Below are 60,948 nucleotides of genomic sequence, written 5' to 3' on the forward strand. Positions count from 1 at the left end.
AAAAGTAAGATGAAATTCTGATTGTTAAGTAAATCACTGAGATCTTTATAACAGTAGCAGATTACTTTAAAATGCATATATAAATATCCCAATAATATGTTGTAAGATGATATTTAAATTCTTAGTTTAATGACCAAAAACATATAATGCAATGCAATACAATGATGATTGAGAGATGGGCAAAAACATGTTCCTCAAAAGTCTAATGTATCATATTGATTTCAAAATTAGTTGCAGTCAGTTTATGACACTGAGCATATGCACTATTATTGTTCAGGAAAAAGGGGGCATATTGTCACAATGAAATATGCCAGTATATTTTTTTTTTTTTTTTTTATTCTTCTTTGATTTCAAAATTAGTTGCACAGCTCCGTCTTCTTCTTCTTGATTTTCTTCTTCTTCTTCTTAAAAGTTTGTAAACATTGCAACGTCTCCGGGTTTTTCAGGAAACTAAACTCAGAGTTTTAAGAGGGATTTAACATGGATGCAGAAGAAGTTCCAGGAATAGTACAGTCTTGATCGCATTCAAAAAAAGTGGGACAGCATAATTTATCCGTATCACTCAGTTTCGCCACTGGTTAATGCCTAATTTATTTATTATTTATGACGTTTAGCTAAGCCTGGGTAGTGTCTTGTTATTTTCGTAGGACATTACAGATGAATTACGTTTCGGGGGGTTTTGGTTGCGTTTCTTTTCGGTATATTTTTTTCGTATTATTTTTGTGTATTTTTTGGATTAATGATTTTTGTTTTTTCGAAGATTGATTTTCGTTATTTCAAAGATCGCTGCAGCCAACATAAATATGATTTACTAAATAAAAAAAAAATATGCATTTTTCCATATGAAATGTTGCCAACGATTAGGGCCGTGGGCAATTGCATTCACCAATATCATCTTCTTGATTTCTGTGAAGGAATGTCGGCCGGGAAAACAGTTTTGAACCAAAAGTGCTGTCTATTCTGGTAGCCAAAAACAACACACATTTTAAAGTCCAAAAGGCTACTTGCACATGAGTTCTTCCTTATGTTTTTGCTCCAGCTAGAGCCTTGACGTCACAGTGACGGTAGGCGATTAACACACACAGCAAAATAAACACACTCACAAAACAAACGACCAAGATAAACAAATGACTATTTTTTCAGCGCACACAACGCTGCTGTCGTGTTTATTTTTTTTGTAATGTATGAATATAGATATGTTTCATATTGTTCTGTCTCATATTGTGCGGGTTTACAAATGATGAACATTACTGAATGTTGTTTCTCAGTAGAGAGCTGGTAACTTTGTTTCTTAACGTGTTGATACCTGTTTTTATACAGTCTGTGGTTAATACTTAGAGTTTCGTAATTAGAGGCGGTGCTGCCGAACGCTGTTGACGCAGAGACGCAGGTAATTTACACACGCTCTCTCTATTTATCTCTCTCTTTCTTTATTTAATTCTGAATTAATTAATGAATTGGATGGATCATGGTTTGTATATAAAACTACGTTTTGGAATGAGAAACGGAGGGATTAGATGAGATGCGTGATGAAACCGGAGAACGGAGTTTTAAGGATAAAAACATGACAAATGTCTTAAAATAAAACATCTGAGCAGTGTCATGAGTTGTGGTAATATAAGCTGAGCAACTGACGACAGGCTGCTAAATTATTACAAAATAATTCATAGAAAAGTGTATTTGCTTCCGCATTAGGTGTGCGCCGACACTGCCCCAGCCTGACATACAATGTTGCCTTGTGGCGTTTTTTTTTTTTTTTTTTTTTTTTTTTTTTTTATGACAGAGACTGTATAGAAAGGATGATCCTAAATAAAATGAGCTTGAATTGAACTTCCATCACCACATAAGCAGCACGTGCCCGAGCAAGTGCAACTCCTATGCCACTTCACAAGCTATTATTTTTTTTACTATTATTCATTTCATGCTTGCATTCTTCAACTTGAATTCATACTTTGTCCTGCGGGCCAGATATTTCCATCCATCAGAGTATCAGTCCTGTCTCCACTTGTAGATTTCTTTTAAAGTAAGCATGTAATGTGCAGGTAGTGTATATGTGTGTCTGGATGTCTGCATGCATTGACATAGGTTAGTATATCTGAGTATATGCTGATACACACTGACAGCCAGAGCCCATAAAACCCCAGAGCCTAAGTGCTGGGTGACACCTGAAGGCAAACCACAATCAAGAAAACAACCACTGGCAAACCAAGCTGTCTGACAGATGTATCAAGTGGGGAAAAAAATTGTGAATCATATTTTACACAAAATATTAATGAAATAAAGACTGTATAATTGGATCATACTCAGTGTTGCTTGATATTCCAGCAAAATATCTAAACATCCTTAAAAAAAGACAAAAGAAAAAAGTAGCAAAATTGCATAGATTACTTTTCAGTATAGCATATAAACCTGGCATATATATATATATATATATAGTATTATATATATATAAATATCTATATATATTATATAAAAATATATACAATTTATACTAAAAATATATTTATACATTTACATACATTACCATTTAAAAGATTTTTAAAATGTCTCACGTTCACAAAGTCTGCATTTATTTGATCAAAAACTAAATATTACACTAAATAGTGATATTTTGATGAATAATTACAAAACCCTTACTGACCCCAAAGTTTTGAACGGTAGTATATATTTATGTCTGTCTAAACTGGGACAAAGCTGGATCAAAATGACATGCAACAGTCCAAAAGGGTCACATACTGTAAAAAAAATATGTGAGTGCACCTTAAACCATATGCAGTGTCTGCCTGTTAATTATTGATTTGAAAGTTAATAATTTAAGTGGACTTTGTATTCCAGAATTTGAACTTAGTGGTTCGGATGAATAGAGCTCTGGAATGAGCAAGTGTTGGTCTTTCACTCATGCATGAACAATTAAGGTAAGAGTCAGTCAGTAACAATTTAGTTGTGTTAGTTTAGTACATTAATAATTTCAGTGAAGGATAAAACAGTATGGAAAATTAATGTACAGATGATTTCAGTGTAAAAAAAAAAAACAATTGTGAGTGCAAAGGAGGTATAACTAAAATATATTAATATTTATTTTATTTTTTTGCTCAGATACAATGAAGTCACTTTCCAACCAGTCATACTTCATTGTTGGATTATTTTTGGCATTTTCTGTTTTCACTCTGAGCTGCAGTGGAGGTAAAATTCTACTGTACCCTGTTGATGGAAGCCACTGGGTCAATATGAAAGTCTTGATAGAAGAGCTGCACTCCAGGGGCCACAGCCTCACCGTGATCCGCCCCAAATCCAGCTGGTACATCACGGAAAACTCCCCTCTCTACACTTCCATCACAATCGCAGATGAAATAAGCGAATCTGATAACTTTTTTGAAGAGTATTTATTGAAAGTGATAGCGATAGAAAGAGGCGATGCTTCTGGACTGTCATTCTTGAAGCTCCAGGTCGATTTGTTCTCCATGTTGTCAAAAGCACACTATATCATGTGTAAAATGGTATCGGCCATTTTGGAAGATAAGATGCTTGTGAAAAGACTTCAGGATGAGCGGTATGACCTGGTGCTCACCGATCCTGCATTAGCAGGTGGCGTGATCCTAGCGCGTTATCTAAAACTCCCTCTTGTTCTCAATGTACGCTGGATCACAACTGGTGAAGGACATTTTGCTATAGCACCATCTCCAATGTCTTATGTACCTTTACCAGGCTCTGGGCATACAGATAAAATGAGTTTCACTCAAAGGGTTAAAAATGTTTTATTTCAGAGCTTTACTTTCTTCCAGGACAGATTTGTGGTTGGTCCACATTATGATGTGCTAATAGATAAGTATCTGGATTACAAAACGGACATTGTTAGCCTCATTCAAGCTGCTGATATTTGGCTCATGAGGACTGATTTTGTCTTTGAGTTCCCAAGACCAACCATGCCAAATGTTGTTTACATGGGTGGATTTCAATGCAAACCCTCCAAGCCTCTTCCTGCAGATCTGGAAGCATTTGTGCAGAGCTCAGGAGACCATGGCTTTATTATTATGTCATTGGGAACACTTGTTAAAAGTATCCCTGGCGACATGTCTAACGATATTGCAGCCGCTTTTGCTAGTTTACCTCAGAAAGTCATCTGGAGACATCTTGGAGATCGGCCATCCACTGTGGGCAACAACACACTTATCGTGGACTGGATACCGCAGAACGACCTCCTGGGACATCCCAAGATCAAAGCGTTTGTAGCCCACGGAGGAACCAATGGAGTGCAGGAAGCCATATACCATGGGGTCCCGATCCTGGGCATTCCTTTGTTCTTCGACCAGTTTGACAACTTAATACGCATTCAGGAGAAAGGAGCGGGTAAGATACTTAAGTTGTCAGAGTTCAGCAGTCATACTTTTGGACAAGCCCTACGGGAATTGCTCAGTAACACCTCCTACAGGACGAACATGCAGAGACTCTCTAGTCTTCACAGGGACCAGCCGATGAGGCCTTTGGACTCGGCCGTTTTCTGGATCGAGTATGTGATGAGAAATAAAGGAGCGACTCACCTGCGCTCAGAGTTTTATAATATGCCGTGGTACTCATACCATTCTGTGGATGTTTTGTTGGTTCTCTTCACTGTTGTTGTTGTGTTTGTGTTTTCTACGGTTGCAATAATCAGATATGTGTGTTATAAAACATGCTGTAAGCGAAAACTAAAAAATGAATGATGCTATCTAGATTTTTATACTCTGATTTGAATGTAAAAACAAAATAACTGGGGAATAGGTAAAGAATTTACTCAAATGCTTTGATAATTTCAACAATAAATACATTTTCTTTTTTAAAAAGGTGTGTTTTCTTTTAATCAATATCTGGCGTTAATTATATATTAAACAACAGCACTAATACAAAAAATGAGGAACATTTAATACATGAATATTTATAAAATACTACTGACAAACTGCATAATGTGTTAATTTTTAACTACAAGTTGTTTTATGAACAACCAGTAACTAACTACACTGATGTTTCACTGTTTTGCTGTATGTGTTTGAATCACTAAAAATAATTACTCAAAACTCATTTGTTCTGGAATCGGACTACACTGATCGCCCTGCATGTTTATGATTCACTAAAAAGATCAGTAGTGATCACGAAGTGGAGCTTTCCATACTCCTGCCTCATATAGTTCATAAAAAAAATAATTATTAACTGCTAGCTAACAGTCACCATTTATTTATTTATTTTTTCCTGCAAGGCTAAAGCTAAGCTTGTTGTCTTAGCTAGCTAGGCAATAAAATTTATTTACTAATTCGCTTATAAAGCACAAATTTAACCGAACAAACTTCAACGATCCCTCAGATCTCTTAGGTCGATTAGTACACTCTAAAAAAAGATGCTTCTTTAAAGGTTCTTTACATGTAGAACCAGTTCTATTTAGAACCATATCATCCCGAAGAACCATTTTAATGCTGAAATTGTTCTTTCTGTCAGAGTTTAGGGTTCTTTATTCCCGCCCTTTTGTTTTTCAAATCTGTAACTGTCAAAGCACTTTATTACTTAGTTTCTGGAGTTCAGTGATCCAACTACAGACTGTCCACACACTCTCAACAGGTAAATTATATCATTCTTAAATTTAAATTCAAATTTAACTTTAAAATTGTATCTGGTTTTCAAACAAACATGTTCTTTTCTCTTCTTTTTTGATCACATGTACGTGTGAGCAGCTCTGGCTGAGGATACTCCTCTTCTCCACTAAGTAAGTAACAGAGACATTGAATTTATAATCCATATTGTGAGATTTTTTTTAAATTTTTTTATTTTTATAATTACTTATTTATTACTAACAGAGGCTACACTCTAAAAAAAAGATGTCTCATTAGGCCTACTGATTTTCTGGAGTTCATCTATCCAACTACACAGACTGTCAATACACTCTCAGCAGGTAAATGATTTCTTTCTTAAAATGTCTATAATTTTTAACTTTCAAATCGTAACTGGTTTCTTACAAATCATGTCTTTTTCTCTTTTCAGTTTAAGAGAACATGTAAGTGTGACCAGCCCTGTTCAGTTAAGGATACTTCTATCCTCCTCACCACTAAGTAGGCCTAACAAAAATATTTAATATATGGTCCTTTTTTGTTTTGTTTTTACAAAAACAAATAGAAGGAGACACATTGTAACCCTAAACTCAATTGTGTATTTATTTATGTTCAATGTCAATTGTCATTTATTAATATATTCTGCTAATAACTGTTGTTAGAGCGCAAATTCACATGTTATTAAAAAATAAAAGTACCTAATTGACACGTTGTTGTTGTTTTTATGTAAAACCCTAACAGACACTGCAGGATATTGTAATACCAGGCAGATAGAGGAGTAAAAAACTATATTAATAAATAATATATACAGATAATATTAATAATGATATAAATATGTTAATATACTAATACTATATACTATACTAAACTATCATTAAAAAGGCTATTTATAATACCATTAAGGTCCTATATAGCATTTTCAAAGCATGGTTCTTCATGGAATCCTATTAAAAGGGTACTGTTTTCTGGTACTGTTTAGAACCATTTTTCTTAAGAGTGTACAATGCTGCAGAACAACTCATTTTGTCGCTGTGAAACAAAACAGTTATGGAAAACTAATAGTTAAAGTAGGGCTTTAATCTCCTCCTGAAGAGCCCAAAGGTATCTCTCTATCTACTTTGCTCAGAGAAACTGTCAATCATTATATCAGACCCCATTTTTATAGTATCAAGTAATTAAAACCAAACCTATTAGAAAACAAACACTTGAGCATAGATCAGCGTAATAAGAACTACATAAAATTAGAGAAACTAGATTTGGGGAAAATGTATTCAAAGTGTTCATTTATTTAATTATTTATTTTAGTTGGGCTTGAGTCCCCTCTGTTTACCTGAAGAGGGTGAGGGAGGTTTATGACCTATAGTGCAGCCAGCCACCAGGGGGCAATCAAACTGTTTTGGTTTCACTTTTCAGGATGTGTGGTTTATAAGAGTCAGTGGTTTGGGAATCAGAAAATTGGTCATGCTGTATGTTCATGATTCACTAAAAAGAATAAGTCATTGGACTTTACAAACACTGCACATTCATTGTGATCACTGAAAAGTGTAGGATGGAACTATTTCTGAATAAGAAACGATTCTCGGATTCCAACCCTAAAATAATAAATAAATTGCTTCATTGTAAGCTCCGTGGTATAATATTACATGAAAGGAGTTATACTTGCACTTGAGCCATATTTGAAAAATGCAGCCCTGGGCTAATGTTTCCTGTTTGAGGCTGTAGCTGCAATCTGTGCTCATGTTAGAGTGCTTTTTCAAACTCATGTTGACAGAAGAGATGAAGAGGATGAGAGATGTGTCATTGTTAGCATTCTCTCTGATGCTTTGGAGCAACCTGAGCTCATGGAGGTCGCAGCAGAGGGTCATTTCATGTGCCACATGTGCTAACATGCTTGCTTTTTTCAGAGAGACTCTCTAATAGGCATAACGGTGTGAAGATATTACCCTTTTTATGCACAATTAGAGTGAACCTTCAGAGCAGTTGTGCCTTTGATTGAACCCAGCTGTAGTCTTTTCACTTTTAAAAGAAATTCCATGCCATAACTGTCAAAAAATGCATCTAAAATAATACATATAAACATTTACCAAAATTCACAAAAGCACAGTGTGGATCACTGGTCTCTACCAGCTGTTGCTGGAAAATGTTTGCAGATTACCTTGTGGTTGTGTGATGTGGTTTTAAAAAAAAATTTAAAGGGGTTTTAAATCCATACCATTGACTCAAGATGTTAACAGACCATGAACACAACCAGAATTCCAACATATATGGGTTTTTAAACACAAGAGCAGCTATTTTACTGACCATGAATAACTGTCTGTGGGTCAGAGGCTGCTGAACCCTGAAACCACAATCTATTAAAGAAGTGTTGCAATAAATTTGGGTAAATCATTGCTATTTAACCTAAACCACAGGCACTTTAAACAGATTTACCATTATTTATTCAAACAAGGCTCCGGAATGATTGAGGATAATTACTTGTTGGACTTGAGGATGTAGCGGCTTGATATTACCTCAAAGAGAAAATGCCTGATAATGTTATTAAGAGCTGATGATTATCACATTTTTTCATCTTACTGGAATATCTACACATTATTGTTTCAGTTTGTGTGACTTTTTTAGGATCAGTTCAACAGTCAATACTGATCATGTTTGTTGCGATACATTTCCAGTAAAAGCTCATTTTGACACAGACCTTTACAACCAAGAAAATCCACTAATTGGTTTCAGGTAAAGCAAACAATGGCTGAACAGAACAAAACACCAAGGGGAATTGTAATGAGCTTACCAAAAATGTTCAGAGCAACAGTCTATTTACCTTTACATGTGTGCTCTGGAGAACCTTCAGCCTTGTGTTTGAGAAAACGGCCAGCCAGCAGGAAGAATTTAAATGAGTGTTGCAGCAATAATCTTTGTTCACAGTGCTGTTTGAACTGAGGTTTCACTCACACAGCTCTGCATCTGACGAAAGGAAATCATTTGTCATAAAAGACAGCTAAAAATAAATATGTACATTTTTTCTTGATCAAAAAGTTTACAGCTTGAGCCTATTGTAATACAAACGAGTGATCTGACTCAAAATGGGAGAGTGTAAACCAATAATGTGCAACAGTAGGCCAGTATTACATGTGTTGCTTTTTTTCTATATGCTGCAAGTGATGCACACACACAAATGGACATTTCTGTATGTGTTGAAAAACTAGTTGAGATGAATTATGAGATTAGTTGTGCCTGTACAAGATTTCTGTTTTTCTAAAAAAATTTATAAATTGTTTCTGACATGTACTGGATACTGTATGTGTAGGTTTATACAGTCTCTGTAGAAGGAAGAAGGAATTTAAATGTTTTACAGGCCTTAAAAATGACAACTTTCAACAATTAAAACGTCTGTTATTTTCCATTTTTCAGTTACATTTCACTTCTGCAGCAAGTCTATCCTGACTAATCAAGTAAAAAATTCTGACTAATTTCTTTCAATGATTCCTTGTTTTTGGCAGCTGAAAATTTGCAATGCTTTTCTTATTTCCGCCTTCCATGTGGTCGAAGCTGGCAGTGCTACTATAGTAATTTCATGGGATACATGTCCATGTCCGCTGCGTTCTCAAAACTCTGGCAATTTGATAATACCTAGAATATCAAAGTCAACTGCGGGTGGCAGATCCTTTTCCTATTTAGCGACCAAACTCTGGAATAACCTACCTAACATTGTTCGGGAGGCAAACACACTCTTGCAGTTTTAAATCTAGATTAAAGACCCAGCTCTTTAACCTGGCTTTACACATAACACACAAATACGCTTCTAATATCCAAATCCGTTAAAGGATTTTTAGGCTGCATTAATTAGGTAAACCGGAACCGGGGAACACTTCCCATAACACCCGATGTACTTGCTACATCGTTAGAAGAATGGCATCTACGCTAATATTAATCTGTTTCTCTCTTATTCCAAGGTCACCTTAGCCACCAGATCCAGTCTGTATCCAAGTCAGAGGATCACTGCAGTCACCCGGATCCAGTATGTATCCAGCCCAGATGGTGGATCAGCACCTAGAAAGGACTTCTACAGCCCTGAAAGACAGCAGAGACCAGGACAACAGAGACCCAGAGACAGATCCCCTGTAAAGACCTTGTCTCAGACGACCACTGGGACAAGACCACAGGAAACAGATGATTCTTCTGCACAATCTGACTTTGCTGCAGCCTGGAATTGAACTGCTGGTTTTTGTTTAAAGTGCTATATAAATAAAGGTGACTTGACTTGACTTGACTTACAGTAGTGTATGTCTTCATTAGAGCTTTTATCCAACAGTGCAGGCATCTGTAGCGTCTCAGGTTACATATGTAACCATGGTTCCTTGAGAAGGGAACGAGTCACTGTGTCCTTTAGAGGTTGCTTTGGGTAACACCTTCAGCGTGACCGGTGTTTGAAGCATACATCTAAACATGACAATAACATTGGCCGGCAACAGCCTTCGACGTCATCACCTGGCGTGATCACAGTATAAAAGGGTGCCAGGAGAACATCGTCTGAAGGTTACGTCCGAAGCATGGCAAGGGAACTAGAGGACACAGTGTCTTATTCCCTTTTCAGGGAACTATTGTTACATACTTAACCTGAGATGTTCCCTTCTGAGGGAACTTCGAAATGCATCCTTTAGAGGTCACTTTGGGAAATGGTATACCTACCTACGCCGCCATGCTGAGGGGAGTGCATGCCAGAAACCACAGCGAGCATTAAGTACCAACTCTACCATAGCCATGGGAGCTGCCCCAGGATCCCCTCCAGTCAAAGGCCTGAGCTGCATACCCTAAACAACTTACCTGATAAGGGCTGGGCTAGGAAGCCCAAGCCTAGGGCAGAGCTCAAGGCTTGGAATAATAAAAAAAAGAGATTCCTTTAAGGGGATACAGCCAGGTGTCTAAAAACCAAACCAGACCCTGGCCTGCCACCCGGGGGGGCTACCGCTGGTTTTGAATAAACCTGCTCAAGGAACTGACTTGACAGATCTTTGGTATCAACACTCTGCTCAGAAATTTATCAACAGAGATACATAGGTTGAGTGGAGCCCAAGGTGAAAACTGGGCCTAAACCAACTCAGAGAAAGGGAACGAGGCTGACAGCGCGTCATTTTAGAAAGTGCACAGAATGCTTAGCGTGTGCACTTACCATAGAATGGATTTAGAAACACCTTTGCTTAAGGGGTAACCAAAGCTGTATTAAACCAGCCTAGGAGCCCTACGTGACTGTGGCACGTTCACAGAACAGACTCTGAAGCATCTGCTCACAGATGCCCAGAAGGGAGCGGCATACTAGCAAGAGGCCCTTCATGGTGAGGGGAGCACAGCTAGCTTACTTAAAAAGCAACCCGCCAGGGAGGCAGGAAATGGCCTAGCCGCCTGGCATGATTGCTATCAAATCTCAAAAGAGCAGAGGGCCAAATTGAAAAATAGAAGGGGGACTTTGACGCTCAGATCGAGAGGGACGTGCTCATATGAAACCCCCAAGGGTGCTGCTAAGCTGGACCCACAAGGAGAGCGGCTCATCAGGGAGGCGAAGAGAGGCCCAACAACCTGAGGCAAGGTGACATTTGTCCGACATGCAGATTAGAGGTGGACTTCAGGTGGAACAACATTCAAATTTGACATGGAAATGTTGCATGTTATCAAAATGGTTTCAGGGGACCATCTGGAGCATGACATGCATTAAAAATTACATACCTGAGGTGAATAATGACACACATGAATCTTCCGTGTGAAACAATGACTTCATTCACACAGCTCCTGAACACGGTTAAATTATATGGAAATACAGATTAATTTTTTTAAATTAATATGGTATGTCAAACATGTCCTGTCACACAGTTTAACAGTTAAAACTTTATTTTATATCATGGCAGGTGTTAGCACGCAGATGTATATTATTATTGTGGGCTTTAGTGAATCTAGAGCAGGAAACAACAGGCCTAAAACCCTCTGAGAGCCTTTAACAGTGGATGATTCTAGAAGTGGAAGTAATTTGACTGACAGATGTTATTTAATGCTGTGAAAGCCCAGCCTTGGACCCAAGCCCCATCCATCCATCCCGCAGCCCACATCTCCTGCCTAGAACCTGGCCAGACACTCACTGATTAAGTCATGGTTTCATGTGTATAGACTGGAATATGTTTTCTTAACCCCTTCTTTTAATTTCCTTTTGCCTGTAGTTCTCATATTGAACACTATAAGAGTTCTTGACAAGACTGTAAAAACATGCATATATTTGATTGGTTTTCAGCATTTCAAGCTGAATTTAAATAGAATGAGATCATCAAGTAATATCTGAGAGGGGTTCAAAAGTCTGGGACCATTATTGAAAATGTTTTTATTTTATATTTTTCTTCTTTTAAAGCAGAATTTTATTAGGCATGATAGACAACTATAGAAAAATACATTTATATATTGTATATAAACATATATAAATAATTAATATATAATTATAATATCACGCACACACACACATACATACATATATATATATGTGTGTGTGTGTGTGTGTGTGTGTGTGTGTTATTTGTTTTTTTTTATATTTATATTGTAGTTTTATGTTTTTTAAATATTTATAAATAAGCAAACTCTCATACTGAAGGGACTTCAGATTTTCCCTTTTCATCCACCCCTGGCACTTACAATGCCATAATGAATGCACAAGTCTTAAAGTCATGAAGCAACAGAATATAATTAGTTTTCTGCACTAGACTTTACAGATGTGACAGCTAAAGAGATGTGTTCAGTAATTCTAATTCGAAATTAAGAGTCTTAAAGACATGGAAAAAACAAAGCTACTAACAATTCGGGTACCTGCCTTCTGTTTGTATGAAACCACACGTTTCACTCCTTAATTATGCTCAAGCTCATAGGCTTTTTCCATTTGTGGTGTAGAGTAGATTCCCTGAATCAATTTTGTCAAAACCGTCCAACTATTATTACCTGAACCTATTTATTTTCCATGGAATAAATGGGGTCTACCTTTGGAACAAACTGTGGCAGGACGATTAACTTGCTGTCTAAGTCTTACAAATGTAAAAGCTTTCCTCTGTAAGTTGAGCTGTAAACCTTTGCTCCCTCCAACAGCTGCATTAGAAAATGGATGTGGTTTCAAAAAAAAATTTATTATTTTTTTTTTATGTCAAACCTCAGCCATTACAGGTTCTGCAGTGGCATCCACACTGTGCACAGATGGCTCAAAAAGAGGAATTACAGAATGGAAGAAGGTGCTCACAGGCCTATTGTGTGTTCAAGGGAATCTTTATAGATCTGATATAATACATCTCAAACAGAGTGCACAATAGAGAACATTAGTGGAAAGCTGACATGGTGCCCGGTGTATCTTGCTTCCGTTGTTAAAATCCAGGTTTTAATCTCATCGAGCAGCACAGAGGCTCCGGATGACATTAATAATAATATCTTCTTCAACTCATTTGTTCTCTATGCCATGGATCAGTATAGCACAATGAATTTGTTTACTAAAGGGCCTTGGTCCACTAAACATTGAGACAATGATCACTCAGATGCTGTTTATTCAAACTATTCAAAAAATAAAATAAAATAAAAAATCCTAGAAAACATGTTTTCATGAAAATATAAAGCAGTATAACTATTTTCAACATTGATAAATGAGCAAAAAAATCAGCATATATCAGAATGATTTCTGAAGGATCATCTGACACTGAAGACTGAAGTAATGATGCTTAAAATTCAGCTTTGCAATCACAGGAATAAACTACTTTTACAAAATATATTCAAATAAAAAAGTTATTTTAATAAATGAATGCATCCTTATTGACTTTTTATAGTGTATTAGTTATTTCTTTTGGCAGCCATTTAGAGGCACTCTGAAATCGCATACTCATTCAGTAGATACAGTATTCTTTTGTGACCATCGTAAAAGTATATTTAGTAAGAATGTGTGTAGTATAATCTGGACATACTACATCTACCATGTCAGCACTGTCAATTGTCAATTTACCCACCATTACCAATCCACTCCTGTGGCCTCATGGGACAGTAAAGTAATGTTTATATGGGTGCTTCAGAATCTTGTCAAAAGTAATGAAACTGTGAATTCAGACATATTGATCTTGTCACATTCTTACTTACTTTATAGCAGAGAAATTACTATTTTGATATCTTTAGAAACTGACTAAGGAGTGAATTGAGACACACCCATGTACAAGACATTACTGGAAACAATGAACAAGGAAGACAGGAAGCCAAAGACAGGAAATGAGACCTTTATAATATCAAAAACCATATCAAAATAAAAGACACTGACTGACACAAAAGACTTCAAAACACAAAAGTACAAACGTCACACAAAGACAAACCTAATGCAGACCACATTTTAGGCTTTCTGACAAAGCTTTTTTTATATAGTGAAGGGTGTGTTGTATTTCTTTGATGCAGGAATGGCAAAGAACAGCTGTGTGTGTGATTATTTGATGGATTATTTGATTATGTGCTGGAGACCATTCAGAAAGGAGATCGCCTGGAGCTATTTTTTTATTTTGCTTAGCATTTCTTGAGTTATGAGAGAGACGCTGTCCGCTTTAAGACTAATGTCAAAGAGCACAATACTTGACGAGATTAACAAATGAGCACACAGCTACCTTGCCAATTTGCTATTGCAAATTCAGATGTGCTGCCCACTTTCTAACTTTGAATTTCCTTAAAAACATTTCCTACTGTAAAAGGTTTTAGCCTTTGCCCCCCTCCTAAATGATCATGTTTCCTCTCAACACTGTGACCATTTTTAACCAGCTCTCACACCCTTTGGGAAATGGAAACTTTGAGTCACTAAGGAAGCACATGTAATGGGACTCAAACAAGCTTAGACATCACCTTGGGCTTCATGTCACTGTCCAACATGAGACGCCTCAACAAGTTTGAGCTGAAAGGAGGCCCGCTTTGAAGATGTATCCATCATTCATAAGAATTTATGACCTGGAGATCTTTCTTTTTTGTGATTTATTTTATATTATTTTTTTGGGGGGGGGGTAATACCACCATGCTTGTAATTATAGATAGATAGATAGATAGATAGATAGATAGATAGATAGATAGATAGATAGATAGATAGATAGTATAAAGACTTTTAAAACTTAATTTCCTTGATGCAAACACAAAAATACTAAGAAATCCAAGTGTGATTCACATTTTCATAAGATCTTCCAAAACGCTGTGGTAACTGAAATAAATGTTCTGGTGCAGTACAGATGTTCTGCATGTTCTTCTCCAGCAAATGAAAGAGAGTTATGGCAACTGATCAACAAACAAATAACAAACAAAGCCCTGCTGACAAATAAATGTGATCTAAAAGAACTTTATATGTAAAAGACTCCACTGGCCAAAAGGATGTTATTGTTTGTATAATGCATTTAAGTTGTTCAGAATAAAATTGTGTTTGTTTTCTGACCCCTCAGATTCATGGAGCCGACGGCATCTCCAATATGATTCATGAAGACATGTTGCTGTTTTAACCTTAATAACCTCTTCTCATATGTTTTCTACATGAGACTCACATTAATCATCGCTCAAGATTCAGCTCTGCCTGGAACATCAACAGTGTTGATTTGAGTTGTCATCCACAGGATATGTCAATGTCTAGAGAAAGACAGTTTAGAAACACAGGCATTATTTTAATTTACACCTTGACTAGACATATTACAGTTACAGGGGATGTTACACTTGGCAATGCCTTATAACTGGCTGTCCTCAGGAGTGAAGAGGTGAAGATGGACACAACACCAGAAGGTCAGTGAAGCGCTAAACAACGATGACACAGTGGGGAGATGCATTTATTCTTAGAACTAGTCTGGAAAGACAAGCCAACTGGAGTGGTTCTCCTGAGGTGCATAGCAGATGGTGGAGAGCAAGCAGGTCTGTTAGTATTCCCATTCATATTATACATCAACTCAAGAACATCAGACTAATGACTCTCTAAAGCCACTTCAATAAGAGCTGTCACTGCATGAAAAATCACACGGTGATGGTGATCCATTATGACCATGGAAATAAGAAAATGGAGATTACCAAAAGCCAAATATGTATACAAAACACCTTATCCGGACACTTCCATTGTATTTGCCAGTAATGTGGGGATGTTTTGAAAGTAAAGCTTTTCCAGTGGAATAAGGGGGTCATCATAACAGCACGCTTTTTAAACAAAGGCAATCACATTTTATTTACTTCTCAAGAAACATTTTCATTAGTAAGTTATTTAAACCAATTATGTAAACTAGTAGAAAAAAAAATAAGTTTGACATCAAACCATCACCATCAGTGTGGGGGGATAAATATTAAATTATTGCAAATAGTAATTAATGATATATGTTATTTAACAAATATCATTGTTCTCTGATATTAGACAAATATTTTAGTCTAATTCTAAGTATTTTAATATATTAGTCTAATTCTAGGATTACTTAGCTATTTAAATACTCATACCTTAACATTTTGCTTTTAAAAATAATTATTTAAAAGAAACACAAAATACTCCCACAGTAATAATTTGTACAAAATGGTGTAAGATATCCTATACCTATAGAACGTACAAAAGGTAGACCATACACTGTTTTTGGTCACGGGGGGGTAGGTTTTTGTACAATCCATAATCCCAATTTCATCATATTGTACACATTAAACAGTCTCATGAAACTGGGTGAAAAAAAAACAAAACTTTGTTTTATTTATGAATACATTTTACAATTTCCGATTTCCCCAAAGGGAGGTTTGTTAGATTCAGCTCACTGCTGGGACAAGTTTGTCCCTAGACCACAGCTAAGCACGTACAAACACACATACATAAACCATATAACCCATCCATCACTCCTTCCCGTTTAGATGCTGATCTTTCATGAGAAAGCAGCTATGCCAGAAACGAGGATCCAACTTGAGTCCCATCCAGATTAATCAATCCGATCCAAGAGATACAGTAACCACAATGGCTTCAGTTAAAAGAGCTGCATAAAACACACTCCAAACCTCTGAGCTCCTAAACACATACAGTGTCCCATCTGTCTAATTAGCCAATGAATTTTAATCACACTGAAACAGTTCAGGAAGTCCAGTTTTTTATATCCTTTTGAAATAGTCCCTTAGGGGACAAGTTGCATATATTGAGTCATTAATCTTGACACTGTAGAGTAACAGTCTTAAAGAATGCACTCTTTGAACCTCATATTTAGTGGATAAATCAAGAAAGCATTATGCATGTGAGCTTAATTGTTTCTTCTTCAGGTAAGCAGGGTTTTCAAGCATCACAAACTCTGTACTAAACTCTCTATTTCTTCTCAAGTAAATAAGTCCTGCAATATCTCAAGGGCATTAGCATTACACAACACTGTGGGCAAGGTAAACACTTGTTTGATGACCTGGCCTGAGTCAGTTTGGGACTGCTGTCAGATGGTGACTCACTGTAGTGCTGAGAATAATCTCTGTTTGCGAGTTTGGATGAACAGGATCCAGCGGTGCCACCATAAAGTTCCCATTAACTCCACTTACAGTGTCCTAAAAAGTGGCTGCAAGTCAATATATAAAAAAGGAAGGGCGATTCCATCAGGTGCATTTATGCCAACTGAAGAGGCAGTCAGGAAAAAAGAAACAGTGGTTTCCACACCACATCTGAAACACGTTCATATTGTTTTGGAGGTTGACAGCAAAATATGATCCAAGCATAACACAACAAATGTTAACATCACCCCATCTGTGTTGTTTTTATCTTCATATTTTGGTGGCTGTGAAGTATTTCTAGAGAAGTTAGATTTGTGGTAACAGAATTCGATGACAAACTTAAAAACAACAGTAAAACCTATTGTTTACTTTGTAACTCATTTATTTGAAATGCTCTTCATAAACAAATGTGCACCAGCCTCAGCCAGACTTAGGACTTGAGACACATACTGTATATGGGCAAAATTCTTTTTTAATTATAGGATTGCCTTATCAATGACGTATACACGTAGTGTTGCCTTTTGGCAAGGTTGTTAATTTTGACAAAATTGGCAGAATTGTGATTTAATAAAAGGCATAATTTGCTTACCATAATTTAAGACAGTCTTTACGTCAGCAGTTGGTAGGGGAACACATCTTTCCTTAACAGGAATAAGCCAGTTCCACAGTAGGGGATATTAAAAACTGACCCTTGCAGGATGACCATGATGCTCCAAAATAGACAAAGCATGCAAACACAAGAATATAAAAAGTTCCTGAAACTTGAGTTCTGCTGTCATTAAAGCAAAAAACTAAATCAGAAATGTTTCACTCACTTTATGGTGTTAATAAAATGAAAAACATCCAAATCGAAGCATTTTAAACCCAACTATATGAATTTAACTCTCAAATACTTACATTTGAGCCATTTATACAGTTAGGTTGCAGGCAAGACAAATATCAAATGAAGGTACTATTTTATATACATGGACATTGGAGCATCTCTGAACATCTGTTCTCCAATTCACTTTAAACTGTACCATACCCAGAGGTTTGGCAAACCCTTTAGATGTTAAAATCTAGTCTGAATTCCAGGGCTTGCATATTCATGTGCATTGATTCAAACGGCACCTTTTGGCAGCATTAGCTTGTTAGCTAATAACACTGTCTCCTGCTGTTTCATTTGTGAAGGAAACATTCATGTTTTGTGCCATACAAAAATCCTCAGTCCAAAGAGTGATTTTTGGCCCTTTGTTTAAGGCAATTATGACCAGAAGTTTCAGTGAATTACACTTAAATACACATGGTTTGCTGCCAAAATATGGACTGTGCCCAGGTTAAATTACAAATTCATATGTGTTTACATCACAGTTTGTGTTGTTGGTTGTTTGGAGACACTGTCACTTCCTATGCAATTCGGATTCTGTTTCATCCCAAAAAGTACTAAATAAAAGGACAACATGCATACATTTAAAAACAGGGGTTACTATTGTATATAATCCATTATCCATTATCCATTAAATGCACAATAACACTGAAACCAAAGCATTCTCTGGTTAGTAGGCAATAAATAAGTCTGTGCATGTTTATAGATGTTCTTTTATTTGTTATGTTTGATTCTATAACCTTATGAAGGATGCGAGCATCGTAAACACAGCTGCCTGTGACTAGTTTTGCAAATCAAAGCATGTCCTTTTTTCTTTTCGCCTCACATAAAAGATTTATTCGTTGGGTGTGACGTTCTTGACAGTTTATCATATGTCCTGAAAAAGCACCCTGAAGATACATGCATGTCATATAGGTCTTTTTTCTTTGTGAGATGACAAGGTCATGCATACTTGCGTGTTTGTAGGCGCATGGATGTACAGTTTTAAAACACGTCAAGCATGTTTATACAAAGAATCTTTTAACATGCCAGGGTGAAACTGCAGTTGAAATCATAAAAATGGACTTTGTTGGGATTAGTACAGCCTTGCAGAACATGAGCGGTGGTAATAATCACAAACCTAGACATTACATTTTAAGGCCTCTTTTCTTTATGGCTCCATTTTTGAAGGTTTGTAATTTTAGGAGTTTTGGGATCCTGAGTTCAGAAGAACTTTGCTGAAGTGATTTGAGGTAAAAGGCAATCTAACAAATGATTCTTCTCTCCAAATAAAAAGGAATGAGATCATTATGGCACTCTATTGTTGTGAGTCATTTTAAAGGGAAAGCTGCAAAAAAATGAGACATTCTATCATCATTTACTCACCCTAACACCATTTTAAACCTGTATGACTTTGTCTTCTGTGGAACACAACAAAAGAAGAAGATTTCGTCAATGGGGTTCAAGATAATTTTGGACCTTACTGACTTGAATTGTATGGACATCATTTTTAAGTAAACATGGCATGAAACATGCTATTTGGTTTATAGAGAGATGACACTGGGATTTATATAAAATCTGATTCTTTCACACGTATGTTCTTTTACTCTCTCTCTCTATTTCAGAAGAAAAGTATAAAAGCACAGCTGCAGGCCTGCTCTAAACTCAAGGTCATGCTTGTTCACTCATTTATTCAGGTGCATTAAATAACTGCAGCCTCTTACAGACACAGACATCGTTTTAGTTCATCAAACAAAACGCTGGCCGATCCATTTGGAATTACACAGAGCTCAGTGTGAATGTCAAACAAAAAGGTTATAGCTGTGGTGTTTGAATATGAAATGTGATAGAAATGAAGTTCAAATCAGTTCATTTATTCTCTTAGTATGGCGCACAGCTGAGGAATTCCAGATATGACCTGTAAAATAACGAGTTAAGACCGTGAAGCTGAACTTCATGTCCACTCCGTTGGAATCCTTCTGCTTCTAAAATGCCTCTTAAAGAGGTTAATAGAAAATTCCAAATAAAACACAAACCCGCAAGAGACACATGGTACAATTACTAATGAACAAGAAGTTCTTATTTATATGAGTCATAATAATAGGCTAAAATCACAACAAAATTACAATTAAATTTGTGTCCAAAAAGCACATAAAACTATTATAACAGTAGTCCATTTGTCTTGTCCCATTATTCCAAGTCTCCAGAAGCCATTCAACAGCATTGTGGGAAGTTTCAGTTGTTAATAACTAAAAATAAAACAAAAAGTTTGAATCTGGTGTGCAAGCATTTGTCTAGGGTGCGCAACTTACAGAATTTTTTAAATATTGGATTACAACTATAGTCCAACCGGGGAGATGCACAGGATTGAAATTACAAGATTTTATCATCATTTTTTAAACATGTACTCCTTTAAAATGTATAAACGTGTTTTATAATGCGAAATAAAATTGGACTGATTCAACTGTTTCTCCAATAAACATCTACATGGGGAACCTGTTCCACCATGTGTTGTGCAGGGATCGTCATAGATGTAGTGGACTGTTTAGACTGTTTCTCGGGTGTAGATATACATTGGTGGGTTGTTGGACCATGTGTTGTGGGTCGCGAGATGATTTCTATAAAAAAAGTGGAAAAAATATATAGGCCCTATATATTTTTGTTGCAATTAATTTAACCCTTTCGCACGTACGATCACACCGGTGTGATCAGTCTAGGCTGGTCCCTGGAGTGTACGATCACACCGGTCAGTGCATGACGTGAAATTCAAATATGCTCTCGCGCGTTGGCTGGCGCTGAGCCAGTGACAGGCGCGCTCAGAGCTGTCATCAGAACTTTTCAGTGTTTTCAACCACATAATGTTTATTTTAGGTTTCAGACATATAAGTACAAAAAAAACAATACATTTAGAGTTTGTAAAATACACACTGATGTCAAAGGACGAGGCAATAATAATCCTTTCCATTATAATTAGACACGTTTTTATGCATATCAGATACACATTGTGTAAGTAACTTTAAAGTTTACACTATTATTCTCCCAGTTCACCATCCACTTACTTTTATGTATTTCGGGAGAAGTGGATGAATTCACGTGTTGTAAATCCAACAGATCCGATTCTCTGAACTGCGTCTGCGGCACAGACTAAGATGCCGTCGCGCATACAGCTAACGCGATCGTTATAAAGGTGTTTAAACAACAAAACACTTCCACTTGCATATATTTGAAAATCGGAATATCAGCTATTTCATGCCATATCTAACAAATTTGTGAATATTTTGAATAAAAAAGGAAAAATGACATAAAAGCAGATCATCATTCATTCAGTTCTGTTGTTTTCTGCGGTGTGTCACGTGACAAGCAATGACGCGTCACCATGGAAACCATAAAGTGACACCTCTAAATAACGATCGCCTTGAAAAACTCACGCTTGGGGGTCAGCCAGAATATTTTAAACTTACGTGTGAAAGGGTTAATTCAATACTTGTTAAATGGTGTTTGCAGAAAAGTCTGATACAAATAAAAAAAAATATTATATATATATTTATATATATATATATATATATATATATATATATATATATATATATATCCGTGATGTTGCAAAATATATTATTCTGAAAAAGAAGTGCAGTTCAAATCTTATGACGCGTCATGGGGGGGGGGGGGGGGTCGCGGGGCAGCAGCGCATTTATCATGGGGGTCGCGGGCTTAAAAGTTTGGGAACTCCTGTGGGATAGTTATGGAGGTTGTTTCTTACTCTCATTATCTTGTTAAATTCAATCTCTAAGAACTTGCCCAGAGACTCCAGTGAAGAACGGCATTAAGTGTCCTTCAAGAGTGTTCCTTGGCTGTCAAATCAACAAGAACACTTCTAGACATGAAAGTCACAAGAGAGCACATTTTCTTCTGAATTTGGGGCTTTTGGCCTCCAGTGTTGCATCCATACAGCAAGGTTGCCATGTTTCCAGCACGCTGCACTCCATCAGTTGATTTTACAGCTTTGTGTAAGACTGCAGAGCCATTCGTTTTACAGATTTGTGTTATTGAACTTACAGCCATTGATTCGCTCCATTCTACTACTACATGATAAACTTCCTGGTGTGCCCTGCTAGAGAGAAATAAGGCATGATTTTTAACATGCTGTTTCAACATAATTTTATGGCGTTTTGTATTTGTTTTACATTTTGGTTGCCACATTTAGGGTATGTTTACACAACAGCACTGTACGAAATCCTTTGCATTTCTGAAAAGTTTCGCATACAGAGGAAAATGTTCACACAGATTAGATCCTCAAAAACTTATATGAATTTGTACAGTCTTATTTATACAATTTTCTGTTTATGGTCCACTGATGGTTCATATGAAATCACCACCTTTGTAAAATGGAAACACCCATATTCACCCATACACTTTATGCTAACTTGGTGATGGGATGTAATGTGCATTTTTTTTCCAAGCAAGAAAAAAGTTCAAGGCCATAATAACGTTCAGCGACAGCAAGAAGCAGAAGTACAGTAATTTGCTTGTGTTTGAAAGGTCTGGAGCCTCATGATGAAACAGACCACAGCTGCTTCAGTATGTTTTATGACTCGCTTGCTCTAGTAAAACTCCTAATCACAGCAATGATCCCCACGCGCAGGGATGTTTTGGCAGAGACTTTTGTGCACCACTTGAGAGCCTTTTATCCTTTCTTTAACTTAACACACACAGCCTGTTCTTCCAGTGGGTCTCTCACAACTGATACAAGTCCAAAACTCAATAATCACTGTTATAGTGTGCTCACTGTGTTCTGTTTATGTTTTTGTATAATGATGATGCCAGTGACTGCTAATGATAAACTTAATGATAAAAGCAGTTTTTTTGTGCTGTATTGTGTCCCAATAACAGAATAAGAGATTTAAAAAGTGAAAATTTAAACATAAATCTGGTAATGTGATTTTGGGGGCGGGATTTTTTGTTGCCCCAAACAATGGAAGAAGGGGGATTGTTCTGGCAAACTTTTTTGAAAACATTATTTTTGCGATCCATTGAGGATTATTTTAGATGGATGGATGGATGGATGGATGGATAGATGGATGAATAGATAGATAGATGATAGATACGACAGAAGTGAACTGAAAAATATGACAAAATAACAGTCCATTAGATTTTAAATGACCGTGAGAAACTCAAATAAAATTCTATTTTTAATGATCATGTCTGCTGTTTTATTACTTAAATTCCTATATTCAAACAGCAAAGCCAGTGCTTTTTTTTCAGTTCTTTAGCCAATGGCACAGCAGATGTACTTTTGACTTTCTCTGTTGGAGCCTTTGTCTCAATTCTGAAGCTGTCTAATGAAGAAGCTCCTAAACCCTGCAGGCATATCACTCATCACCTCACTCCCAATATAAATCACTGGAAAACTACATGCTTACAGCTATGACAACTTTATGTCAGATATATGAGTGGAGTCAAAGACATGCCAACACTCTGATATCAGGGACAGCATCTTGTTACACAGAAGGAGGTGCCTCTCAGCTTTATGATTGCCTTTACTGCTGTTACTTCCAAGTTAAGTCAGTTAATATTATGTGGTCTGTGTGTTTCTTTCAGAATATTAATAGAAATTACACTCAATTAAAGGAATTTATAGTAAACAGAAAAGTAATAGGCTACTCATTATTGCTAGTGTAAATGTTTTAGTTTTTATTGTGTAATAATATTTTTTTAAATTATTTTTATTAAAAAAAATTATTTTAATAATAATATTCTATTTTATAATAATTTAAAAAAATATTCTGACCAGTCTGGCACAGCAGCACTGCCTCTACCAATAGTGTGAGTCTGGGGTGGGGCTACATGTTTTTAGACCAATGGCAAGCAGGGGGAGTGGCTTTGAAAAATCCTGTTGAGAAACAGTCATTCTTTTTTGCAGTTCCATTCGTAATGGACTGTTTTATAAGATTTTCCAAATCAGATTGGATTCTGGACTGTAACTCTTGTATTTGGTAGATACTCAAGCAAGTTTCCCCTTGGTTATCTCTCCAAACATGAGAAATTATGTTCGCTGTGCAGAAATGTCCCCATGCAAGAGCACACACGGAGAATAATAGAAAACATATGTGAACCTGCAAGTTCAGCCACAATACACAAGACGTTCTCTGTAGCAGATGTGTGGAGAAAGAAATGGCCAGTACTATTGTCCTTATACTGTAAGTACAGGTAATTTGTTAAGGATGAAATGGGATCAAAAAGCATAAGACTTACACAAAAACTGCAAAAGGAGATGTACTGAAAGCTGGCAGTCTAAGGTTACATATAGGAATCAGTAACTTAAATAACAGAAATGGCAAAAACAATGTACCCTAATAAAAAAGCAATATATTTCAAATACATTTATTTCATACTAAGTATAGTTCAAATCTATTAACATATTTACTGACGTATGGCTCGAGACTTACTGATACAAAAATTCTAATTAAACTTTACTTGTGCACAATACACATTTCTTAATATTAAGCCTAAAATGTGTTTTAAATGTCACTATTGATGAGGATCTCACGGCAATTCATACATATTTTATGAGGTGCCTAATTCATATGAATTCGGATGACTTCACTTGTACAAATTCATACAATTCATACAAATCATATGTATTTTACAAGTTGCACAATTCGTATGATTTGTACAAATGACCTACACCTAACCCTGCCCCTAAACCTACCCGTCGCTGGTGTCTAGACAAATCATACAAAATCGTACGAGTGAGGTCGTATGAATTAGGCACCTTGTAAAATACTTACGAATTGGTCATAAGATAGTGTTGAGATGTATGATCTTTGAAAAATATCGGTCTTTAAATGTAAGATATTCTTGCTGATTTACTTGCTGTTCAATAACGTAAATATCAACTTATAATATTAATGCTACATAAGTAGATTAAAGTCACAGTGATGTTCATAACTCACAGATCTTTTCATTAATATTGCTGTAGAATGAAAAGGTTCTCTGGATGTTTACAAAATGTATGTGAACAAAGTAAGGATTAATTGCTGTGATTAAATTATTTTATTTTATTATAAGTGTTATTTTAGTATCATTAAGATACGCACAGTTTTAAGATAATAACTATATAGCTTCGCGTTATCGTCCGGGCAGAACTATTGTTCCAGCCACCAAAGACAGATTCGCAAATAATCCTGCCTGATGTATCTCAACTGTTCTGTGTACCCATAGATACGCATGAACTAGGGAAAATGACTGGCACCATGGGCACTATCTTCTCTAATACATTAGAAGCTGTTGCCCCCCATCAAATTGAAAAAGGTTAGAGAAAAAACGTACTGTGCCATGGTACAACAGTAATACCCCCACGCTCTCAAGAAAGAAACTCGTAGTCTTGATCGCAAATGGAGAAAAAACTAACTTGGAAGTTTTTAGAATTGCGTGGAAAAACAGTATTGTCCAGCTATAGACAGGCTCTAAAAACTGCCAGGGCCGAGCATATCCACAAACTCATAGAAAACAACCAAAACAATCCAAGGTTTTTATTTAGCACAGTGGCTAGATTAACAAATAACCAGACGCCATGCGATCTAAATATTCCCTCACAGTTAAATAGTAATGACTTTATGAATTTCTTCACTGATAAAATAGATAACATCAGAAATACAATAACAAATGTAGATTCCACAGCATCTATATTTTTAGTTTTATCCATCGCACCCAAAGATAAACTGCTGTGCTTTACAACTATAGGACAGGAAGAGCTAAATAAACTTATCACTGCATTTAAACCAACAACATGTTTATTAGATCCTGTACCCACTAAATTACTGAAAGAGTTTTTATCTGTAGCAGAATAACCGCTTCTCAATATTATTAACTCGTCGTTAACTTTAGGTTACTTAAAAAAACCATTCAAGCTGGCGGTTATTAAGCCTCTTATTAAGAAACCACAACTTGATCCTAGTGAACTGGCAAATTACAGACCCATTTCAAATCTTCCATTTATGTCTAAAATTTTAGAAAATGTTGTGTCTGCTCAATTGTGCTCCTACCTGCAAAAAAATGATCTCTATGAAGAATTTCAGTCGGGTTTCAGGCCCCATCATAGCACAGAAATTGCATTTGTTAAAATTACAAATGGCTTGCTTCTTGCTTCAGATCAAGGCTGCATCTCATTGCTAGTTTTACTTGATCTTAGTGCTGCGTTCGACACCATAGATCACGACATACTCATAGATAGATTACAAAAACTATACAGGTATCCAAGGGCAGGCTTTAAGATGGTTTAGGATCCTACCTGTCCGATCGCTACCACTTTGTTTATCTAAATGGGGAGTCATCTCATTTATCACCAGTTAAAATATGGAGTGCCACAAGGATCTGTCCTAGGTCCTCTGGTATTTTCAATATACATGTTGCCCCTTGGTAATATCATTAGAAAATACGGGATTAGTTTCCACTGTTATGCTGATGATATTCAACTTTATATCTCAACAAGACCAGGTGAAACTTTAAAACTATCTAAGCTAACAGAGTGTGTTAAAAATGTAAAAGATTGGATGACCAATAATTTTCTCCTATTAAATTTAGATAAGACAGAGATATTACTTATTGGACCAGAAAACATTACACAGAATCTCGTAGACTACAATTTGCAATTAGACGGATGTACTGTTACTTCCTCTACTGTCAAAAATCTGGGTGTTATATTAGACAGTAACTTGTCTTTTTGAAAATCATATTTCCCATGTTACAAAAACAGCATTCTTCCATCTTAGAAAACATTGCCAAGCTACGAAACATGTTATCTGTTCCTGATGCAGAAAAGCTAGTTCATGCATTCATGACCTCTAGACTGGACTATTGTAATGCACTTCTAGGTGGTTGTCCTGCATCCTCAATAAACAAGCTACAGGTAGTCCAAAATGCAGCGGCTAGAGTCCTTACCAGGTCAAGAAAATATGATCATATTACCCCAATTTTACAGTCTCTGCACTGGCTACCTATCAATTTCCGTATCAGTTACAAAATATTATTACTTACTTATAAGGCCCTTAATGGCTTAGCTCCTGCGTACCTAACTAGTCTTCTACCACGCTACAACCCATCACGCTTCCTAAGGTCACAAAACGCTGGGACTTTTGATAGTACCTAGGACAGCAAAGTCCACTAAAGGAGGTAGAGCTTTTTTGCATTTGGTCTCCCAAACTCTGGAATAGCCTTCCTGATAATGTTCGGGGTTCAGACACACTTCCTCTGTTTAAATCTAGCTTTCCAAACACACCTCTTTGGCCAAGCATTCAAATAATGCATCTCATAATTTTGGAATGCAGTTAATATAGCTCAAATGCGCATTATTATTCTTTAGCTTGGGTTAAACGAATTAATTTTACTTGGCTGGAACAGCAGCTACGCTAATTATGTCTCTATTTGTTTCTCTGCTTAACTAGGTAACTAGGATTTACACAAGCTCCAGTCTGGATCCAGAACACCTGAGAAGAGATGATGCCAAACCCCTCAGAGGACCTCAGATGATGCTAACCCAGAGACAACATACAGAACTACCACATTTTGCTCTAAGTTTGATTGCATAATTGCTGTTAATAGTGTTAATCGTCTGTTTGTTTACGTCTTTTATTGATTTTTCTGAACATTTCTGCCGTATACACATAAACTGACAGTCACCACTGATAAGCTACTACTAAATATTGTAGAAACTTAATTTTCTGTAAAGTTGCTTTGCAATGATCTGTATCGTAAAAAGCGCTATACAAATAAACTTGAATTGAATAAACTTGAATTAAGAAATATTTTGAATTAATTTTAATTTTTATATTTTCCATTTTCATTTTAGTTTTAGTTAAAGGTTAAGAAATGTTGTGTTTTTGTCTTGTGTATAAGTTTTAATATTTCATGTGTATTTATATTTTATATAATAAGCACTATATTAAGGTTTTTATTTAATTTCTATTAACATTTATTTCTAGTAACAGAAATGTTTATTTTTGATTGTGGATAAATTGAATCAGTATTTAGTGTGATTTTACCAGCTTTCACACCAGTGCAATTAATGACCAGCTTTAAACTGGATGATAGTGTGTCACATTCAGTTTAAAGAGTGTATATACTATCTAAAACAAACTTGACAAGGTTATCCTCCCAACGAAGTCTGGGGCTTCAGATTGTTTATATTAAGGAGCAAAGCTTTATTTTTTCAGGCGTAAAGACATCCATATGTCTTTATGTAAAGGTATGCATGCTGCTACATAATCCCCTATGTCAACATATGTGTTTCTTTAACTCTACACTGTTAGTTTTTGCATTCACTTCATGCCATTTTTGACATGCTGTTTATCTGGAAACAAGAACATAAAGGGATTAACGTTGTTAGCTCATACTAAAGTCAAGATGAATAGCAAATTGACAGCAGAATGTGTGGAGACTGAGAATCAGTCACTTCAAAAGTGACTTTGTACTTGGATATAAATGGTTGGTGATGCCTATTATCATTAAGCTCATCATTAGCAGTCACTGCCACCATATTCATGAAGTATATGATGAGAATGATTGCTAATGATGAGCCATAAAGTCACAGTGCAATGTCTCAGGACAGTTCATACTGTTGTTCAGTATTTATATGATTCATCAACTGAAATAGCTGCACCACATATTAAAAAATGAACAGACAGGTCACAGTTTTTTGGACATAATTAGTAAAATCACAAGTAGAGGTGCTATAAACAGAAAATATTTTATTTTATTTTTTAATTCCATTGAGGCTTATTTCAATGTGATGATTTGAATTTCTCATAAAAACTCATATTTAAAAAAAAAGAAAAGAAAATGAAATTAAAAATGTAGATGAACAGAAAATTAGAAACAGATGGAAAGTTAAAAGCTGCATAATTCAAAGTAAACTCAACAGCCAAAGCTTTGCTGATCCTTACAGATAAAAATGCATTCATGTCCCTGAATGCAAGCACCACAAAATATCATGTGCACGACAAGCTCAATGACAGGCTCATACAGTGTATATATATATTCAAAGAAACAATATAAACAGCTTAAAAAACAAACAAACAAAAATGACCAATGTCTCTCTTTATAACCACCACCATTTCAAGTACACCTTATCTGAGTTGAAGTGGGGTGTGTGCCACATAGATCCAAGATATTACTGCATTGGTTTGTAATGTGTAAACATTCAATGCGGTTTGACGTAACAGTGTATTTGCAGGACAAACACACTGTCCTACAACACTGTCTTTCTCTTTAGCTGGATCTTCAGGTAGGGTGAGCCTCATTAATTTCTCTGTCTGCGTCTGGAGTGACGCCTGACCACTCTCCGCCTTGGTCCTGCATTTTAGTCCACAAACACACACATATAAACAAAGCTGTTCTAGACATTTATGGTTAATTTTCCTCTTTATATTATGAAAGTCTGTATTATGGTAAAATTGCATATTAGAACAAAAAGATGCTATACTAAAATGTATACTGTAAGTGTCTTAATTGATACACAACAGATGTTAAGAAGCTGAAACACAGACCTTGTGGTTGTCTGCTGGCAGCTCGTTTTTTATAACGGCCCTCTGAGGAGAAAAATAATTAAATTAAACCTTGGGCATTAAATCTGTCCTCATATTATTCACACAGTTGTGAAAGCACTAACCCTTGATGATTCTGGTGATTCTTTCTGATTCTGTTTCAAGGAGGTCTGGACTGTCCTTGAAAGATATAATCTTTGAAAAATCTGGTCCTAAAAGAATAATAATAATAATAATAATAATAATTCATCATGTATGCATGTATAATATGAAATCAGATATTATGATTTTTATAATTATAATTAATGTAAGTGAAGCCGGTTACTACACTCTAAAAAAATTTTGCTTTATTTTTTTTTAACCCAAATGATGGGTTCAGCCTGTTGGGTCAATTTATTGGATGGTTTTTAATATTTTTACCCAGGTGCTGGGTTATTATTATTTTTTTTTACCTAAATGCTGGGTTCAGCTTGTGTAATTTTATTGGGTTATTTTTAATATTTTTTACCCAGCTGCTGGGTAGTTTTTCTGTAACTTAGCTGCTGGGTCATTTTTAATGCTGGGTTATTTTTTTGACCCAACCGCTGGGTTGAGCCTGTCTCAGAAGAAATAACCCAAAATTAAAGTCATTGCACATACTTTTTGCATCCTACAGAAGAGAGCAGTTCTCTGCGCCGCCACCGATTTGGGGCACTTCTTCAGTGAAATAAAGGTTTGTATACAGTTTATTTCAATTATAAAGTCTTTAAAGTCCTGTAAATTATATTATTTTACACAATGCAACATAAGGACGAGATGTCAGTCAGGTGCATCAGCAGCGGTTGTTTCGCACAATGGAAACACCTTTTGCCTTGCATAACATTAATGGATTTTATTCATTATAATATTGACTTAAATTTGATTTGATGTTAAAACATGTTCTCTAATGTCTGTACTGTTTGTATATGGGCAGGTTATGGAGTCAGTCACAGCATCTTTCAGCTACGAGTGAAACGTGAGGCCACAGTGTGAAGTTCACAGCTCCTCCGCGAAAAGCAGCCCTTCATCGGCTCTGAGAATTATCACTATTTCAGTAAAAAAGTGATTACTGAGAACGGCTGAATACACTTAAATTAAAATGTTACTTTTAAATGTTACATATTTTATTTCTAAAGTGCATGTTGAATGAGTTTAAATGTGTGAAAAACTGTAAACTATGCTGTATTTACCCAAATAAATTGAATTTGTCTTTTGTAAATAATAAATGTTCATCTTTTGATTATTGCTGTTGCCTCTAGTAATTCTGTAGTAAATTTTTTTAATTTCCTGTTGAGTAAAAACATTAACCAAAGTAGTTGTGTTCTGTCCAATTTTTACCCAGCACTGGGTTGCCAAATAACCCATGTTGGGTTGTTTTTAACCCAGCATTTTTTAGAGTGTAGAAAGAATAGAGAACACACTCTCAAAAAAAAATAAAAAATAAATAAATAAATAATTTAAGGAATAAAAACTTTATAAATATTTAAATATATATAAATATATATTATTTATATATGTATATAATTTCTTACCTTCAATTATCTGTGGTTCTGGTCGAACTACTCTGGTAACAGTGGTTTCCCCATCTGGTGCACCTTTGAATACAAAAAGATGAATATTTTATTTGGTTTGAAAATTTAAACTGCATCTTACCTCTGTTTGATGTATTGTATCTCACCGCTTATGATCTGAGGGTCTTTCTTAATTACTCTAGTAAACGTGGTGAGCCCTGGTTCAGCTAAGCAAAAACAGAAGTCAATATCACAAAAATCTGAGCAAAACTTAACTCACATCATATCATCATTTGATTAGGCCTTACTTTCAACAGCCTGGACCCCTGGTTTGATTACTCTAGTTATGGTAGTGATCCCTGGTCCACCTTTGAGAACAAGGAGAGATGAGAACAATGGATGAACAAACCTCTGGGTGAAAGTCAAACCAACCATGAGCCAAATCAGTGAGTAATAGTCAATAATGAAAGCCTTAATCTTACTTTAGCTGTACTGCTTAAAGGTTCTAAAACGGATTCTTTCTTTTAGCTGAATCATAAGTGTGATCTTGCCAAGAATGAATCAAAACCATAGAGTACGGAGTTAAACCAAGAACATCTGGAGCAGAGCCATGTGTATGAGCCATGGAAAACCAACGGGGCTTTATTCTGTTACGTAACTAGAGATTGTAATCCATGGGCATAAAATTAGACAGACAAACAAACATTAAACAATACTAAACGAGGACGAATCACCGCATTCACAGCTGCTCTCAATAAAAATGTCAAGCTCTTTAGGAAGCTACAAAAGAGTCTTACAGATCCCAAAGCCGTTCACAATCATAAATCACATTAATGTTTGAATCAGTGGCATAAAAAAAAACAATACGGGAAAGAACATGATTATTGCATATGCCAAGGATTATGGGTAAAAGTGTTTGGCAGGAGAGAAAGACATATGTGAAGAATTTATGCTAAAGGGGAAGATTTAAGAACAGTCTCTTTTTTCAAATGTAAATGGCTCACCGATTCAGTGCCATTGAGTTTGATAACCCTTTATATACAATTATATACATAAACAAATTGTATCCAATTGAAAATGTTTTTTTTTTCATTAACTGAAATAAAGCTGAAATAAAATAAACGACAAATGAATTACATGAAACCTAAATTAGAAAAGCTAAACTAAAACAGAAAAGCACATAACAAAAACATTAAAACGTAAACTTAATTAAAAGGAATTTAACATTTAAAAAATACTTTACTAATAAATAAATTATATTTATGTAATATATATAAAATAACACTATATTTAAAATAACACTAAAAAGAGTCTACAGTGTAGTTAATGTCAGAGAAAGGGCAACTTTTATCATTACAGCAACTCTGAGGCTTAAACATAGCCATTTATTATTAATATGTCAACTATAACTCATGCGAAACTCTCTTGGACTAACCTCCCTGAGTGATCGCATCAGTGATTTGTTTGATATCTTTCTCCTGGAGCATGCGTACGTCACCACTCTGAAACGTCTGCACCTTGGTTACATCTACAACACATGGACACACAATGTTTAAGTGTTTTATCAGACAGAATATCAAAAACTACATTGTTTACAGCCATTCTGAAACAAAGTAAACTGTTAAAGTATTGGTAATTTATAGAATAGACTTGAACCTGCTGAGTGTCTCTTTCTAATCAAGTTCTTACTGCACAAGAATCGGTTTTCAAAGGTTTGATAAAACCAACTGGACATTCTAACCCAAAAATACAATGTACATGATGTACTATACAACAGATAACCAAATAAAGCTGTTAAAATTAATAACCTTCACCCATGATTCTCTTGATTTCTTCCTCAGCGTCAATTTCACCATCAGATGAGGCACTGTGAGCTGAGCAAAAATGGCAAAAAAAAGGGAACACAAAAAAATAGAGGTTTGTTATTTTAAAATTAACCTTGCTACTTAAAAGAAATAGTTCATCCAACAATTAAAAAATCACTTGTTCACCAATGAGTCCTCTATAGTGAATGGGTGCCGTCAGAATGAGAGTTCAAACAGCTGATATAAACATCACAATAATCCACAAGTAATCCACATGATGCCAGTTCATCAATTAATGTCTTGTGAAGTGAAAGCAGTGTGACTGTAAGAAACAAATCCATCATTAAGAAGTTTTAACTTCCGTCACTTCTGTCTAAAATCAGTCCATGATCCATAATAACGCTATATACAGGTAATAATCCTCCAGTAAAAAAGTCTATCCTCTGTTGTCCTCTCATATCAAATTCAACCAGTTTACAACTGCCTTGAACTGTTATCACTCAGTTTTTTATTTCCTTGTTCTGTTATGAATTCAATATAATGCATTGAGACTTAATGAGGAATTTGTTACAAACATGTAGCTTTTCACAATACATGAATTAATACACTGGAGTAATGTGGATTCATTGTGGAATTTTTTTTTTTTATGTTTTTTTTTTATGTTTTGAGTCTCATTCTGACCGCACCCATGTACATGTAGAAGATCCATTGTTGAGCAAGTGATCGAATGCTAAATTTCCCCAAATCTGTTGCAGTGAAGAAACACCCTCAAGCCACCCATGAAGCAAATGAGTTTTCAGCAAATTTTCATATTTGAGTAAACTTTTCCTTTAATCTAATGAAGTTTGGACATACTTTCAATGAGCCTTGTGACCTGTGTAATAGACGGCTTTCCTTCATTAACTTGTCTAACTTTGTTGATGCCTGGTTCTCCTTCAACCACTCCTTTAATTATAGTGATGCTTGGATCTCCGTTAGTCACTCGTGTAATTTTGACGTTTGGATCTTCAATCACTCGTGTAACTTTGGTGATGCTCGGATCTTCTTCAATCACTCGTGTAACTTTGGTGATGCTCGGATCTTCTTCAATCACTCGTGTAACTTTGGTGATGCTCGGATCTTCTTCAATCACTCGTGTAACTTTGGTGATGCTTGGATCTTCTTCAATCACTCGTGTAACTTTGGTGATGCTTGGATCTTCTTCAATCACTCGTGTAACTTTGGTGATGCTTGGTTCTCCTTTGATTACTCGTGTAACTTTGGTGACGCTTGGTTCTTCGATCACCACCTTGAACTTAGGACCTGAGGGAAAGGTAGAGATCCCATCAGGCGGCATGCGAAGACCATGACATTTTCAAAAAACTTCTCAGTATTTGTGAAAAACCAATTATTTAGGAACATTTTTCTTTCTGGGTCTTTTTAGGTACTATTATGCTGATTAAATTAAAGTTAGATTTGTTTCCAATGGTTTTGAGTCCATTGTGCCATTTCTCCTTGCTGCTTGTACTGATATGAATCACAAGCAAATGATCATAGATGAGCATGGAAGTCTAAGCCAATCATTAATAATCACTGGCACTGTCAGAGCTGTTAATGAACACCAGACAGGCCTTTCTTTCTAGACTCTGCAACAAGGGTCATGTTTCGTGCTACTGCTGGATTCATAAAACAAAAATTTGGATAATCTGCCAAAGATGAGCTAAGACATAGTGCACATGGAAGAACTGGCTGTGGATCAGGATTATAAGGTTTTTGATTGCAAGCTCAGCTCAAATGGTACTTTGTGTTTTACGATGGAATTCAAACAGTGTGAACAGATGCATATAAGAAACAGCTGTACAAAACAAAACTACATTAGAGACAATAACCCAAATTAGGGATCAAAGTAATAAGCAATCACAATAAAATCATTTTTGTTTAGTTCAAAGGTGCTGATAATGCTAATAATTAAAACAGTTGTGCTGCTTAATATTTTTGTGGAATCTGTGATTTTCTTTAATATCGAAAGAAAGCTCAAAAGAGCAGCATTTATCTGAAATACTAACCTTTACTAACATTATCAATATAAGAATCATTGCTGTGTTTTTATCAATTTAATTTGTATACCTGCTGAATATTAAGTATTAATTTCTTTAAAAAAATATCCCCAAACTTTTGAATGTTTGTATATACCGTATAATATAAACGTTTGACACAATCAGCATTTAATCAACCGTTGACCCATTTACTTTGACATGATATTGATTCTACTCTGTGTGGTTTTAAAGACAGCTTGGAACCATTGTGACGCACAGATCAGTAAATGAATGACACATGCAAATGTTAGACTGTAACATCGACTTATTAAATTTAGCCACACAAAGACTCCAAATGATTTGACTTTCATTAGTCCCATCTGTATTTCATTTAGAACTAACTTTGTCATTAAAAAGATCTTTCATGGAAAAAGTTTGTCTATCATTTACTAATAAATAAGAGTCCCACTATGGGATTGGGCCTTTTACAGCATACCCTCGCAAAGCTTCTGGCAATTCTAGACTCGATTTATCAAGACATATGATTGTAAAGTTACATAAAAGGATTTACAGTTTTAGCTATTGTCAGTATATTGATATTCCATACTATAAAATTAAAGTATTGGATGAACCAATGTTGGGCTCTGACAATTATACATATTAGCTGTACAAAATTGTGGGAGTTTAATTTGATGAAAGCCAGAGGAGATGCCAATGCTGGTCCCAGCCAACAGAATAACATGTGCTAGCTCTCCTCTGGGGCTCTATGAAGAATCGCTTTTCTTGAAATGCACCTAAGGCACAGTTCAAGACTGTTGTATTGGATAATGATTGCGCAAATACACAATTTTACAAATAGGCTACCAAAAAGTGCTGCTGGGAATAATCGGCTGGCAGAGAAGGACTTGCTTGAGGAGCTCAGTATTGCAAATTAACTAAATAAATGCTAATAGATGTAGAAAAGGGGTAAATGGATGAGAAAAAGAGTGAGCATTTGGAGGTCTTACATAAAATAAAGTAATGCAATAATGTACTACCTTTCTCAATGACATGTGTGGTTATAGTCCTCTCTGCAAGGCGAAACACAATATTTAGTAATAAAAAGCATTTTCCGTGTAATCCACATGCCTCTGATAATGTTATTATGTTATGTGGAACATAAAAAGAGAAATGAGGGATGAAACTGAACTTACTGATGAATGTAAGTGGAATCTCACGATAGGTGTATCCAGATACAAACTACACACAAACCAAAGCAAAAAATAGAACAAACTGATAAAACTGGTATGTGTGTTTGTTCGGTGATGTACTGGACTGTAGTGGATCTGTTATATAATGGGAGTCGGTGTTCAGATATGATTTATGTTCTGCTGTACCTTCAGCTGCATGTATTTGATGAGTCTCCTCAGCAGAATCAATATGTCTTCACGGCCAACTGGCAGATCTGTGAAATGCAGTCAAATTCTTTATTAAGCTCTAGGGGCTGTGTCTTATAGCTCAGGAATTTTACAGTTATATAAAAGAGGAAAAACCAGGTATATTGAAGATAAAGACCATCTATGCAATTGATTTTGATGGTAAACCTCCCTTCAAAATATGACATTTGAAACATATATTCACATATAGTGCATGCTAATTCACCTTGAGGATATAATATGGTCTTCACTACATGAACCACTCCATTGGATGCCATAAGATCAAAATCTGGAACCTCCACTGAATTAACATGGATGGAGTTGTTAACCTGAGAATAAGATGGTGTTAATCATTAAATTACTTTTTTATATATATATGTAAATTACCAGTATGTAAACAAATGAGGAAATTATATTTATATATATTTAATCATTAAATTACATATATATATATATATATATATATATATATATATATATTTATATATATAAAAAGACATACATACATAAAAAATAATAAATACAAATAAATAAAAAATAAACAATGTTGTTCTCAAAGATTTATTTAAGCCTAAATGGGATGATTTTATAAAACCCTTTGAAACATACAGACAAAGAGGACATCTTATTAAGAGGGCATTTCCTTGTTTTGGCTCTGTTTGTGAGATATCTGTATATAAAGTAGATTTACATTTACAGTGCTGATATCTGTTTTTGAAGGAAGTGTCTGGACATTAGGAGACCTATTGCTTTTAGAGGGAGTTACGGGTAGAGGTTGTTTCTGAGATTTGAGCTGTGTTTGACTGATACAGTAAACTGTCTGGAAGTTATGACGTTACCACTGTAGCAATGCTCCAAATACACGCACAGAAATGTCCTATGTCATAGACCTTCAGCTATACACAAGCACAAAAAGAGAAATGTTCTTAGCCCTAATTAGGATGCGATGATGTATTTTTTTATAATCATGTCAGCTTCATACTCAGTGTTAACCTGCTGGTACGTTTCCTGCAGGATTTACGAAAATGTTCTGGATTTGGTTCATGGAATTTTTTGAGAACAGACACAGGAAATTTATGCTGCGTCTATTTGCATTGTCTGACGATAACAGCATGTCAGGTCCTTCCTCTCTTGTGCTACCAAAATATTAGTACTGGCTCAAATTTAAAAGTCATTTTTTCAGTCTAGAGTTTTATTATGGAGTGTGCAAAGGACTTTATACATTAATCTTGTAACTAAAGCTAATTATGGGACATCTTTATTATAATCACTGTTGGGATAATGCCCACATTTGAGGAAATTTCTTCATTTTCACTAATTACAGCGTTTAATCAGATAAAGTTGGTTTGTGGTTAGTGCCTAAAAAACCTGACTGATAAAAGATTCTATCTTAAAATAACAATCCCAGTGTACTTACAGACAGCACTTGAAGGTTGTTGCCCTGAATGGTCTTGAGAAGATTAGTCACTCCACCCTCCAAGCCTCCATTAATAAAGACGCCATTGCTAAAGTGGTAGAGCAGGATCGCCCTGAGGGCGTTGATGTCGCCTGGATAACAGAATAGTCATGATGTCACTGTGAGGAAACAGACCTAGCAAAAGTTGGACATCTTCTAAAAAAAAACAACATGGAGAACAGAAGGTTTACTTTTCAGAAGAGTGATGTCTTCCTCTGTCAGGGTGCCAAAGGCAGTATCTATAGGAGCAAAGAGTGTGTATGATCCCTCCTGCTTCAGTAGATCTGTCAGTCCAGCACTCTCCATCAGAGCCAGGAAGATTCTGGAATAATTCAGCCAGTCTATGAATTATTTACGCTTGTAATAAATAAAAAAATAATTTTTATGTAATATTTTAATATAATTTTATTTTACATTATAGTATTTTAAAATGCTTTTTTGCTCATTATATTTTATTTTGATTATTTTAATTTTAATTACATGTAGACAGTGTCCTGTTAAATTATAAATGATAATTTTTAAAAAAGTAATTTTTTAAATGTTATAATTTATAAATAATAAAAAAGAAATTATTTAATTTTTTTTTTTGGAAAAATAATTATAATTTATAATTATTTTTTCCACTGTATTTAATAAATTAACCCTTTTTTTACATCTTATCGTGTAAAAAATTACTTCTTTACAGTTTAGATAATAAAACACTTGATAATAGTAATCAAATGGAGTCATGTTGATAATCTCACTTGAAGCGTCCGTCTTTCAAGAGCAGCTCATAGATGGTTGTCTCGGGTGGCTGGATCAGTGATCGCATGAGATGAAGGACTCCGTTACTGCCCTCTCTGCTGCCTCTGACCATACATGCATTCTCAATACACACAGCCTAAAACACACACATAAAAAAGAGAAATAAACAAGAGTATAAAATTTAACTGCCTGCACAGTAAACATTTAAAAAGTGCTTGTTTTCACTCATGGAGTTTACACAATAATTGTTTGCAGGTCCTCAGTCTTTCACTAATTCTCTTTCTCTAAGTCTTTTTCTCTCACCGTGCGATAAATGAAGACTCGGAGGAGTTTTCCTCCCAGGGTTTCGAGAAGCTGGCCGCTGTAGAGGTCACTCAGAGAGACCTTGCGTTTCACAATGTGGTTTTCTAGAATAATCTTGAGGAGACGCTGATCCATGGACATTGTCTCATCTGCATGACAGGTGAAGACGCTTTAAGTTAATGTGACATTTTAACCAGACTGTGGCGCATTTAGAAATGTACCTATATTGACTACAAACTGAAGATACAAATGATATATTTTTCATCTTTCATCTATCTATCTATCTATCTATCTATCTATCTATCTATCTATCTATCTATCTATCTATCTATCTATCTATCTATCTAACTATCTATCTATCTATCTATCTGTGTGAGTGAGTGAGTGAGAGCGTGTTTGTCTCTCTCTTTATATATATACATACATATATATGTCTATATTGTATTACATCATGATTTTGTAAAAATTTTTTGAAATTATATATACATATAATATAATAAATATAACAATATATAAACATAAATTATATCAAATTAATAAAATAATAAGTACATAGTAACATTTTAAATATTTCTCATTAGTTTATTTAGACCTGCTCCAAAAGAAAAACCAAAAATGAAAAACAGACTCCTGGTGAGTGCTCACAGTTATCTCTGCAGAAATGTCCAGTATTTTGGTCGTAGAGTCTACGACCAAAATACTGGACATTTCTGCAGAGATAACTGTGAGCACTCACCAGGAGTCTGTTTTTCATTTTTGGTTTTTCTTTCGGAAAAACCAAAAGGGGTTTTCAAACTGTGGGTCGCGACCCACTTGTGGGTCGCAGAATGGAGCAAGGTGGGTCCCACAGTCACTTGGCTGCAGCTAAATTTGCGTTTAAATGACACACACACTCACACAGTTCAATCTAGGGCTGCACGATATAGCCTACCAATATTAATTACGAATTGCAATATCCTTAATGTGATTTTCGAATTGCAATTAAGTCCGCGATTTAAAACATACGTTGCGTGTTTTGAAGCACGGGCGCGCACGAGTTGTAATTACAGTGAGGGTCTCAGAGCAACGTCATTATTAAAAGGTTCAATCGGTCCGCATTATTAATGAGAAAAAAACTCGCTCACTTCAATGCGCTGTATTCTGCATGAGATTGCATACACCAGAAAATTCAAATGTTACGGAAATGGTTTCAGGTAGGCTATGTTCATTCATTTCTATCGTCTGTTTGAACTGCACTGTTTTCGTTCGGGAAACAGACTGTAAAAAGCATTTCACATGCAGGGCATAAACGTAGGGTTAATTGTAACACTACGAGATTTAAACATTTCCACATAACAAAATTTACAAAATTTCGCAATATTTCCTTGACATATCTCTATATAGAGAAAAAAAAGTTCAAAAATCTTTTGAAGATATTGCTGACCATTTATTTAACCATTGCAAAAGCAAATTTCTGACTGAAGTAAATTTGTCATCTCGTTTTTTAGTGTTCATTTAAAATGAGATGCATCTGTTAATTATTTTTACCTATTTCACAATTATTTTAATCTCCAAACTGTTTTAGATAGTTCTGCTTTACTTCTTATGCTTTCCTAAAAAAGTGTTGGATTGTGCACCGCTCTCCCTTTGATTAAGACATTATCTCACACACACCAAATGGAAAGTGGAATGGAAAAGTTTGGGAACCACTGTCGTAGAGTCATGAGGTCAACTCACCGGAGAAGGCTCCATTCAGTGGGGCAAGAATGGTATATTCAGTTTCAGACTGCATGGCGGCAGACAGGCCGAGCTCAGACACCATGTCACTAAAGATGCTCTGAGATTTGCCTATAAGCTCCATCACCTGCTTGGCTGCAAGACAAGACACACACTTATCACAACTTTAAATGATTTAGATGTTGTATCAGTGACAATAAATTTGTATATTTTAATATATAAAAATGTACAACATAAGGATGTAAAAATAAAGTCAGTGGGCAGGTACAGAGTCTCACCTGAGTCAGGCATGAGCACCTGGTTGATCAGATGAATGACCCCATTGCTGGTGACAATGTCTTTCTTCAGCACCATCTTGATACCATTGACTGTAAGGCTCTCGCCATCACATCCGATCTCAATATTACTGCCCTCAAGAGTCCCATAAACAGAGCCCGCCATAATGGCCTCAGAGCACTGCACTGAGTTCAGGAGATGGTACTTCAAAAGGGCTTGAAAAATAAACAGACGAAGAGAGATGGACAAAGTTTAAGCGATAGATCGAAAGATAAACAGTGTGCTCACCTGAACTGTTGAGATGTCTTTATCGTCACAGTCCAGTAAGCACCAAGATATAGACCACTATAGAAAAAACACAGAAGCTCATGTTGTCCAATGGGACACTTCCCAGCCAGTTCTTCCTGTGCGGAGGTGATGTGGTGGAGAGCTGAGACTCTTACATCAACTGTGATACCACTTTCCCAGCAGCTGAGCTTATTTCCTGCATCTGTTTAAGCTGTACATGTGTGCTGCAGTCTGACAACTTTAAGTGCTTTTCCAAACCAAAATCCAAATCAAAACAAACTTTTTAAGACAGGTTCTATTCATCTGCACTTCTAAACTTTACCACATGGGCTATTGGGTAACAGTTGGCTGTGGCATGCATCATGGTACTCTCGTGAACGTGTGTTGAAGACTGACATGGAGCCAAAATTGTTGAATAAAGATTATATTTGTTTTCTTTGCGCACAAAAAAGTATTCTCGTAGCTTCATAACATTACGGTTGAACCACTGATGTCACATGGACTGTTTAAACAATATCCTTACTACCTTTCTGGGCCTTCAACATGTCAGTTCCATTGCTATCTATGCAGGGCCAAAAAGCTCTCGGATTTCATCAAAAATATCTTAATTTGTGTTCCGAAGATGAACAAAGATCTTACGGGTTTGGAACGACATAAGGGTGAGTAATTAATGACAGAATTATCTTTTTTGGGTGAACTGTCCCTTTAATTGGTTTGTATTTCTCCCTTATTAATATAGATGTGAATATAATGATCCTAAATGTGAACATTCAACATTTTCTGAAATATTCCTAAACAATTTATAAAACGTCTGTATAAACAAAAATGTTCTTTAATGCATCTTTCTTTTTAAATTTCCACTTCCATATATTATTATTAGTGCTGGGCAATGATTAATCGCGATTAATAACATCCAAAATAAAAGTTTTTGTTTATATAATATATGTGTGTGTACTGTGTATATTTATTATGCATATATAAAGACACATACAGTATATATTTTGGAAATATTTACATGTATATATTTATATTCATATAATTTATAACGATATAATATTTTTCTCAAATATTTACATGCATATGTGTGTATTTATAAATACATAATAAATATACATAGCACACACACATATATTATGTACACAACAACTTTTATTTTGGATGTGATAAATCACTATTAATTGTTTTCAGTAAATAATTAACATAAATTAATTCATTTCAGTGACGTACTAATTAAACAGCAGTTGAATTTTAGCTCACTTTTGCATAATATGAGGCCCCGGGTTCCCATGTTCTTAAAAAAAATTGGACATATGTGAGAATTTTAAAAGCATGATTTCTAGACATGAAAAAGTGATGGAAATTAATACATTTAAAAAAATCTTAAGAGGTTATTTCTAAATTTACTATATGATTTTGTCAAGCTCTAAAATATTTTGCTAGAAGTACTGTTTGAGTAAAAAAAAATCCTGTACCTCAAATGTCAAGAGCATTAACCCTTCTTGAAACATTTCTTAAAACTTCTGAAATTAATTTCTTATTAAGATATTGCCACTCCTAGTTTCTGTAAATGAAAAAGTTTGGAAACAAGTTTTTTCATTACAGCAGAAATGCCAGAAATACCCTGGCCTAAATGGAGAGCTTTTGATTATTGTCTTGGACAGTCGGGCCTTGGAGTCAAAAAGGTTGAGAACCACTGCTAGGGTCCTGTGGACATCATGTACACATGCGAGCAAAGTCCACAAGACCACAGGTCCACATCAAGTGAGCCATTTGGACAGGGCCACAGATCTTGTAAGAGCCAGAAGTGATGTAATGCTGACTTTATACATCTGTGTGGTCTTTCCCTTCTAGATGCCTAAAATGAGGCATGCTAGAAAAATCCAATTTAAGTAGACAAAATACACAAGAAAATCAGTCGGTGTGCCGTAGGCCTTGAAACCAGAACACTAATGCCTGATCTGCTCTAATGATTTGCTTTTTTCACACAGCATTTACATAAGTGAGGCCTTGAGATAATTGCTCTTAGAAGAACTCAATGTTTACTTCAAAGCTAGTCTTTGCTTTTGCATATAGGTCTCGACATTATTTTCTTTTAATGCTTTTTCTATAATGATAATCTCATCCAAGAAGGTCAAACAGATCAGATTTGTAACAAGACCCTCTTTTTTTTTCATGGGGAAAACCAATTTCATCTGTTACAACGCTTACGATTGTCTGACCGCAAAAATCTCAAACTTTTTCACCAGAATCAGATGAAGTATTTTTCAGCATCTAAGCATTTCCCATCAGAAAGCATTAGAGGTCTTGACCAAACTTGGTTTTGGATCTTCGATTGGCTTTGGCCAGATCTGCTGTTTGCCCGCCGTCTGAGAATGTGCCACTGCTTGGATTGGACTGCATTTGTGCAGTTTACTTAAAACACGAGGCTGCTAGTCTTTCAAATCTTTCAAATTCATTATGTACATGTTTTGTGTGCACATACACTGCTGTTCAAAAGTTTGTGGTTGGTTGGTGAATGTTTTTGAATGAAGTCTTTTATGCTAACCACACCAAGGCTGCATTTATCTGATCAAAAATACAGTAATGATGTGAAATATTATTAATTACTATAATAATAATAATATATTATTATTACTATAAAATAACTTCTTTCTATTTGAATATATTTTTAAATATACTATATTCCTGTGATGACAAAGCTGAGTCATTACTCTAGTCTTCAGTGTTATATAATCCTTTAGTAATCCTTCTAATATAGTGATTTGCTGCTCAAGAAACATTTAGGTTATTATCAATGTTGAATTAATTATTTGAAATAGAAATCTTTCGAATCATTATAAAAGACTTTACTATCTCTTTTGCTCAATTTAATGCACCCTTGCTGAATACAGAACCCAAACTTTTGGACTGAAGTTAACTGTGATGAAACCACAATAACAGTATTGTTAATATCTTTGTAGTGCATCAAGACTCCATCCACCTCAACACGAATCCTTACCTTTATTCTGTCTAAAAGATGTTCTGTGGTTGTGCTCTATGTTTACCTTGAAGTACAGTTGTGTCACTCATAAGTCTCTCAAGGACATCACTGTCTAGATTTTCAAAGGCCTCATTGGTTGGAGCAAAAAGTGTGTAGTGTCCGGGCTCTGCCAGTTGACCCAGGAGACCTGAGCTCAAAGCAGCTGTCTATAAAAGACATTACAAACAACATGTTTTCCTAAATCACTCAAAAGTTTTTTTTTTTTTTCAAAAGTTCAGAAAGCTTCCAAAGAGTTTTCATCATATTTGTTTACAAAACCACGGGTATGATAACATACATTTAGTGAAGTCAGATCATCGTTGGATTCGATCACATCCTTGATCGTTTGGCTTACGACGCTGATGACCCGATCAATGACATGCACAACTCCATTAGTCGCCACCTGGTTGCCGTGAATGATCCTGGCACAGTTCACAGTGACAACCTGCAAAATTGTTGAAAAAGAGTTTAGTGACTTTAAAACTGTAGATGAGGATTGTTCATACAAAAATTATTATAGAAAATATTTTGGAAAATATCTGAGTTTTTAAATGTTGTTTTAAAATCTATTGCCCTATATGCACACAAAACAGTTAAAAGCTCTACAAAAAATCTTTTGTGCTCCACAGAGGAAAGAAAGTCTTATAGGTGCAAACAATGTTCTAATTGTTACCTAAAACTAAAAATATTTATAAAAATTTGAATATAAAAATAGTTTTTGTAAATTTAATAAATCTGAAATAAAATTTTAAAAAGTTATTTAAACTAATATAATTACAACGACAAAACCTGAAATTAAAATAAACTTGCTTAACTAAATATACATTAAATCTATTTAAAAAAAATGACAAGCACAAAACAAAATTACTTCAAAAAGAAATAAAACGGAAAATATGTCTTAAAACAAGCTAAATCAAAACATTTATAAATACTACAACAATATATAAATAATACATAAATAGCATGGTTTCATATACACAATGAATTTGAAGGGAAAAGAAACATACTCCATTTGAGTAGTGATTGATATAGAGGCCTTGTTTGTTATACATGGACTCTATGGTCATATCATTCTTCAGGTCCTTAGTGAGAAGACGTTTGTTGACCATGTGATAGTGGAGTGCATTGTAAAGCTCAGTGTTTCCACTGCTGACCAAGGAAGCTTTCAATGCCTGGAAACAGAGAAACAATTCTGTCAGCACTTTGAAAAAAAAAAAAAAGATAGCGTGACAGCATATTCCTCAATTTATTTCTTTTTAATAAGTTCCAGTCAATGCTTCACTTCTTAATAACACGCACATTTGATCACCGATTTAAACATAGCATGCAAATACTGCAGCTTGAATGAAGTAAAATGTGGCAGGGAATTTGGCTCACAGGATCTAACTCCTCCCAGGCATCGTCACTGGGTGCAAACATTGTGTAAGATCCCGCTCCCTCGAGTTCTTCCCTCAGTTTGGATTGATCGGAGTATTGTTGGGTGATCTTGGCCTTCACCAGATCCAGGGTGCCAAACACAGTGTCAATAGGAGCCACTGGGTGGGGGAGCGAAATTTAAAGGAAATAAACAAAAGAGTCTCAAGCACAGGATAGAGTACTGTAAAGAGAATTCTTTCGCATGTTGTGAACCATGAATCCTCGTTCAAGACTAGCTGTGGCTCATTAACCATTAACATGTATAAGTACAGCCAGCTGGGTCAAGATTTTGTTTAGAGAACAAAAGCTACACTAAACTCATACCCAATGAATAACCTGACATTAAATCTAAGCAGGGCCTTAAACTGATGTCAAATGTGTGATAAGTGTCGGTACTTAACAATTTAACAGTAAAAATAACCATATGTGTTAACCTTTGGCATGTGCGCTACAGATATGATCACACCTCAAAAATTGTGCTGCTTGGAAAAAAATACTATTCGAAAATCTATAGTTACCATGCAGAATGCTGCAATAACCATATAGCAACATTCTAACTCCACTCAGACTAGAAACATCTTAAGAAAATACATTTCTATTGGTGAAATGAATGAATACTGACCTGCAGGGCACCCTTGCTTCCCTTCTAACTTCATATAACCTGGACAGCACTCATATAAGACCATCCTGCAAAGAAAGAGTCAAAATATTAAACTGATGTACATCATATTCAAATGATGTTGCTGAGATGATAACTGTCTTTGGTGGCTATAGAAAATATTCCTACCAAATTTATTCCATTGATATAAAATGGAAGGAATTGACAAGTCCTGAAAACTCACGTGATAAATTATTTAAGCATGTCTTGTTCATTTTTAAATGTATTCAGATGTGTCTTTTTCATATAACACGTTTGCTTAACCATCTGGACTTTTATCTGGATTTGTAATTGATTTATAATTTTTTTTCTCTAACATTTATGCAGTTTTTAAAAACTGAATTGCCTCACAAACTTCTGGAATCAATGTCTACCAATAAGACATTTACATAATCCACCATCATTATATTAAGACTTAGAAAACACAATTTAATGAATTAAAAAAGATTCCAAAAGACCCTCTCTTTAAACTTTCAATTACCTAAAAATATTCTAATATATTACAATAAGATAATTTCTCCTTGGAATGTTGACAGTAAATCTAAACCTCAGATTCCACAGTATCACCTCATCGGCAAATCCTCGAAGATTTGACATAATAAGAGTGCAACAACCCAAATCTGAGCCAACCCTAACAGAGAAAGCATACCGTCTGAAACGTGTGAGGTCACCTGCCTCTGGGATGTTTTGACAGTATGATTGATGTTTATTTTTAGCAGTAATTTCAACTGGTATCTCTAATAGTGTATCTGGCATGCAGTGGGGAAAAAATTTTATTGCTCAAAAGGTGGCTCAGGTGGTCTCAGTTAGATTTCATGCAAGTATCAACTTTGTTTTAGATGTTTCTCATTAAATCCCTTAGGGAATGTAAAATCTGATACAAATGAGAAAGTAGCAGCCAGGCATATGTTATCAAAAATTATTTTTCAAGTGCAAGTTCTTTTTCAAGTACAAGTTTAAACTGAAATCTCTTAACTTTTGGCAAATATGAGCCCAGGAGAGATCCCTCCTGCAACTTCAGAGGAGAAAGATTTGGATGTTTTTCCTCATGAAAAATAAAAAATAAAAAAATCAGTTAGATTAAAAATAGAAGCCAGATACTTTCAAAATTTCTCAATTTGCACTTCATTTAATCTCAATGATGTCTAGAGATGTTGAAATGAAATGTCATTTAAAAAATAAAGTACAGTAATCCTTCTAAAACATGTTGTAGGTATGTGAGAAAAGGCTGGTAAAGAAAACAAAATCTCCTTTCCATGCTAAATATCTTAATTTGTGTAAACATTTTTTTTTTTTAAATCTAGTTTAAGATCATTTTAGATATTTATTAAGAGTAAACACTGTAATTTGAATGTTGGCTTGTAGCCTAAAAGCTGTTTTAATGCACTAAAAAAGAGGAAAGAAGCTTTCTAACAGCTGTCTGCAGATGCCGTGAATAAAATTCTCCCATGACTAATGTTGTTCCTCACTGGTTTTAGCGAGAGATCTGTGGCTTTGAGAATTATCATGCCATGTAGGCCTGCTGTTTGTCAGACAGCGATATGGCTGGAAGCACGCACCTGACACCACACAGATTCAATTGCTCTGTTTCTCTTTTTTATCATCATGATAGCATCTGGAGGCACAGACATTGCAGCTGTGGAGGAGTTCATCCCCTGACACTGAACAATGTTCCCAGTGTCAGTGAAGGAAGGAAAAAGGAAGCCAGCGGGACCCCTGAGAAAGGCCTGACTCAAATTTCCCCAGAGGAGAGACAGCAAGCTGGGCAGCTCCGGACCTACTGCTGCCCAGGTTTTAGTCAGGGGGAACTGGTGCGAGACTCCAGGCAGGGGTGTTTAGTGCTTTTATTACTGACCTCCCAGTAGACACATTTTAAATTTCTTTCATATGTTTCCTACAGTGACCAGAGGGACTGCAGCCATATATGTTGGAAGAAATCCAGGAGAAAAAGGATGACAATTTCACAGGAGATTGATTAAAGTTCTCAGGAGACTCATTGTAAATCTTTACACAATAATTCTCTATAAGCCTCTCATGAGAAGGTTAAACTGAGGACAACAATTATGAAATAATTTAAAGCTTAAAAAAAGAAGCTGAGATTATATTATTTGGTTTCTCTCTTCCAAAATCAATGTATGTCTGAAGACTATGGTATGAAGAATCGGGCCTTTCTGGACATGCTGCTGCACGATTAAATGCACGCACGCACACACACACACACACACACACACACACACACACACACACACACACACACACACACACACACACACACACACACACACACAAAACCAAACACACTGAGACAACACCCATACAATTGTACAGTGGCCGCAAAAAGGACAGCTAATTGTACAATAGTACAATTGGACAATTAACCACATCTAAAATATATGAATGTATTATATTTTTTGTATATATTATATATCTTGTATATATGCTTTATATAAAAGGTATTATAAATTCATATCTATTTTTTTAATTTGAAAACCTTTTTGCTGCTTAATATGTAGAAACCTTGACACACTACCATTCAAAAGTTTGGGGTAAGAAAAAAATGTAAGAAAATAAAATTAATAAAAGAAATGCATACTTTCATTCAGCTAGGAAGCATTAAATTCATCAAAAGTGACAGACATTGAAAAATTTGTAAATTACTAAGTTTATTATAAGATATGTTTACTTTCATTCAGCTAGGGAATGCCACTGGAGAATTTACAGAACACTCACTAAAAAATTTAGCTTTTTCATCACAGGAAAAAATTACATCTGAAAATATATTAAAATAGAAAACATCTCTTTTAAATTGTAACCACATTTCTCAATATTACTGTTTATTTTTTATTAAATAAATGCAGCCTTGGTGAACATTAAGAGACCTCTTTCAAAAACATAAAACACTGTGTGTGTGTGTGTGTGTGTGTGTGTGTGTGTGTGTGTGTGTGTGTGTGTGTGTGTGTGTGTGTGTGTGCCTGATATTCCCTATAGTTTAGTTTACAAGGACAGTAAATTTTGATGTTATGGGGACATTTTTGGTCCCATGAGGAAAACAGCTTATAAATTATTCAGAATTATTATTATTATTATTTTTTGAAATCTAAAAATGCTGAAAGTTTTGTGTGAGGGGTACGTTTGGGGGTAGTGTTAGGGTAAAGGGAAAAGAAAATACAATTTGTACAGTATAAAAACTATTACGTCTATGGAATGTCCTAATAAAACATGGAAACCAAACATATGGAGATACCAACGATCAAAAAAGAGAATGACAGAAAAAATATGCACAATCCTACACAGACATTTACTGAGGCCAAAGGTTTTTTTCTTTTCTTTCACACTCAACAGATCTCTGCCAGTGGAAAGGCTGAGTTGAGCCTGAAAAGTTTTGCCTGCCAATTACTAGTCACCAGTCCCTGAGGCCTCCATCACAGTCTCACAGAGCCCAGAAACACCCTTACATCATCCTCTCAGTGAACATGCAGTAAATTAGTGTGGCATTTCTGAAGAAAACAGAGAGAGAAGCCAGTGGAGCGACAATAAACATGTCATAGTCAGCGCACATGAGCTGCGGTTTATCTGCCATAAACAAGTACAGTAAGATGCACTCGGCTGACAGCTGTTGTTTTATCCTGCTGCGGGCTGGGAGAAGAGCTCCAAAGTGTAATATGTTTTTGTATCATAAATCATATTGCTCTAGGGAGTATTTTTTGCTGTGGACCAGCTTGTTTTGGCAAAAATCCAACTGTCTTAATACAAAACAAAGAACAAAACCGATCTGTATAAAGACTACAAAACAGCTTCAAATGCTTCTGCTTCATTCACTTTCCCTGAACACACCCTACAGCACTGAACAAGCCTAACCAATCTAATCCATCACCAATATGACCCACCGTCACCTTTAGAACTACAGGTGCTGTGTCCAGGTGACCCCTGACCTCTAATAAGTCCGTGGGCGGAAACCTCACAAAACCAGAGAGGGTCAGAGTGAAAAGCGATGGATAACTTACGCCTTTTTACCACAGATGGATTTGTTATACCAGTTCCTGCATGTGCTGAAGTATTTTTTCTTAGTCCCCATGACCTGCTGTAAAGCGCACACATTGGGCCTGGAAAAGAGAGCGGAGGGAGCATATGCATTAGAAAAAACCCTCTGGGGATGGTTGATAACTGCATACATGACAGACTTACAGGCCACAGGGTGTTCAATTAGGCAGGTGATTATATAGAAGTCCTGACAAATTACTTTAAATAGCTGACTGAAAATTGCTTTTTAGTCCTTTTATGTTTTAGAAATGTATGGTTAATAAATAAAAAAGATTCAAATATTCAGCATTGTTAAATTATGTTGATGACACAGATTATATGTGTATGTATATATATATATATATATATATATATGTATGTATATATATATATATATATTAGAAATGAGAAATAATTAGAAATGTAACTTTTCAGCTTCAGCTTCAAATACATGCACATGTTTTTTATTTAATACATTTTTTTTAGTTATGTAGATATAACTTAAAAGAACATAGATTTATACTGTGTATAAGATAAATATAAGACTTAATATGAAATACAGTGGCAGTGTGAGACTTTGTGAAAAAGTCAGTTTTGTATTTTCTTTTTTTTTTTTAAATACAATTTAATGTAATTTTGCAATTTCATAAATTTTCCATTAAAATCATTACAAATCTACATAATCTGAGTGAAAGGCAAAAAAAAAAAAAAAAGGTGTCAGGATGATTTGAACAAAGGTTCTAATGATACATTTCACTAATTTTCATACAAATTAGTGTCCAAGAAACGGTGCAAAATCATTTAATGTATCATAAATTTTCTCTGTTTAATGTTAAAGTTAAATAGCATTCCCCCCCAAAAATCCCAGACTTTTAATATGTAATTTTACATTTGCCATTAACAGTTATTAAAAAAATCTGACCACCTTTTCCCAACCAGCAAGGTGAACCCTTAAAACAGTCAACCCTTACCCTTGATTCTTAGCCCTGATGCGACTGTGTGTGACTATCTTGTCATAGGCTGAAGACTCCACCTGGTCCAGGGAGGACAGCGCCAGGATGGTAAAGGTGGCCGTGAACAGGAGTATCATACTGGAGTATCCCCTGCAGATCAAACCCACTGAAAAAACAGAAGGAATGGGAGCGAGCAACAGGGAACCGGCCTTTATAGCAGCCCTCCCCTTCTCTTTCTGTCTCAAACACACACACAATGACACACTCACGGAGATTAATACAGAGAGAGAATCAACCTGCATCCTATGGATCCGCCCCCTCCGTGAGAACCCTGCACGCCTAAGAAGGACCTTCTACATTAACAGAGACAGAAAAGAGAAGCAGAGGCCCTTACAATAGTATGATATCTGAAAATGTTTAGGTGCATTACATGTAAAACATCCACATTGTATGCTGAATGTTTTAGATGCATTTATGCACATATTCTGCAAACATTACACTTTTTTATCATTACAGCTCAGTATAAATCTTTATAAGTGTCAGAAAAAAGCTTTATCATTAAATTACATCATCATTTCTCAGGTGCTCTGTCAGTTTGTCCTCAGAAACATGATTTTCATTATCTGTAGAAAGCTACTGTAGGAATCACATGAAAGGATAAGTAACTGTTCAATCTCCTGCCAGTTTCTTTATCATCGGGCTGCTGTCCATATCTGGATTCTGATAGTTTTAAGCTGGAGCTTGCTGTTCAGGCCTCAGGCAGTCCTTTGGACAAGTCAAAGCCAGATGGGACTGTTTTAAAAGCTCCCAAGAATCTCATCTGCATTTATCTCATGCTGTCTGGCATGGAAAGGTAAGTGGGGGAAAAAGTGAACAGATGATGGGAATAATCGTGGGAAGGGATTTGAATTTTTTTGTCAGAAAACACAGGTTTATGAACTATGATGATTAATTTATATCTGTTTTAACCCTGTGTGTGCATCTACCTCTAGTGGTGGAGTCCTAGCAGTACACACATGACAACAATTGGATTCCCTTTTGCAGCGTCCTGTAATAGCAAGGAAAGTTTTGTTGCTGTCGTTGTTGTTTTTTTTTTTGTTTGTTTGTTTTTAATAATGAGAAACATTATAAAGATAGTCCCTTAAGCCTCTTCACATCCTAACAGAAATCAGTAATTCAAGTGGTCTAAATATATAAATGTAAATATATTTCTTCTGTGGAAGTCTTAGGATCGAATGCAATGATAGGTTGTCCCACCTGCCTGTCAACATGTGCATTTGCATACCTCTGTGCAGCCAATAACGAGAGTTGGGGGCGTGGCTACAGCAGCAGGCTGATTCGGAGGGTGTTTACACGTGTGGAATCTTTTTTTTTTTTTTTTTTTTTTTTTTACAGAATTGCAAGCAAAATTTGAAGACTCGCTAAAATACACAGAGATAAACAATGGGGTACAACAAGGGCAAACAGTGTTTTACAAGATGGAGAATGGAATGTTGGGTTTCAAACCATATGACAAGCTTGCGAAGTTTGTTCTCCATAGGTAAGTCAAGCATTAAATCAAAAGTATTCCTTTGGACCTTTTGTTGAAAGTAGCATACTTTTACCTGTTGAGACTTGCCTTTTATTGATATGTAAGAGCTTAGTTTGGAACGTTTTTGCAAAGGTTGTTTGTATTTTTGTAGTTGCGCTAGGTGAGCGCAGTCTTCTAGCTTTAATTTGGCAATGTAAGTATTGTATCAGAATTGTAATATGAATAAAAAGAACCGCTGTCATGATGTAGTAACTTACAATTTTATAAATGTATATCGCTTGTTTCTATTGTCCAGTTAGTTCCAAACGATGCTAAAGTGGGATTTAATGCAGCACCAGTGATGATCTCTGTGAGTCAGTTCAGTGTATGATTCAGTGACTCACTCATACAGACTTACTTGTCACCACTTTCAATATAAAAATTGTAGAAAAATAATCACTTCAAAAACTAAAGAGTGAAAAATAACTTAGCTGTGAGTATTTGTTTATTATTTGCATGCACTATTGATGTTACAGGTCAGATTGAAGGGACCTGGGATAAATGTAAAAGTTATTTATAAAGACAGTAAAACTCACAAAGTGAACAATGTTATGACTTTCCCAGAACTTTTTTTTTTATTATTCTTTAATGTAATATACGTTTTGCTTTTCTTGAGATACATTTGATTTCACTAGTTGCTTAAATTTTGCCCCAGTCCAGTCTGTGTGTACAGATTGGCTATAATGAGTATTTTTACTCTATGTATTAGTTCCACAATTATTCTAATTCTAAGGCACTTACCGCCTTCCCTGAAATGAAACCTCATATCCGATTTGGAACATACAATGTGCATCACACAAATAGTGTTCATCATGCAAAGTGCATATAAGTCTCTACTCACAAATGATTTCAGTCTGTTAATATGCTGCTAACACAGTGATACTGTAGCAATTATAGAAATACATAAAAAAGTGTCTTTTAACAATTTATACTTTTCAGTTTACACACACACACACACATATATACAGTATATATATATAATATTTATGTGATGCAAAGCTGGGTTTTCATCAGCCATTACTATAGTCTTCAGTGTCACATGATCCTTCAGAAATCATTGTAATATGCTGATTTATTATCGATGTTGGTAACAGTTGAGCTGCTTTTTTTTCTTCTTCTTTTTTTTAATGTATTATTATTTTTATTTTTGTATTTTTTTGGAACCTGTGATACTGTAATAATTTTTACAGGATTCTTTGATGAATAAAAAGTTTAAAAGAACAACATTTATTTAAAACATAAATCTTTTCTAATGTTATATGTCTTTACTATCAATTTTTTATCAATTTAATATGTTCTTGCTGAAAAAAAAGAAAGAAAAAAAATTACTGACGTTTGATTTTTTAATATGATTTTTTTGTAATGTTATTTTTAATTTAATATGTTCTTGCTGAAAAAAAAGAAAGAAAAAAAATTACTGACGTTTGAACGGTAGTGTATATTATTACAAAAACATTCTATTTTAAATAAATGCTGTTCTTTTTAACTTTTTATTCATCCAAGAATCCTGAAAAAAGTATCACAGGTTCCAAAAAAATATCAAGCAGCACAACTGTTTCCATCATTGATAATACATAAATCAGCATTTTCTGAAGAATCATGTGACACTGTAGACTGAGGTAATGGCTGATGAAAATTAATCTTTGCATCACTGGAATAAATCACATTTTAATATATATTTACATAGAAAACTCTTATTTTAAGTCGTAAAAATTCACAATATTACTGTTTTTTCCCCTGTATTTTTGATTAAATAAATGCAGCCTTGATGAGCAAAAGAAATGTCTTTAAAGACATTACAATTTTTACTGATCCCAAACTTTTTAATGGCAGTATATGTAAATGTTATCTACATTTTTGTATTTGTCTGTTATTCTTTTTCTTCCCTTTTTTTAACAGATTTATTGAAAGAAAACTAATACCAAAACATCGATTTGAATCTCACATCTCTCTCAAAAATTATGTACAGTTCATTGCTGGATCACACAGTTTCACTGATGATCCACAATAAACCCTAAACCCAGGATAGATGGGCTGAGTGAATTTGGTCTGGACTATGTAGATGAGTTTCATTTTGTCAGAGATGCTGAAGAAGCACACAATTCCAGCACTGTAATCCACATACACTGCCAATCTAGAAGTCTTTAATTTAGAAATGTTTACATGTAGTTTAGTCTTTTTGTTACTGTGCCAGAATGTGTATTTGGAAGGAGAACAGTAAAAATTCATAGAATGATCATTACATCCAAATTTACTCTCATCACCATTTCCCTTCCTGCAAATGATCTTATAGGCCAAAGATACTCCCACACCAGCTCTTCCACTCCACTCAAACTCCCAGTAGGCTCGTCCACACACACTGTCTTTACACAGGACCTGAGGCCAACAATCAAATCTGTCTGGATGTTCGGGATATAGCTGGACTTTGCCAGTGTTTGTAGCCACTCTGTTCCCTCCAGAAAGTAGAAGTGATTCATTAATTGTGTTTGAATCCATTGAGAGCTTGTGTGAATCTGAGGGAGATATAATACAATATTAAACACAATATTTAAAGCCACCATGAAATCAAAATGGACAATTACATTTTTTATTTTTTTAATATTGCAGTATTTACATATGTAAAAAAAAAAAAAAAAAAAAAAAAACTACATTTCTTCTTGTTTAAGAAGCCGTTTAACTCAAATATACATAACAATAGGGAGAAAACACTATCACAACTTTATTCTGTTTCATGCCTTTAAATTCACTATTAAAACAGTAGAAGTCAGTGGAAAGCCATGTCATATGTGTACATGTTTGAGGGTATGTGGAGTGACATACATTGTAGGATCTGATTCCTGTTCTTGGGTCCATCGGTAGGAAAATTGCAGCGCATTACTATGAAAAAAATTAACATATTTTATGTAATCCTTTGTATTTAATATACATTAGTTTTTATTTACATGCTTTATTCCTGAATGAATGCAACCTACCCCAACCAGATACAACCACTACCTCCGAATTAAAGAAATTGTCCATTTTTTTCTTTAGTCTTTTAGAGAAGGATTTTCTCCCATAATCAGAACGAGAAACAACATTAAAGTTGAAAGGTTCAGGAGGAACCAAATAAGATGAAGAACTCTGGGGAAGAACAAAAATTAAATATGATGATAACCTGACTAAGATGGGGATAGTTCAACCAAAAATTCTGTCATTAATTACCTGCAATACATTTGTTCATCTTCGGAAAGCAAAAAAAAAAACTTTCTGGCCCTGCATAGACATCAGTGCAACTGACATGTTCAAGGCCCAGAAAGGTAGTAAGGACATTGTTAAAATAACCACTGTGACATCAGTGGTTCAACCGTAATGAAAATGAAACTATTAGAAAAAAAAAAAAAATAAAATTGAAATTGATTATTTATATATATATATATATATATATATATATATATATATATATACACACTGTATATAAATATTTTATACAAATATTTATCCAACAGTTTCTTCTGATGCAGGAGCCGGCGTTCTGACATAGAACCCGGTTGCGCTGTGCCTTATTTACAAGCAGAAGAAAATGCACACTTTACATAAAACTGTCACAGAATACACCAAAACAAGAAGATCCAAGTGCAGCATTTAAGGAGTCCAAAAACAAACTGTGTAATCCAAATCAGAGTAACAGGAACACAAAACATAAACAAAAAGTAATCCACAAAAACAGAGAACTGCAAACAATCCAGCAATCAAACACACTGAGAACAGGGTATAAATAACAGTGAGCTAATAGGTAAATTATAAACAGCTGGAAGTAATGAAAGAATAATCAGTGAAAATAACTATGGGAAATGGAGTTCATGACAAGTAACAGTGAAAGGGGAGAGCGCCATCAAGTGGCCAGTCCAGGGCACAACAACCAGACACTGTGACATTACCCCTCCTCTAAGGAGCGGATACCAGACACTCCACCAGAAAACACAAAAGTTCAGGAGGGAGGTGGAAAGGAGGCAGATCAGAGGGAGGGATGGCGGGCAAGGCCCATGTAGCAAAAGAGGGCCTGATGTCAGAGGTAGTCAAGGGTGCCAGAGCAGCGCCTGCAGGGCAGGAGGCCAGGGCAGAGCTGGCGGCAAGGATAAAGCGAAAAAAACCGGCAGGCCAAGGAGCTTAGGTGGTGCTGGGATTGCCTTCGGGTCGGCAGTGGGCTCTAAAGTGGAGTCTGAGGGCTCCCTGACTGGAGCAGACTCTGGAGTGGACTCTGAATGCTCCCATGCCTGCAGATCATTACAGAGGCCAAAAGCAAAGACAGCCTTCTTGACTTATGGTAGCAGCAGTGAAATCGTGTGGCTCTGTGGCAAAATCTAAGACCACCGGAGTAAGGTCCTCCAGGACCACCGGACTTGAGACCACCGGAGTCAGGTCCTCCAGGACCACCGGACTTGAGACCACTGGAGTTGGGTTCTCCAGGACCACCGAACTTAAGACCACCAGAGTCGGGTCCTCCAGGACCACCGGACTTGACACCACAGGAGTCAGGTCCTCCAGGACCACCGGACTTGAGACCACCATAGTCAGGTCCTCCAGGACCACCGGACTCGAGACACCGGAGTCAGGTCCTCCAGGACCACCGGACTTGGGTCAGACTCATAGACTAGAGCAGGCTCTGGCGCAGATTCAAGGACTGGAGCGGGCTCCAGGAGAACCCTAGTGGACCTTGCTTCCCTCCTTCTTGACCTTTGCTTGCCAGTGGGAGTCGGAAGGGCATGGGTGGTGGGGAAAACCCCTGTAGAAGGGTTCTGATTTGCCTGGTGTTGCACACTGACTTCGACTATGGAGATACCTGACGAAGCCCCTGAAGTCTAGGATCCTAAGTCCCTCCTTCTCCCACTGGGGCAAAGGATCATCCAGACAGACATTTAAAAGATCTTTAAGTGCAGTCTCATTGTAATTCAGCCCCACCGCAATAGTCCAAAAGGTCTGGGCAAAACCTCCAACTTCCATTCCCTGCTGCCTCAGAGCCATCAATGCCAAAAGTCGAGTCATCTGCTCCTTCTTAGTGGCAGGAGGAGATATCCGGATATCCATAGTCCAAAAACAAACAAAGTAAAACTGCTGGATCTTGAAGTGGCTGGATTATTCTGTCACAAAATACACCAAAACAAGAAGATCCAAGTGCATCATTTATTAAGGAGTCCAAAAACATACAGTGTAATCCAAATCAGGGCAAAAACAGAATAACAGAAAACAAACAAAAAGTAATACACAAATGAACCCACAAAAACAGAGAACTGCAAACAATAATCCAGCAACCAAACACACTGAGAACAGGGTTTAAATAACAGTGAGCTAATAGGTAAATGATAGACAGCTGGAGGTAATGAAAGAATAATCAGTGCAAAGAACTATGGGAAATGGAATGCATGACAAGTTAAAGTAAAACGGGAGTGCACCATCATGTGGCCAGTCCAGGGCACAACAACCAGACACTGTGACAAAAACAGTCTTCGTAAACATGTCTGATGATTTTGACAGAGAGGATGACTTGCAAGCCTCATTTATTTGAACCAGACTATACAGGCTATGAACTAAGAAAGATGTACATTCTATGTCAGAAAGCCAGCTCCTGTGTTAGCAGCATCACACATATGCGTCATGATACTCTTGTGAACGCGCATTTAAGACTGACACAGAAGAGAAGAAATTGTTGAATAAAGTCATTATTTTTGTTTTCTTTGCACACAAAAAATATTATCTTAGCTTTATAAAATTAAAATTAAACCACTGATGTCACATGAACTATTTTAACAATGTCCTTACTACCTTTCTGGGCCTTGAATGTGGTAGTTATGTTGCTTTCTATGCAGGGTCAGAAAGCTCTAAGATTTCTTAAAAAAAATCTTAATTTGTGTTCCGAAGATTAACAAACATATTATGGGGTTGTAATGACATGAGGGTGAGTAATTAATCACAGAATTTTCATTTTTGGGTGAACTAACCCTTTAATTGTATCTTTTGGATTTGTGTAAATTTAAAAATGCATACTATTACACAAGGCAAGACATTTGTAATGTACTGTTTGCAAGCCATAATTATACTTTATGCATAAGTGCTTGGTCAAAGGGATTTCATTTGGGTCTTAGGTTCTTCAGTGGATGATTAACTTTGTTGAAATGACTTGGCAAGCAATTCAAAACCGAAAGTAACTACATGGCATGTATGCGATGGCCAAGCATTTGATTAGTTGCATTATTGTTTTATTTTTTATTTTTTTCTAATTCATACCTGATTCATTCTCTCTGCTCCTGATGTCACATCATGGTTTTTGTGGTTATCCATCGTACACCGCATACAAATACTCATCTGGTCAGTACGACAGAAAATCTCCAAAAGCTCATTGTGTATTGGACAGATCATCTCCTCTAGTTGCTCAGTAGCATCAATCAAACAGTGTCTCTCACCTTTGAAGACATTTTCATGTTGTTGAAAGTGACTTTGACAGAGAGAGTTCAGACACACCAGACAGGATTTGATGGCTTTATATTTTCTGCCAGTACAGACATCACATTCCACATCTCCAGGTCTAGCTTTAGTGTGAGAAACTTGAGCAGGCTGAAGTGTTGTTCTTTTCAGTTTCTCTACCATTTCAGCAACCACCACATTTTTCCCTAAAACAGGTCTTGGAGTGAAGGTCTGTCTGCACTGGGGACAGTTGTATTGTCTCCCATGAGCATTTGCATCCCAGTGGCGTCTAATACAGTCCATACAGTAACTGTGTCCACAGGGGATGGTCACTGGATCGTTCAGTAGTTCCAGACAGATCGAACAGCCGAACTCTTCCCGGCTCACATAAAGTCTAGCTTCTGCCATTGGAATACATGTAGATGAAGAAAGACAGCTCAACAGCACACTAGTTTCCTGGTTCTTTGTTTAAGAGAAGGCTGCTGAACAGGCGTGTCTGTAAGACGTGATTGTATTTAACATTAACAAAGTCCCATAAAAAGTCCACTAGGGTCACTAAGCAGATTTCTTTTACAGTAACTTTAGATTTTACAACATTTCTGAGAAATGCACTGGTAATAAAGATAAATTCCTGAGTTTTGACAAGTGACAAGCTGAACAAAGGTCTACAGAGTAATTTAGATTGTGTTCTAGAAGATACTGATCTAGTAGTCACGTTCAGTAGTCTATAGATTAAAATATTAGTTAGTAACCAGAGGTGGGAGTAAGTCCCACACGTGTGCAAGTCACAAGTCTCAAGTCTTTAACCTTCAAGTCTCAAGTAAGTCCAAGTCAATTTTTGTGAGAATCAAGCAAGTCAAGTCAAGCCACTGCCTATGTCAAGCAATTGAAGTCAAGTCAAGTCATAGCTTGGGTCAAGCAAGTCAAGTCACAAATGTTTGATGATTTAACTGAATTTATATATTAAAAAAAGTTAAAACTACAATAGTTATGGACTATAGGAGTTTTATTTGCAACAACAACAAAAAAATGCAATATTCATTTTGGCCTCATACAGTACAGCTTGTTGAGTTGTTAATGCAATAAAAATTTAAACTGCATAGCCTAAAACTGAAATGAGTCCAACATAAAAGCATGAAAAGTTTGACTATTGAGAGAGAGAGAGAGAGAGAGAGAGAGAGGTGATTTGAGTGAGTGTGATTTATTAATGAGTGAATATGTGTGTATGAGTGAAAAGTGTATTGTTTGTTTGCATGTGCATGGTTGTGCTTGCAAGTTTGAGTTTTTTGTTGTTGTTGTTTGTTTGTTTTGTTTTGTTTGTTTGTTTGTGTATGCATGGTTGGGTTCGCAAGTCTGTATATATATATATATATATATATATTTTGTCTTTGTCTTTGTGTGTGTGTGTGTCTGTGAGTATATGTGTATATAATATATTTATGTGCACCCCCAAAAACTATCCACAGACTCTTCAGTCTAACACTGAAGACCAATTTTTAGACACTGTACATATGCAAATACTAATATATTGCAAAATAAATAAATAAATAAATAAATAAATAAACAGAAATATATAAAAAAATAAAAGCTGACATAATAAGCTAAAAAAGAAATTTGATAGTGCTCACAAACTGTATTTTAATACATCCACATTTGGGATGAAGAGGTGTGTTCCAAGAGGGCATGGTGGTGGAAAAATATGAGATAGAGCAAAAAATGTGCATTCCCCCACAAAATTTTGTATTTGCTCACAAAAGTCTTGCATTCCCCTGAGAACCTTTGTGTTCGCTCGCAAAAAAACATTGAAATATAGTTTTTCAATATTTTTTTTATTCATCAACTTTTTTTTGTTTAATAGAAGGAAGTAATTTTTTTTGAGAGAGAGC

At 35.7% G+C, this 60,948-nt stretch overlaps 3 protein-coding genes across 5 annotated transcripts; 1 reads left to right on the top strand and 2 right to left on the bottom strand.

Moving 5' to 3' along the window:
* Positions 1-1,288: 1,288 nt before the first annotated feature.
* Positions 1,289-4,813, top strand: ugt5d1 (UDP glucuronosyltransferase 5 family, polypeptide D1). The gene is made up of 3 exons (XM_042732560.1): positions 1,289-1,390; positions 2,836-2,915; positions 3,097-4,813. Exon 3 carries the CDS (start codon positions 3,102-3,104, stop codon positions 4,698-4,700), a length of 1,599 nt encoding a protein of 532 aa, XP_042588494.1. The 5' UTR covers positions 1,289-1,390; positions 2,836-2,915; positions 3,097-3,101; the 3' UTR covers positions 4,701-4,813.
* A 23,812-nt stretch (positions 4,814-28,625) lies between these two features.
* postna (periostin, osteoblast specific factor a) lies at positions 28,626-51,278 on the bottom strand. Of its 3 annotated transcripts, none has more exons than XM_042732562.1 (26): positions 51,073-51,277; positions 50,086-50,184; positions 46,046-46,110; positions 45,385-45,542; positions 45,015-45,179; positions 44,306-44,452; positions 44,033-44,174; positions 40,703-40,915; positions 40,425-40,559; positions 38,709-38,857; positions 38,405-38,541; positions 37,853-37,983; positions 37,623-37,753; positions 36,432-36,534; positions 36,167-36,234; positions 35,984-36,029; positions 35,828-35,860; positions 33,631-34,077; positions 32,785-32,844; positions 32,406-32,498; positions 31,279-31,338; positions 31,138-31,197; positions 30,992-31,054; positions 29,567-29,653; positions 29,445-29,486; positions 28,626-29,250 (listed from the first exon to the last, which is right to left on the bottom strand). In XM_042732562.1, exons 1-26 carry the CDS (start codon positions 51,189-51,191, stop codon positions 29,198-29,200), a joined length of 3,006 nt encoding a protein of 1,001 aa, XP_042588496.1. In that variant the 5' UTR covers positions 51,192-51,277; the 3' UTR covers positions 28,626-29,197. The 3 variants fall into 3 exon arrangements, with proteins under 3 accessions (XP_042588496.1, XP_042588497.1, XP_042588495.1); XM_042732561.1 differs by having other exon boundaries at positions 28,627-29,250; positions 32,779-32,844; positions 51,073-51,276; XM_042732563.1 differs by lacking the exon at positions 29,567-29,653 and having other exon boundaries at positions 32,779-32,844; positions 51,073-51,278.
* Positions 51,279-54,415: 3,137 nt separating this feature from the next.
* Positions 54,416-59,632, bottom strand: LOC109097603 (E3 ubiquitin-protein ligase RNF135-like). The gene is made up of 4 exons (XM_042732564.1): positions 58,886-59,632; positions 55,597-55,744; positions 55,445-55,501; positions 54,416-55,137 (listed from the first exon to the last, which is right to left on the bottom strand). The coding sequence occupies exons 1-4, from the start codon at positions 59,468-59,470 to the stop codon at positions 54,584-54,586; spliced, it is 1,344 nt and encodes a 447-aa protein (XP_042588498.1). The 5' UTR covers positions 59,471-59,632; the 3' UTR covers positions 54,416-54,583.
* Positions 59,633-60,948: the final 1,316 nt, after the last annotated feature.

Source organism: Cyprinus carpio, chromosome B10 (assembly GCF_018340385.1).
Source record: "Cyprinus carpio isolate SPL01 chromosome B10, ASM1834038v1, whole genome shotgun sequence".
NCBI lineage: Eukaryota > Metazoa > Chordata > Actinopteri > Cypriniformes > Cyprinidae > Cyprinus > Cyprinus carpio.

Coding starts and splice junctions, on each gene's coding strand:
- ugt5d1 (XM_042732560.1), top strand. CDS start 3,102: ATGAAGTCACTTTCCAACCAGTCATACTTCATTGTTGGATTATTTTTG.
- postna (XM_042732561.1), bottom strand. CDS start 51,191: ATGATACTCCTGTTCACGGCCACCTTTACCATCCTGGCGCTGTCCTCC. Junction 38,858..40,424: donor ACTGAATGGAGCCTTCTCCG/GTGAGTTGACCT, acceptor CCTGTCATGCAG/ATGAGACAATGTCCATGGAT. Junction 35,861..35,983: donor GATTCCACTTACATTCATCA/GTAAGTTCAGTT, acceptor TTCGCCTTGCAG/AGAGGACTATAACCACACAT.
- LOC109097603 (XM_042732564.1), bottom strand. CDS start 59,470: ATGGCAGAAGCTAGACTTTATGTGAGCCGGGAAGAGTTCGGCTGTTCG. Junction 55,745..58,885: donor GAGCAGAGAGAATGAATCAG/GTATGAATTAGA, acceptor GTTCTTCCCCAG/AGTTCTTCATCTTATTTGGT. Junction 55,502..55,596: donor AGTGGTTGTATCTGGTTGGG/GTAGGTTGCATT, acceptor TTTTTTTCATAG/TAATGCGCTGCAATTTTCCT.